At 35.1% G+C, this 72,089-nt stretch overlaps 2 protein-coding genes, 1 non-coding gene and 1 pseudogene across 3 annotated transcripts; 2 read left to right on the forward strand and 2 right to left on the reverse strand.

Annotated features, from left to right (window-relative positions):
- Positions 1-5,620: 5,620 nt before the first annotated feature.
- Positions 5,621-6,340, forward strand: LOC145073304 (copper transport protein ATX1-like). Its single transcript, XM_079019851.1, has 3 exons — positions 5,621-5,710; positions 5,794-5,869; positions 5,985-6,340. The coding sequence occupies exons 1-3, from the start codon at positions 5,702-5,704 to the stop codon at positions 6,128-6,130; spliced, it is 231 nt and encodes a 76-aa protein (XP_078875977.1). The 5' UTR covers positions 5,621-5,701; the 3' UTR covers positions 6,131-6,340.
- A 112-nt stretch (positions 6,341-6,452) lies between these two features.
- Positions 6,453-9,350, reverse strand: LOC145073303 (biotin/lipoyl attachment domain-containing protein). The gene is made up of 9 exons (XM_079019850.1): positions 9,097-9,350; positions 8,321-8,521; positions 8,072-8,121; positions 7,941-7,994; positions 7,598-7,852; positions 7,422-7,484; positions 7,143-7,211; positions 7,002-7,047; positions 6,453-6,700 (listed from the first exon to the last, which is right to left on the reverse strand). The coding sequence occupies exons 1-9, from the start codon at positions 9,128-9,130 to the stop codon at positions 6,639-6,641; spliced, it is 834 nt and encodes a 277-aa protein (XP_078875976.1). The 5' UTR covers positions 9,131-9,350; the 3' UTR covers positions 6,453-6,638.
- Positions 9,351-28,234: 18,884 nt separating this feature from the next.
- LOC145077244 (PRA1 family protein B2 pseudogene) lies at positions 28,235-29,200 on the forward strand (annotated as a pseudogene).
- Positions 29,201-36,325: 7,125 nt separating this feature from the next.
- LOC145077569 (small nucleolar RNA R71) lies at positions 36,326-36,432 on the reverse strand. Its single transcript, XR_013693311.1, has one exon. It is a non-coding gene; the product is annotated as a small nucleolar RNA R71 (small nucleolar RNA).
- Positions 36,433-72,089: the final 35,657 nt, after the last annotated feature.

A 72,089-nucleotide genomic window follows, 5' to 3' on the forward strand; every position in this document is an offset into this window, starting at 1 on the left:
TATCTTAAAATTGGCTTTCTTTTCTATTTTATTTATTACAACACTAATTTTTCTTTTTTAGGGCTTTTGCAAGGTACGGGAAAGATGCATCAAATCCAATTAGTTGGACGCTCACTGACGTTATTCATGTCACTATATCCAAAAAAAAATAGATTTTGTATTTCACTTGTTTGATTAGTGTACATTTGTGATTACAATTTAGTGCAACCAACAATCGAGTGATTGGGAGTGCGGGTATTATGTAATGAAATGGATGACAGATTTTGTGATGGTTGAAAAACACGGATTCTTGAGTAGAGTAAGTAATTAAATATTTTTTTTTGTCATTTGTCTATCACAATATACTCTATCTTTCTTATATAGCAATTTTAATTTATATTTTTATAGACTGCTACCCCTTGGAATGACACAACTCCATTTTCTGAAACCACCTTGTTTTCAACTGTTGTTAAGTGGGCAACACAATTCCTGAACAAATATATGAAAGATGTGGTTGGCTAGAAAGGCATATCTGGTTAGTTTTTAATATTTACAACATCAAACTTTTAGTTTAACTTTAACCAATGTGTGTCAAACTAAGAACACCTACCCTGCATATGATGTTCTAACATGGTTCTTCTTTCATGTTTAGTTATGGAAAATCAAGAGACACAATGATGAAGGCTGGACTCACTATGATTAGAACCGTCATTGCTAGTTTTAGTTTTTGTATTTAGAGTTCTAACAATTGTTTAACTTAGTTAACAATATTTTCATTATTGTTTGAACTTTATTGTTGGTATTAGCAACTGGTCATTTTAAATTGAAATATTTTGTTTAATGTTGAATCTACCTAATTAAGTAGTTGAAGGTTTCTTTGCTTACTCTTTCATATTTTTATGTTGGCAATTTTTTATCTTCTGTTAACAACATTTGGATGCTCATGGGATTGTGGAATTGATGATATGTGTAAAGTCTTAACTGGTCTCATCAGACGTGATTTCATAAAGGAAAAGTGGTTATATTATTGAATTCATTAGACCCGGTTGCATAAGTAAAACCGGGCTCTATTTTCCTAATAAGACCCGGTTGCAAAACCGGGTTCTTTTTATACTTTCACATAAAACTCGCCTTCATATAACCCTGTTGCAAAACCGGGTTCTATTAGCCATATTAATCGGGTTTTATAGTCATTTTTTGTAGTAGTGTGTGTTCATATTCGTTCATTTATTACGAACATAAAAGAATTGTCCGTCGAACAGTTCGCTAAACGTTCAGTTTGTTTACAGCCCTACGTGTTGCCACCCCATAGTCTTTTAAATAAAAAAGCATTAGTTTTGATATTTCTATTATCAACTTAAAAACACGACATAATTATGAGAAAAAAAAGGTTATATGCCAACTATTATCCGAAACTTTTACTTCAATCTTTTCATTTCTATTTATATGACTAAGCGATACTTTGTTTATTGACCTATTCATGTAATTCTGTTAAATTCTAACACTGAAATAATTTTGTTAAATTCCAACACTGAAATAAATTTCAGCAAATTGATGATGCAAAAATATGGTTTTTCAAACCGGTTTGAATGTTACAAACTTGTTATATAGATTAGACATTTTATAATAGAAACTAGTTTCAAAGCAAACTGGTTTCCGGCAAAAAACGATTCCTTCTTTTGAGAAAAAACAAATCTGTTTCTAAACCAGCTGGTATGGACCGAATGGAAAAATCTTATTTCACCCTAACGTCATGTTCCCGAGTTCTACTTAAGGAGGGAAATGAGAGGATATGGATAAAAAGTGAGGGGTGTCGAAGTAAAATCGTGTTTTCGAGTTTCATTAATGGTAGAAAAGTGAGGGAGGGAAAAGATCTGGAGCCATATTTTCCTTTCAAATTTGGCAGATTTAGGAAGAAAGTGGGGGAAGAAAAATTTTAGGTTTTTTTTCCTCCTAATTTGGGAACACAAAAACTTAAAATTATCCTTTCATTTCTTTCGAACTCGGAAACACGGAATAATGAATATTTTTCTTCCCCTCAGTTTCTTTCTTTCAAAATTTTCATTCCCTTTCTTTTATTGAATTTACAAAAAAACTCAGAAACAAGGCATAAAAGCATTCATAATATGAGTTTTTTTTCATGAATTTATTCGGTCACATAAAGTCAAAAACCATGAAAAAAAAGAAACTATTAGTTCAACTTTTTCCCAGTGTATTGTTGAAAAATCATTCGGCGCGAAAAAGTTACTTAATTGATAATTTGACCGATCACTCCTACTATTTATAATAGTAGTGTTGATTGATTATCAGACCCCTTATTATTGATTTGTTTGTAATTTGGGATAATGACTTGAAAGAGTAACAAACTTTCGATTTTGTTCACATTTAGTCACTAAACTTTTTTTCATTCTCTATTTGCCACTGAACTATTGAAATTGTTCACATTTTACCCTTATGATCGGTAACAGGGTAAAATGTGAACAGTTCAAATAGTTCAGTGGCAAATAGATAATGAAAAAAAGTTTAATGACTAAATGTGAACAAAGTCGAAAGTTCGTTTCCTTCTAAAAAATCAATGACTAAATGTGAAGGAACTTCCTCTTGTATTATGTTTTAGCAAATTATTTATTTTTGTTAAATTCTAGCAACATTTTTTATGAAGAAATCTATTAAATAAAAAATAAAACCCCAAAAAATATATTAAAAAAACGAAAAACCGAAACCGAAATAAAAAACCAATGGTTTGGTATTTTCAAAATAAAAAATCAAAATTTCCAATATGGTTTTGGTTTAACAGAAAAATGAACCATTCTCACCCATAGCTATTAAGAAATTGTGTTTCATGGTCAGAAATTACGATATATTATGAAGAAAAAAAAATTTTAAACCTTATTTTTTTTAAAATAGTTATTTAAATATGAATTGTTTTTTCTAAAACATTTTAAAATTATGAGTGGCTTTTTTGAAAGAAAAAAAAAATAGCGTCGTTTTAATTGTTTAATATATAGTTATTTTTTTCTAAAAAATATATTTTTGTAAATGTAATATGGATGGGGTGGTTTGGTTTGGACACAACACTTCATAAAACATGTTAACATTTTTATTTAACTCTATGTGTCTAGTTAAATAATCATAAATTTCAATAATTATTCAAACTTTTTAAGAAAATACAATCTCAAATATAAATCAATTGTCCGGGTAAATTAAAAATGTTTAAATTCTAAACCACTTGACTTTCATTTTCGATATCCTTGTTAATAGTAAATATACTAATATGATGTATGTCAATATATAGAGTATAACAATATATATATATATATATATATATATATATATATATATATATATATATATATATATATATATATATATATATATATATATATATAATGTATCAATGTACGGTATGTATTTTTCTATAAACAATATATATGGTTTAATGTATGTCAATTTATATGTTGCATAATTTTATAACACAAAATTCATACATATAATATTATAATAATTTTTATACATATAATATTGCATAGTTTTATAACATAAAACTTATACATATAATGTTGGTTTCGTTTTTCGTTTTTTATACCTTTTTCAGGTTTTTTTTCATACATTTCTTCATCAACAAATGTTGTTAAAATTTAACAAAAATACATAATTTGCTAAACCATAATACAAGAGAAAAGTTTGTTCACATTTAGTTATTGAACTTTTTTTAGAGGTAAATGAACTTTCAACTTTATTTATATTTAGTCACTAAACTGTTTTTCATTATTTATTTGTCACTGAACTATTGAAACTGTTCACATTTTATCCTTATGACCGGTAAAATGTGAACACTTTCAATAGTTCAATGACAAATAAAGAATGAAAAAAAAAATTAGTGATTAAATATGAACAAAATTAAAAGTTTGTTACTTTTTCAAGTCATTATCCCTTGTAATTTTTTTAGGGATGAGCAAAAGGACCGAACCGGCCGGAACCGGCCCGAACCGAACTGGAACCGAGAACCGGCTTCGGCCAAAATCAAAAACCGAACCGGCCTGGCGGTTCTACCAGTTCCGGTTCCTACCGGTTATTGTCGTGTCTTCAAATGTTGGAACAGGTCCTTGAAAAATAGCATCATACGGTTCCGGTTTTTGCCGGTTCTACCGGTTTTTGCCAGTTCTACCGGTTCCGGTTATATCGGTTCCGGTCCCTACCGATTCCCGGTTCTAAAAATCCACAAAAATAACGTCCCGGTCCCGGCCCGATCGGTTCTATTGGGTTCCGATTCTGGTGCCAGTTCCAGTTCCGGTATCGGTTTCGGCCCGTTCCCCGGTCCATATGCTGATCCCTAAATTTTTTGTTAGCTTTTTGCTAACTTTTTTTAATAATTGAAATCTTAGCTTTTAAATAAAAAAACTTTTTCACGTTTGTAAATTTACAAAGGCTTGTTGAGATGAGTTTTTTTCTTTACATTTTAATATTATTTTATTTATTTACCTTATATATATTAGCACTATATATATGACCAATAAATAAGCATTGTGAAAAGCCACCATGCTGTAAATGTGTGTTAAGCCTTTTGGTTTGTTAATATGGCATGACGTTGACACCAAAAATCTTATTATTAACTCACATAATGAATGATTATATGAGAACAGTTACATGGGAGACCCACTTTATTAAAAAAAAACTAAATACAAAATTCTAAACATTTGAAAAGTATGAATTTATAAGAAAAATGAAAAAAATATTGAATTATAAAAACTAAAGTGTTTTTTTCTTTTTTAAATTTAAACAAATAATTTAGATAAGTAAATAAAGAAAATGAATGAATCTTTAATTTGGTAATTTTGAAATTAGAAAGAAAGTTGATTAATTAAATTTATATGCATTTATTATTGAATATAAATACTATCTACAATTTAATAAAAATAAAAAAAAACCATAAAATGACATGTGGAATTAAAATTTATTTAAAATAACCACAAAATTACATGTGAGAAAATAAATGAGAATGCGACATGTGGTAAAAATATCTTTATTTATTAGGGAGGATAATGTGAATTCAAATATCATAATATAAAATGGCAACATTATTTTTAATGTTTTAAATTGTTTCACAATTACTATACAGTTATATACATCATCGCAACACGAGTATAGTGGTTGAGGTGTGAAATTCCATACTGATAATTAGAGTTAAAATCATCATGCGTCCGATTATTGTTAGTATTCCACGATTAACCTCTGAGTTAAATTGAGCCAAGAATTAGGGATAAGTTTCAACATTAAGTTATAAATTAATTTGGTGTTTTTAGTTGCTTAGATTCGTGAGTTGATTGGTATGATTCAGAGATTAAAACAAGCAAAAAAAAATAAATGAATAAATAAAGCTTAGAGACCACCGACAAGATGTTAGAAGATCGGGTTATAAATAAAAAGATAAAAACTTGTATAAATTCCAAGTGATTTTAGTATATAAATTTATTAGAACAAATCAATTAATTTCAAATAAATTCTTAAATACAAAGATCAAATATAATAATCTCAAAATACACCCCATTTGAACGGTTGGTAATGTCTAACAAGTCTCATTCCATTCCCATGATCTCAGCACAAAAAGGTGAAGTTAAATTGGTATCCAGATGTGAAGAATCGAATTCCCCACTTTTACACCCTTTAAAAATCCTCTCTTTGCTTTCACAAATTCCTCTCATTCTCACCACATCCCTCTACAATGGCTAACGTAAGATATTTCTTATTTCTTACTTTAAACCAAGTGATTAGTGTTAAAATCATTTCGTTAATCACTTCTCTTGATCAAAACAGGTGGTGGAATTGAAGGTCGGTTTACATTGTGAAGAATGCATCAAGAAGATCTTAAAAACCATCAAGAAATTCGAAGGTACAATTTCCTCCTACTCCTTTCACTTCATTAGCTTTTGATTCATCAACATGATATAATTCATGGTTTTAATTAAGTTTGTAATAACGAATAATCTATAACTTTTTTTTGGCAGATATTGAAGCGTATGATGTTGATACGAAATTGAACAAGGTCACTGTTACAGGGAATGTAACGAATGAAGAAGTGATCAAAGCTTTACATAAGATTGGTAAACAAGCAACCAATTGGGAACAATTTCAAACATCAACTACTAATTAATTAATCGAGCTTAATTTAATGCTTTACTATAGCCTAATATTTAAGTTAGTTGAGAGAGAGAGAGAGAGAGAGAGAGAGAGAGAGATTTGGTCTGGTTTTGTAACTATTGATTATTTATGACTCATTTGTCAAAGTTTTTGATTCGAGTACAACCCACAATGTAATATATTCGTTTTAGAATATTGTTATAAGAATTGCTTTTTAAACCAATCACCCTTTCTCTAAAGGTGTCTTGTCTTAACTCTTAGCTTATAAAGATATAAATTGGTGTTATTATTTATTTATTTATTTTTGGGTAATTAACATGGAGCATACAAAAATATGGCAAATACATCTTCTTATCAATTTTCTAGTCTTGGATAAATTTTTGTTGCAACTTTGAAGTCATTTTCAACCCAAAAAATTGGCAAAAAGATAAAATGCTTAACATTACAAGAATACATACTCGAAATCAAAAGTAAAGGGATTGATGGATCTCTGAAAACTAGTTTAATAGATGACAAATGGTTTACTTGATATCATGAAATGAAGGCAAGACTGCAATGAGAGGATCTCCGTACCCAACCGCCTCTACAAAAATCACAAATTTTCATCGTCAGTCAATAAATATGTCAGTCAAAAGAGTTATTCTTTCAGCAACCCCTCAGATGGCCCACACTGTGTCCTGTGACTATGAGCATCATGTGAGATGTAATAATTCAATTACAGAGTAGTGGGCCATTGGGTTCATCAATGTCAATGTCAAATTGTCAATGTCAGTAGTTTCTGCAAAAGGGTTATTCTTCCAACAACGTCTGAGCTGGCTGACTACACTGTTAATAGGATTTAAATAAAAAATTAAAATGTTATATTTTGGATTAAAAGAGGATACCTCCATCGTTAAAGAGGATCTTTATGACTTCTCCGGATGCATCCGACTGCATAATTATAAACCGATGATCAAATTCAAATATTATTTTTTGGATTAAAAGTAAAAAAAAAAATGTTTATGATGAGATTATCATTATCTCACCTTCACAGGAAGTTCAGTGCCAAATTGGTCCAAATAGCATATGGTTTGTCCTTCCTTAATCATATCACCCTAAATAAATTTAAAAAGGGTAGAAATGTCATTTTACATGCATAAAGAACCAACCAGGCAAGAAATTGAAACCATAGGAACGAACCACTTTTTATATTATGTTGATTAATGTTAAATCTAATCAAAGAGACAAAAACACTAAAATAACAACTATGAACTCAAAATTATTTAAAAAAAAAAAAAAAGGAGAAAATTAGTTGCAAGAATTACCTCTTTACAAAGAATAGGCTGCTTCTTCCCTTTGAGTGTCCTGCTCTTCCGGAATGTTCCAACCTAATAATATATTTTTTTTAAAAAAAGTGAGACTTTCCACATTAAGTCGTAACTTTTTACGAATTTGCCCTTGTCATTTTCTCATATATATTTTTTTCAAACATTATTTATACCGTGGGACATGAGACTAGAACATATCCAGTAGCTCCAGAAGCTTCTAGAGCTGCTAATTTCTTCATTTTCTCAACAGGAACATTTGTAAATGGATTTGATTTTTTAGCAGGCTTAGGTGGCAATGGTGGGGCCACAGGGGTAGATCCAGTCATTGGTTCACTAGGAATTGGTGGGGCCACTGTAGGTGAAGCAACAACAATCCCTCCTCCTGTTGATTTAATGTTCCTCTTTAAATGCATTTCAAACCCCCCAATCTAAAAAATTAAACAATCTCTTACTTAATTATATCAAATGATATATATCATATATGTATAAAAAAAGCTCAGGATTTTGTAAGCTTACCTTCATTTTCAGCTCAGCAATCTGTGTTTCATCACATACGCCTATGACAAGTTCCTGTTAAGAAAAAGAAAATAGAAAATGAATATCAAAGTAAAGAAAGATTTATTGTTATAAGTTAGTTAATAAACAACCTCAAAGCCACTAGGAAAAGAACCGGTTGAAGTAGTCTTCTCCACTGATCCTTTATATTGAAAAGCCACATATAACAAACATTAGCATCATATTAAACATTGGGAAATGGAAAAAGAAAAGTTAAATGGAGGGAAAGTCGTAAAGAGTTGAGGACTTAATGGGGAAAGGGAAAGGGAAAGGCTCATTTTTTTTTCTTGAATTTCTGTATTGAGTTGTTCTTTATGTGTTAAGTGAAAGAAAAAACTCACCATTGGACTTGTCTGCAACAGCAACATCAGATGACTTAATACATGACACAATTGCCCCTGTTCGCCTTTTCTGAGAAGAAACAAGATCCAAACCGAATGATGAAGTTTGGATAGGAGATTTTGTTGATATGATCCATGATGCATTATGCATAGAAACCACACCAGGTCTCTCAAATGATGAACGCAAAGGTGAAACAGTGCCTGTAGAATTTGCAATTATAAGATGCTCTATCAATTACACAAAAACAAATCGAAATAGATATCGTTTTAGATAACTCCTAGGTAATAAGTTAATTGTACAATGATTTGCAAAATAAACTATCGAAAGAGATGAGTGAAATCGAGCACAAATTCTCTCAAACTCTGATATGCATCGGTTTTGGTTTGTGCTTTACTTTGAAATCGAGGCTTAAAGAGACCTAAACAGAGTTCATCGATTGAAATTACTGATTTAGAAAAACTGGAATCGAGTAAGAATTGTTTTAACTAAGTTGCAGATTAAACAACAACCGAAGCGTCTACTACATGCAGCTAAACCATTCGCGCACTCAGAACCTAAAACAGTCAAATCTAAAGACGTTGATTTCACATTAATTAGTAGCAAACATAGCTAAATCGGTTAAAAACATACGAAAAAAATAGCTCACTCGATCCGTAATAAATCCAGTAAAGCATACCATGTTCAATCATGCATTCATACAGGGATCAGGGATCACATAAAGAAGCCATTCATAGATACATTATATAGAGAAGAGAACAAGAGTTAGAAGAGTTACAGTGAAAGGAGCGTAAGACAGCTGCAGACTCCATGAGATGGGGGGAAATGGATGATCGATCTGGGTATTTGAGAAATTAGAAGTAGAAATGAAGGTAGGTTGAAGATAGATTAGGATTTATAGTTGAATAGAAGAAACTATTATTTTGGTAAAGCTCAGTCTTTGAAATGTCCGCCCTGTCTCATCAGTTTCTTCACCCCTCTTCTTGCTCTTATGAAGTTCTTGCTAACGTGCGCCTTCCCCTTGTTTGTGACGTGTCCCTTTTATTTGTGGCTTAATTTTGTTCTTTTTGGATCTTCGACTAGAAATTACATGAAAACTTGGAAAAAGAAATAAGTTTTAAGTACCCATACTCGCAATAAGAAAATAATTTTAAGGAATAAATTCTTATAAAAAAAATGAATATGTAACTTTTTTGCATCAGTTATAAAATTAGCCTTATATTATATACAACATAATAGTATGGATTGACTTTTTCTATTAATGGGTTGATTTAATGATTTTCAAGAAAAATGTATTTGGGAAATTATTTCCACTTAGCCCAACATTGTCAATAATTCTCATCTACTTTTACCCCAACTTGGCCCAACCTATGAAAACTCTAATTTTTTTCGATAACTTTTAGGTGTCTAGGAACTTCCCATCTATACTCCCAAAAGTCCAATATATGCAACTAGGGAAATTAATGTCATTGGTCTACACTATTATGTAAATATACTTATATGCTATAAAGAAATACTGAAATGCGACAACTTACATGTTGAAGTTTGTAGAATTCGAAACTGGGTCACCTTTATTTTAAAATGTTTTACACTATATGATTAGGGCTGTCAAATCGGGTCGTCATGTCGTGTTTTTGTCTGACACGACACGACACGACAATGTTTTGTATAACACGAACACGATACGTCACGATGTTGTGTTTTTTTTCATTAACACGAAAACGAACCAATTAAAACACGACAACACGACACGACACGACAAATATAATATTACATAACTATTAGTGTATTTCGTTCGTACTTAAAGATATATAACATAATAAAAACGACAAACACGAAAAACACGACAACCACATGCTTAATCGTGTCAATTTATGAACACGAACACGACAAGACATAACATTGTGTTTTTTAATCTTGACACGAAAACGACACGAACACGAATTCGAATTTTGATTTCGTCCTGATTTCGTTTCGTTTCGTTTAGTGTATTTTTGTCGTGTCGTGTCATAAATTGACACCCCTATATATGATCACCCATAGGCTTCATTTGATGGTGATAACAATATAAATATACTTATATTGCCATGTGAAATTCTATGGCTATGGAGAAATACTTGCTAGGCTTTTGCTCTATTTAGCAAGCATGTTGCACGCTAATTCCATCCCTTAAACACTTCGAAAAACCTCTAATTTACTAAGGATTCTTTATCAAAATGATTTCTTATTGAATCTAACACTAAATATACCAACATAGAAGATCAATGTATAGCCATAAAATCAAATATTTATCAACTATATGGGTTAAATTCTCAAAATTACACTTGCTTTATACAAATTGATACCAAAATGGGTGATTTTACATAATCATAGAAGCAATCTACATATACAATAGTGGGCAAAAGAAAAAAAAAAGAAACTATAACTAAGGAGTATACATGGAAAGGAAATATACGATTGAGAGGTAATATATATATATATATATATATATATATATATATATATATATATATATATATATATATATATATATATATATATAGAGAGAGAGAGAGAGAGAGAGAGATGGCTTCCAATACTCCCCCTTTCAGTTGGCGCATGTAAGTTTTGAATGCCCAACTTGACAAGTAGTGTTTGTAGTAGATGCGAGAATAGAGGTTTGGTAAGCAAGTCGGCAATTTGTTGCTTCGAGTTGAGGTGAACTGGCAGAATCTCCTTTCGTTCGACTCGTTCTCGGACAAAAAAACAATTCATCTCAACATGGTTTGTTCTTTCATGGAAAACCGGATTGTTAGATATATGTTTTGCGGCTTCATTATCGCAAAATAACGGTGCGGAATCTATCATTGGTGCATCAAGTTCTTCAAGTAGCCAACGTACCCATATAATCTCGCTAACTGCAGTTACCATTGCCCGGTATTCTACCTCAACCGATGAGTGAGAGACTATTGATTGTTTCTTTGATTTCCAGCATATTGGGGCTCCCACTAACATGAGCACGTATCCTAACCTTGATCGTCTACTGAGGGGACACCGGAGCCAATTGACATCACAGTAAGCCACAAGGTTGATGTCCTTCGTGTTTGGTAAGACAATTCCTTAACCATGGTGGTTTTAAGGTAGCGTAAAACTCTATTAGCAGCCTCCATATGGACACGCCATGGGTCTCCAACAAATTGGCTTAGAATGGTCACAAAATAGGCTATATTTGGGCATGTGACTTGTAGATAAAGTAGGCGACCTACTAGTCTTCGGTATTGACTTGCATCAATCCTTTCTTCTTTTTTCTCCTTTGTCAAGTTTCAGATTTGGTTCCATGGGGCACGAACTAGGGCGGCATCCTGTTAACCCGCTATTTTCAAGAATGTCTAGCATGTACTTTCGTTGGCTGAGAATCATTCATTCGGAATTTCTTGCTACTGCGATGCCCAAGAAGTACTTCAAAGGGCCGAGATCCTTTATGCTAAACTCCTTTCTAAGATAAGACTTTGTCCTTTCAATATATTCCATGTTGTTTCCCGCAAGTATTACATCATCCACATATATGAGGGTTGTCACGTATGTATCACCATTTTTGTAGATGAATAATGAGTGATCAGCCTTATATTGTTTGTAACCTAGGCTGATAAGGGATTTTGTGAACTTGTGGTACTAATTTCGGGACGCTTGCTTCAAGCCATAGATCGACTTTTTGAGTTTGCATACTCTTGTTTCGTTCTTCTCCAAGAGTCCTTGAGGAATCTTCATGTAAATAATAAAGTATTGTACTGTTGTATTATAGTGACTATTGTTGTACTAACTACCTTATACCGGTTGTTAATTAAGCTATAACGTGACATAATTGTAACCATACTTGATCGACTTAGTAAAACACGACGCTCGAAGACGTCGAAATGGTGTGACATTCGTCACCCGTAAACCTGCAGGTCCCACTGTAGCTAGCATCAAGGTGTAGGATGGTCAGTCTCGTATAGGAGACTCTGGTTTCAAAACGAGCCATAACAGTGATGTCATGCCCTAAAGTAGTGACTCACATTTATGTTATAGTATTCTTGTATATGTATTGTATGTACTAGTGTAGTGTATGTTCTCTCTGTTTAGTATATAGTATGTTCTCTTTGTTTCTCATCATAGTATATTCGTTATGTTTCTCATAATAATATATTCTCTTAGTTTCTCATGATAATATATTCGTTATGTTTCTCATAATAGTATATTCTCTTAGTTTCTCATCATAGTATATTCGTTATATTTCTCATAATAGTATATTCTCTTAGTTTCTCATCATAGTATATTTGTATTGACTCATGAATGAACTGACTCTTGTATGTCTCGTTGTACTAGAAATTGTGAGTAGTGACTTCCTAAACTATACCTATTATAGTTTACTAGTAGAGTGGTTTATATAAATGAACATGTTTGTACACCTTTGTTACCCAAAGGTATTGAACTGAGATAAAAGCTTTTATGTCTATACATATATACATAATATATAACTAAGGATCAAACGACACTCGGACAAACAACAGGGTACTCTAAGTCCACAACTAAACATTTTGAAGTAGTTTGCTGGATAAAACAGTTAAAAGTATAGTAAATCCATTTGTTTGATAGTTATTAATCATATGTGATTGATATAATAACTATAATGTTTTAGCTTGTATCCCCCCCCATAAATGCATTTAAAATCATTTAAAAGGTAGATTAAGGGGTATGAACTCACCTGTAGTGAGTGGTTTGGATGAACGAGTGGTATAGGATGCTAAGTGTCAAGTGAAGACTTGAGCACACACACAGATCCTATTTATCATATGATGATACATATATGTATACAATTAGTGTTTAAACAACTAATTATGCAAGGAAAGACACCCTAGGACATGGAAAACACTTAGATCCAAGTGCTAGAAGTACAAAGGGTTTCATCTAAAGGGTGTATGGCTACACATTAGTGTTTACGGCCAAGTGGTATACTTTATGTGAGTTTATGGCCATAGGGTTTTCGGCCCTATGAGTTTATGGCCGTAAACTCATAAATTTTAGTGCCAAAGAGTGGATTAAAGGTCTTACAATCATTAGGAAGTGTTCTAGTCATTTATCCAAGCCTTGGGAAGAAGTTATGGTCCATATGCACCACTAATTAGGGTTTACGGCCAAGGGAGATGCTTTTGGCCGTAAACACCTCATGTTCTTGGGAAAAGCTTGTTTCCAAGGACTTAATCCAACATCCTAACTAAATAACAAGTATAGGAGGTAGATACTTACGATTTGAAGGCAAAGGAGGGTGTTTTCGGCCCAAAACACGTAAGTGTTCTTGATGTTCTTGAGAATCTTTGAAGATATTTTTGAAGAAAAGTGAAGAATCCTTGATGATAGTTGAGAGCAAAACCGAGTTCTAGACTTGGAAGTGGTAAAAGTGAAAGAAAAATGGCCAAGTTTCACACTTATAGGTTGGAGTTTATGGCCACCATGAGTTTACGACCGTAAACTCATGGGTCCTGACCGTAAACTCCTTATTTGAGGGTTTATGGCTTGTTTGATGGTTTGGTACTTTAGTCGACACATCCAAACACTTAATCCTTTGGTGTAATAGGCTCAGGATGCTCAAACAGACTCTAAACAGTGCTAAAAGTTAGCAGAAACAAGTCTAACTTAAGTCTAACTTTGATTGAATTGAATGGTTGTATAAGATAGAAATTTCAGGTTGTCACAAATTCCACCACGAAAAAAAAAATGAAAAATTAGGTTTTTTAAATAAAAAAAATTCCTAGATTCTTTTTGAGATTCATTGAACTTTTCAATGGCATGTTTAATCTCGATTATGCCCTTCAAGTTTGTGACTGGGATACCGAGGATCACAAACAAGGTGTGAATAACTATGCAAATTAGTTTGTCACTCTCGAGTCATTTACCACCTAATCAATGTGCCGGTTAACCACACACGCTCTATTGATCTATGATAATTCTCGAGCTACCCTTCGCCACCCTTGTTAGTCCAAGTTAGTATGGCGGTTAACCACACACACTTCACTAACGACTTTGACAAGGTGCAAAGTGCAATTTCATGGAATAGCATCATTTTCACATTTTTTCAAAAGTAACTAAGATTGGGAATTTATGAAAACATTTAGTTACTTTATAACTTTCATTGTACTTATTAATGAGGAATTAATGTCCTATCCTACCCGTTTGGCTAACGACCCTCCACTAGTCAAGAGTACGGTGGGAAAGAGTGGATAACCAATGGCGGTCATTTTACAGGCCGCTTCCTTAAACACCCCTTATAGACCAGCTTCGTGAATAAGGCCTACTAATGGTAAGACTGACTAATCTTATACATACATATAAGTATTAAGCTTTTAATATTATAATAGTATAAGGGTTGTATTTTAAACTTTTAAAACACTATGGTTTTAGAATTTAATATTTCAAAATTAAAACTTTTAATCAAATTTTAAATCCCAAAACTTGAGGGAAAGTTTTGAAACTTTTCAAAACTTCTTGATCACATTTTAAAACAATCAAATTAATCATATAATTTTATCCTTACCGTGAAATTTGACCTAATCCATTTTACTTGGTAAGAAAATTCGAATCAAAATTTACAAATAAGTAATTTATCACATAATCTTGTAATTATCTTAAAATTTGAAATTATCTTTCAGTTAGATGAGGATAATCATTATCATAATAGAAAATTCGAATTTTAACAGTCAAAACAGTTTATTGTAATTATCTAAATCTAATTTTGGCCAAAAATCCGAAAAACTTGCCATCTGACGAACCAACTCGTCGAGTCAGGGCATGGACTCGTTGATTTGGTCCTACTCGTCGAGTTCCTTCACAGGACTCGTCGAGTCCACCAGTCAGAGACCAAAATCGAAAAAATTTCGAGCTCTAAAAACAATACAATTGCATCATATAACAGAAAAACAGCCTAAGCTCTGATACCACTGATGGGTTTTGAGCACTACAACATTCGTATGGTGACATGCAACCATAATGCTTTGGATCTAGGTTATTTTCAAATTATACATGCAAATTATTATCCAAAGAATGAACCCTAATCTAGCATACTATTTTTAAAATTGATGAATTAAACATAGTTAGAAGAATACATTTTCATGTGGCTTGTTGATCTTAACCTTCAAGAGCTTAGTGCCTCAATTATTGCACCTCTAAATGGGATTACAAACACCATTAGCAATTGGATGAACATAAGAGAGATGATGGATTCTTAGTATTTTCGGCTACGGTTTCTTCTAGGGATCAAGTGGCCGAAAACCCTATGCCAAGGGGTCTTTATATTGTTGTGTTGCTAGGGTTTTAGAGTGAAACCCTAATTCTCTGCTTAGGCCTTAAGCAATCCATAAAACCCTTATGGAAGGCCCTTTGCACGAATTCTTCTATGGGCTTCCCATGGAATTCGTCCACCCCTTCCATTAAGAGTCCACAACCCAACTTGCAACTAATAGTTAATTGCAATATCAGTCCCCATACATTTAACCAGTCTCTTTTGATCGCTAAATTAATTCCAAATTAATTTCTGATCAATACCAATTAAATAATATAATTTCTCAATTAATATATTATTTTTATAATATATTAATAAATCATTTATCAACCTCTTTCTTATAATTCATCCTTTCAAGTTGCTATGGTGAAGGCAACCCAAAAGGATCATGCTACTATCGGGTCAAGTACATACCAATTATAGTTATGGGCTTAGAGACCTAATCTAACAACAACTTCAATAGGATCATATTGGACCTACAAGGTGTGAATGTAAGGATTGAAGATGAAGATCAAGAACTTATCCTCTTATGTTCACTGTCGAATTCTTATGAGAATTTCATTGATACCGTGTTGTATGGTAGGACAACGATCACTGTGAATGATGTGAAGGATTCTTTGATGTCAAAGGAACTAAAAAGAAAAGTTTTATTTGGAGAAGAAGTTTCCAGTTTCAGTTCGTTCGCAGGCAGAGGCAGAACATCGGATAGAGGTGGAGGTAACAAAGGAAAGTCAAGTTCCGAATTTAAAGCCAACATCAAATGTTATAACTGCAAGGAAAAGGGGCAATTCACAAGAGATTGTCTATTGCTGAAGAAAAAGAATAATGATGTTGGACCAAGCAACAACAATGTTGTTGTGGTTCATGAAAATTCTGATGAAGGGGATGATGGTGAAGTTTTGATAATATGTACATCTAGTTTTGCTGATGCTTGGGTCTTGGACTTTGGAGCATCTTATTATATGATATGTAATCGTGACTAGTTCAACTCCTTAAAGGTTGGAATGGTATAGTCAAGATGGGTGATCAGTATCAAGGGAAGTGGCATGGTGCAGATCAAGATGCACAATGGTATGGTCAAGAAATTGGATTATTGGATCATCCTAGAGCTTCGGAAGAATTTGATTTCTCTCGCCACTTTGGTGAAGGATGGAATGAAATATTCTGGAGAGGGTGAATGGTTAAGAGTCTCCAAGGGTGCTCTTGTAGTTATGAAGGTAAGGATGAATCCTCATGGGATTTATATTTTGGATGGTTGTAATATTAGGGGAACAGTGATTGTATCCCAATCCTTGGATCAATATGATGATGAAAGAAAGTTGTGGCATCATAAATTGGGACATTTGAGCAAGAAGGGGTTGTTTGGTGGAGATGCAACTGCAAATGGTAAACCTGATGAAGCTTGTGTTTAAGAGACACAAAGCAAGGTGAAGTTCAGTTTGGTTCAACAATCAAGCAAGGAGATTCTCGAGTGTGTTCACTCAGATCTATGAGGTCCCTCTCATTTGAAGTCTCATGGTAGATGCCAATACTTTGTGAATTTTATTGGTGATTACTCAAGGAAGACACGGGTGTATTTTATGAAGACAAAGGATGAAGATGAAGTGTTTGGGCGGTTCAATGAGTGGAAGACAATGGTTGAGAAACAGATCGGGAACTATGTCAGGTCACTCAGAATAGAAAATGGGTTGGATTTCTTCAAGGATTCGTTTGACAACTTCTAGAAAACAGAAGGTACGGTGAGGCATCGTACTGTACGACTAACACCACAACAAAGCAGAGCGGTAGAACAGATGAACCAAACACTCGTGGAGCATGCTCAGTGCATGCGATTATTTGTTGATTTATTGGAGCAATTCTAGGCGGCTTCCACTTCTTCAGAAGCTCCATGTCAATCTCCCGTTCCTGGGATCTGGCAATCATATCCTCCAAGGTCTTAAAGTTGGACATGCTCACAAACTTACATATATCATCCAATATCATATCATGATACCTTTCCTTATTCATCTCCTCATGTGTTGTATATCTGCTCCAATAAAGATCTCTCCCTGAATTTGGTGGTGATCTCCGCCACGATTGTCGTCGTGTGATGAAGGTCTTGAAACTACCTCGCCAACTATTGCACCTCAATGGCTAGTGCAAACTCTCCCCTGAATCTTATCATAAAATTTGTCCAAGACATGGCCTCCACGCCCTCTGCTCCCAAGTAGTGACCAACCTCCTCCTACCAGTCATATTCTATCCCATAGAAGGCAAGATGTAAATCCCACCTTCTCTCCCTTGGGGTAGAAACTAGTCCGCTAAGCATTCTCCATGTCACCAATCCACCCTCTACTAGCGATATGGTCCTTCTTCCTGAAGAACTCTGGGGATCCACAAGCCTTGAAATCCCAAAAAGAGAGATTATGTGCCCCGATCTGACCAATCACAATCTCTGCAATTCCCAAGTCGCTCATCCAACAACTCCATGATGCCCTCCTTGATCGTACCGAATATCACAAGAGTCTGCTCCAAAATACTGCGAGCGATCTTTGACAAGATGAACTCCTGCATTCGCTCCTCTATTGGTTTGGTGCTAGAGCTGGAACCAGAACCTCCTCCATGACTTCTCATCACCTTGCTAAAAAGAAACCATATAATAATCAGAACATACTCGATACTAACTTCTACATCAAACATCAACATGCATCCTTCCTAATAGGCATATCTTCTAACAGGCATTCTAGAATGTAACCTTGAACATATCCCTATGCCAACTTTTAGCATGAAAAACATATAACATAACAACATGTATGGGTATTCTAGGAATCACTTACTTGAGCTCGACTGATTGCACTCATTGCATCCCTTTCTTTATAAAAATATTTTTAGAAAACTTATTTCCTATTAAAAAAATTACCAATTCCTCAGTTTGAGTTCAGACACCCTCAAGAGTGTACCCAAATCCCTCAAACCAAGGCTCTTATACCAACTTGTAACGTCCCAAAAAATATCAATAAAATTTTCATTTAAAACCATCAATTCATACAACCATTTATTCCAAAACTAAACATGATAAAACATATTTATCGAACATCAAAGTAAATCAAAAGTATTCAGTGCGGAAAAAGTCATCAAGTGTTATGCAGTCAAGTCGGGCCCTTCAATATGGAACTAGAAGTATCTAGAAATGTTTAAACAACAAACTGTAAGCACAAAGTTTAGTAAGTTCCCCAAAATACCACATACTATATATAGGATAGGGAATGTTATGTGCCAACCATAGTCTTACAATCACTATCATCCATGAGCCACATCATTATCTTTCCTTGCCATGTCGGGGGCCAAAACTGGGTCTTACATAAAAGTTCCAAGAGCCACATCCTAGTCTTTCATGCAAGCATCACAAAGACAACTAACATCCTACATATAACTGCCAGGGTCCAAACCATGGTCTTGCATACAATTGTCGGGAGCCACATGCGGGTCTTTCATAAAGTTGCCAGGGGCCACCTTTGGTCTGCCTACATGGTATAATGAGAAGACTCACCTCAATCCTGAAGATAAGATAAACCATCCACTCGAGCCGACGATATCAAGCCTCATCTTGCTATACATATCCATAATTAAACCCTAATTAACAATTAAGGAAAATACTAACCCACGAGAGGTCTAGACTCACAATTAAACCTCCTTTGGGAAAAAGACCATGTTTTCCTTCCAATACTAAGTCCAAATGTCAAACCGGTCAAAAAGTCAACAGTCAAACCTAAGTTGACTTATGCCCTATGTAACTAATCTATGCCTAGCATAGAGCTACACCCCGCGTAACTAATCTACGCCCAACATATAGCTACGCCCTGCGTAGAGCATCTGATCTCAAAACCTTTTATTAAGCTCTTAATACTATTGGATTAATGTCTAAGTCCATAACTATATTTGGTATGTACTTGACCCGACCCGGCATGGTCCATTTGGGTTGCACTTCACCGACACAATTTATATGGATAGTCTTTTGAGAATAGTATATTTATGATTTATATTAATATATTATAAGTTCTAATATGTTAATATGGAATCATATTATTTAATTAGTATTGATCAAGAATTAATTTATAATTAATTAAGTGATCAAAATGAACTAATTAAATATGGACTCTTATATATATATATATATATATATATATATATATATATATATATATATATATATATGGAATGGGCCAAGTTCATTTAGGTTGGGCTAAGCTTTCATGGATAGTCCATGGAGTGCTTAACCCATGGATCATATGAAATGAAAGGTCATGGGTTTAACCCTAGTATCCATACTATATAAAGATGTCCTTGGTTGGTGAAATTGGCTTAGATCATGAGGTTTTAATCATTTAGTCAAGGATATATATATGAATTTCATGTTGGAATGGCTCAACATAAGGAAATTATGTATATGGGTCCATTATTTGCGTTCTAAAATTCGATTATGATTACGGCATCCCTTTTCATAATCTGAATTATGAGAACTTGGAAAACTGAAATGGAAATAGTATAGCAAAAGACTGGTTTAGTCTTTATGTGAGACATCATGAATCGTGTCCCATATGCTTCGAATATAGGATCGATTACATGTGCTATATTCATCCGTTCTAAAATTTTCCAAATGTCTGGGGCATTAAGAAGGGAAAAGGTCTAGAATTGGATATGACTAAAAGGATTAAACAATTGTCGAGGACAATCTAAGGTTTCCCAAAGATTGGTTGCTCAAGGATAGTTGGAAGTATAGTGATAATTCTGGAAGGACCATATTGACATAATCTGTAAGGAGACAACTCTTGTTCAGAAGTGATAGTCAAAATGGAATCTGGAAATGTTTCAAAGTTAGAAATTTCAATATGTTTAAGATTAGGAAACTTAATGCAAGAAGGATGTTTCCAAGGAGCTGATCTCCTTTGGAATACTTTCTAATGTTTGTTGCCAAGTCTTTGTGAATTTGTGCATAATCATTACAAGAGGATCAATGCATATAAGTTTAGAATCTAACAGATTTATGTAAATGGCATGAATTTGGAATTCTTGCATTTGCAGTAAGGAATTGGGACTGTGAAATGAGAATCATTGGAGTTATGTCCAATCGATCGAGTTCACAAAGTAAAGATCATAGACAAACATAGTATGCATACTTTGTGTATGGCATGACTAGTGTTTAGAAAACATAGTGTACATGCTTGGAGCATGGGACAACTATTGTTTTTAAATTCAAGTATAAAGTTGATAAAACTGAAACAATAAATAATGAGTAATCAGTATGGTGATAAATAAAAGTGTTTATTTATATTCATAGGGTTTGATACCATATTTGATTCATTTATTCTTGTGTTTCACTTTGCATGTTTTGACTTCCAGAATAAGCTAGGTTATTCTTCCGGAATGACTAAGTTATTCAAACCATCCATAGTCGGTCATATGTTGGAAGTAGATATGAATCAAGACTGTCATGAGTTGGCTTGTAGAGGTCCAAGTTGGTGGACAAAGTTGTGCTACAACACTCATGAGTGCTCATAAGTTCTGAGTATTGGATTCAACCCGCGCTCATTGGAATCACTTCATGGATTTTATCACGAGTGATCATGAGACGATAATATCTTATATTCTTCAAACCTAGAGATATGAGTTGTTACTACGAGTTGGTTGTACATTGATTGCACGAAAACACATTCGGTAACTCGGTGTTATAAAACGTGCCTTTGTGTATGATTTAACAAGTAGCATAACAAGCCATATGAGTCGAAGTTTATCCATTCCTTTTACCTTCGGGATAAAAGCGATATCTGTGGGCCCCTCGATGATTTAATGATGACACATGTGAGTGCTTGGCCAAGCCAGGACTGATTTGATTTGTTCAATCAGTCATTCGTCATGAATCGGAAATCGGGAAACAACAAATGGATAGAGAGAATGATTATAATCCATGTCTCAGTCCATATGATATCTAGAATGGAGGAATATATGATCCCTTATCTAATGGACAAGTTCGTTGACAAGATCAGAGTTCGACAGCGGATTTAAGAGCTACGATTTCCAGTTAGCTTTTGAAGTCATACTTAATAATAGTTTTAGACTTATCCAAGTGGGAGACTGTTGGATTAATGTCTAAGTCCATAACTATATTTAGTATGTACTTGACCCGACCCGGCATGGTCCATTTGGGTTGCATTTCACCGACACAATTTATATGGATAGTCTTTTGAGAATGGTATATTTATGATTTATATTAATATATTATAAGTTCTAATATGTTAATATGGAATCATATTATTTAATTAGTATTGATCAAGAATTAATTTATAATTAATTAAGTGATCAAAATGAACTAATTAAATATGGACTCTTATATATATGGAATGGGCCGAGTTCATTTAGGTTGGGCTAAGCTTTCATGGATAGTCCATGGAGTGCTTAACCCATGGATCATATGAAATGAAAGGTCACCCTAGTATCCATACTATATAAAGATGTCCTTGGTTGGTGAAATTGGCACTAGTGTGGGTACACTATGAAGGGCTAGCCGATTTCACTAGAGAGAACCAAGTATCAATATTCTCTAAAGTCTTCCAAGGTGTTTTGGTGATTTGTGATTCTATTTGAGGCTTCCACACTATTGGGGCTAAGCTCTTAAAGCTTGAAGACATCAAGCTACATCAAAAGGTATGGCATCTAGCTAGAACTTTGTAGTATAAGAACTTCATAATATGCTAGTTAGGATTAAAGCCTTGGAAAGCTCTTATTTGCATGTATAATAGAGAAAACATAGATCCAAGGTTTATAGGGTTGCATGTACACCATAGGAGTGTTAGAATGCTCAAAACCCAACAAATACAACAAGCCAAACTCTCAAACTCCCAAATCTAATCTAAATGAATGTCTTAATGGATAAAGTCTCTGACTTTATCCCTTTTCATGGCCAAGATGAACACACAACCAAACTCTAAGTCCAAGATGACACCTTTTACTCAAGAACTCATGAATGGATAAATGGGAGTGCCCAAGATCCTATTTTTATGACTTTATAACCTTAAAAACATCAAAAGGAGGCATTCAAATGGTCTGGAGTAACCCATACTTACAAGGACCAAGATTAATGGACAAAAAGCATAAAAAAGCATGAGCTAATTAGATCTAACAAAAGACTCATCAAGATGCAAGCTTTATACCTTCTGGAGATAGGTCATAAAGTGCAAAGTCTGGATCTACAAAGCTTGGAGCTCACACTTGCTTCTCCAATGGACTCCTTCTTCAATAATGCACACAAAAAATCACACTAATGCCTCTAAATCTCACAATTGGTGTCTAGGGTTTCAAAGGAACGATATGAGGTGATGGAGGATGGTAATGGGAAGGGTTCCAAGAAGTTAGAGCCCCTAAATAAGGCTTAAAGCCTTAGGATTAGGGTTTTGGTCAGCAGCGGCTACGACCTGCATAGAAAAACCTACGCCATGCGTAGATCATTAAAAGCGTGTTCCCTATTCAACATCTACGCCCTGCGTATGGCAAAACCGCCAACCTCCAATTCAACTTCAAACAACCATAACTTCTTCTTTTCAACTCCGTTTTCAGCTTTCTTTATATGAGTGGAAAGGTATTGAAGATCCCCATAACTCTATCTAGTTGCTTTTAGCTTAACACATGTTGAACTAAAACCATAATCCATGCAAGAAGCCCAACATATAACTTTTCCCATTTTACCCTTTGGTTCCAACACACAAAACAAGGGCATAGATATCATAACCAATATTATCAACCTTCAATAAGGTCCAAACTTTACTTCCTCAAAGACCAAATCGTTTACATGATCGAATTATAGTCTACAAACCTTGAATTAAGGAATGTCCTAAAATAGGGTGTTACAGTAAGCTTTGCATGAGTTTTAGGTTATTTTCTTACCATTTGAACTAGTTTGAGTGAATGAAATGCATGGGGCATGCATGTCCATAAAGTCCAGATTTTTATGAGCCTTTGGAGTGCCTAGAAGCTTTTTGGAAAGTTGGAACGAAGGACTTAACGAATTAAGGTCTTAATCCGTTAAGCGGTTTAGAAGCAGTAACCACGACGTGGCATGGTGTTTGCCACGACGTTGTGAGCATAGTTTGTGCGACTCATTTGGCATTTAGTTGACGTGACCATGGGTTGGCTACAACATGGTGGTCTTCTGAGTTAACTTTTGACCGTTGACTTTTTGACCGGGTTGATTTTTGGTCAAGTTACTGGTTTTAGAAGGTAGTATAAGGTTTGACCTTAGGTGTTTCAATAGGTGGGGCATAACACCAGTTTCTCGACTATTCGAGTTGTTTCTTTGACTTCGAGTGTGAGGTGAACTTTCTCACTATAATGTGTAGGATACTAGTTATCTTTGTGATGTTTGCATGAAAGATCAGGATTTGGCCACATATAATTTTATGAAAGACCAGGATATGACCTCTGACACTTGCTTGTAAGATTAGGATTTGGCCATTGGCATTACAAGGAAAGACCATGATGTGACTGATGGCAAGAAGTGATTGTTAGACTATGATTTGACCCAAAACATTCACTTAGGCTTGTAATAGACCCGTTGTATGTATGGTATGTGGTATTTTAGGGAACTCACTAAGATTTGTGCTTACAATTTTGTGTTTAAATGTTTCAGGTACTTATGGTTCGAAAGGGAATGGTCTAACTTAATCGCACTGCATCCCCCGAAGTTTATTCCGCATTATCGTTATGATTTATTTTGATTTTGGGAATACATTACACTATGATGGTCTTTTGAGAAATTGAATGAATGTTTTTGGTTGTTTAAAAATGAAAATTTTACTTTGTATTTTTGGGACTACAGACTTTTTTTAAGTGTACGTATATACACACATTTTGTATTTTTTTTTTATTTTTTTCAAAACCAACACAACCATGAGATTCTAAGGCCAACGTTTAAGAGAATTACAACTTGAAAACGATAAAAAAACACTAAAAACATTTCAGAATGTCCGACCAAAATTTCAGAATTCAGGACCAACATTTCGGATTTCAAACTGAAATTTTGGAGTTCGGAAAAAAAAACTCTGAAATTTCAAGAACAAATCCGAAATCCGATGAGCAATTCTGGAATTTGAATATATATATATATATATATATATATATATATATATATATATATATATATATATATATATTACTTAAATGTAACAAAAAAATTAAACAAATATAATAAATAAGAACTACTTAGGAAATGAAGGCATAAAACCAACCATTTGAAAAATAATTACATTAAACATTTTGAAATTGATATTTGAAACATAAGCAGAATTGAAAAAGAAAAAAAAAACCAAAATAATACTTTAAAATTTCAATATGAAATCCGAAAGCATTTAAAAGTAAATGATCATATCTTTACGAAAGAAAAAAAAATATAAAATTATAATAGTTAATATACCCAAATTTCTATTAAGGGGGTGTTGTCGTATTAACGGGGGAAAATGACTTAGGAGAGTAACTACCTCTTATCCGTGTTCACATATTGACAACTTCTTTTTTTTTTGTACATAATAAAGCAACTAACTTGTTTTAACTGTTTAAATTACATCAATATTACCGGCTAAAACAGGTAACTCAAAGGGAAAATGACTTAGAAGGGTAACTACCTCTTATCCGTGTTCACATATTGCCAACTTCATATTTTTGTACATAAGAAAGCAACTAACTTGTTTTAACTGTGTAACATCCCAAAAATCACAACCAAAAATTTCGTTTTTAATTTAATACTAAAACCATAATTGTCAAACCATTAATTTAATATTCCGGCATCGGGTCCCCCCGGCATCAGGGCCCGCTTGGCATCGAGCCCCGCTTGGCATCGAGCCCCGCTCGGTATACAGATATGTCTCTCTTAGGCCTCGTCTGTCTCCGGGCCCCGCCCGCTAAACACATACAATCATATAACATGCTAACACATAAAGAAAGATACTCTACTATATCCCTGTCGTAAGAAACATACTCTGCTAATAATGAGATACGGAACATCGTCCGTACTCATCTAGTGATGAGATACGGGACCTCGCCCACACTCACCTCTCTACCAGGAACATACAAGTATCACACAGACAACAAGTATAATCTAACATGCAAACATTCCTCGGGCACCCGCCCGACATCAGACCGTGGTCTAGAATAACATACTAGCATACAATGCGTAGGGCTAACCCCTGAGTCTTCCTACTCATAGACTACATGGGCTGGCATTGTGGCCTTAGACGCATTCACACAGTGAGGAGACTCACCTTGCACTGCCGAAGTCTTGGCCGGAACTAGCTGAGTACGGACGAAGTTCCATATCTCATTATTAACAGAGTATGTTTCTTAGGACAAAGATACAGTAGAATATGTTTCTTTATGTGTTAGCATGTTATATGATTGTATGTGTCTAGTGGGCGGGGCCCGGAGACAGGTGGGGCCTAAGAGAGACAGATTTGTATACCGAGCGGGGCTCGATGTCAAGCGGGGCCTGATGTCAGGCGAGGCCCAATGCCGGAGTATTAAATTAATGGTTTGACAATTATGGTTTTAGTATTAAATTAAAAACGAAATTTTTGGTCATGATTTTTGGGATGTTACACAGTTAAAGCAAGTTAGTTGCTTTCTTACGTACAAAAAATAAGAAGTTGCCAATATGTGAACACGGATAAGAGGTAGTTACCCTCCTAAGTCATTTTCCTTTTGAGTTACCGGTTAAAACATGTATTAGCCGGTAATATTGATGTAATTTAAACAGTTAAAACAAGTTAATTGTTTTATTAGGTATAAAAAAAAATTGTCAATATATGAACACGAATAAAAAATAGTTACTCTCCTAAGACATTTTGCTTATTAACGGGTGTACTAATAATTTTTGGGTGCATAAAAATACCCAGATTTATGTTCGTTAATCCAAAGTTGGCCCACAAAAAAACTTTACACACGGAAAATGAATGGGAGAAAATGGATGAGGTGGCATGTTGCGTGATGTTGCATTTGCAAGAATGTAAAGAGCACTGTTGTCGGTATGGTATGGGTGTTCTGTTCTGAAGCGTCCCCAATCAATTAAAAAATAGATTAAATTACATAAATAGTCCTTGTAATTTAGTCCAACATCCAATTTTGATCTTTAGTTGGTTTTTTTCTTCATCCAGAGTACAGACTATCCATGAAAGTTTTTTTTGTTCATTATTAGAGTTAAAAATATTATTTTATCTTTATATGATTTTTTTAAAAACTTTTTTTTTTTAATTTTTATTTTTTATAATACTCAAATGAACTCGTCATAACAAGAGGTGACAAAAACTTACACGACACAAAACCTGACACGAAATAAATGTGGTTGGGTAAGATATTCCAACCAGTTTAATTAAACGGGTTGACACGACACGAAACGAAAAATAAACGGTTAAGGTTAGGGTTGAAAATTTCAACCCGAATATGACCAAAAAATGACCTATTTATATATAAGTTTTCTGAATGTTTTAAATAAACTAGAAAGACTAAAAACCAAAATAATACGTAAACGAAAACTTTTGGGTTGACTCGTTTCGTAACGTGGAATATACTTAGCCGTCTTAGTCAACACTTTTATTTTCAGTTTTTTTGTTATCGTCCAAATTACACAGTCCTCTTAACCATTCTCTCCTCTTCATGATCCCTCATTTTCCTTCCAACTCATATTCATTCCATTTTACTCTCTAAATTTACTATTATAATTCCTTTCCGTATCCCAACTATTACATTTCCTTTCCACCTATCCAAGTCATACTCTTTCAACATGTTTAATGTTTCAACCTCACATGTCACAACATATTTTAAGGTATACATCTAACCCGAAACCTGACACAAACTCGACACGAAAATAAACCAGTTGACACGACACGACACATTAATTAAACATGTCGGGTTAGGGTCAAGCTCTCTCAACCCGTTTACTGTTTTGTCACGACACGAACCCGACCCAACACGACACGTTTGCTAGGTCTAATCATAACTATCCCACAACCTCCCTATCCCGTAATCATATTTCCCTTCTCAACGATGCTAAAGGTCCAACACCTCATTTGAAGACTCATTTAAACCTTTATGATGACGTCCCCACCTACTTGATAAACTTGGATACCTAACATGCATGTCCTTCGTCAGAAACCACTAAACCTTATTAGGTTTGCAACAAAAAAAAAACAAACTAACTCTAACTACATTCGCAACCAAATAAACTCTTTTAATAACTACATTAGAGGAACACCCACAAAATACATCTCACCATAACACTCACAACGATACATATGAGGAACAGAGGGAATTTAAAATTGTCAACAAACAATATAGGGGTGGGGGGGTTACTTAATATTTTTCTTGTTTATAATAAAAAACACGTGTTATGTTTATAAATGATTTGTTAATAAAAATATACATTAGTTCACGAGTAACATGATAATTTTTTTTTTACCAAAAAGAACCCTACAACTTTCTCATATTAATTAGGGAGCGATAATATAGATATAAAACAAAGCAACCATTAACGCACACAAAACAAAAGTTCAGGGGTAAATAATAGAAATCCGTAACTGAAATAACAACAACGCGTTTTGTATCAACGACATTTCTCTTCATTGTCACATTCCACATCCGAACCTGCAAATCAATTCACCTCCTCCGCTCCACACCGCCACCGCACGATGGCGACGTCGAAGGCCAAGGTCATGGCAAAGGCGACGGCGCCATCACGCATCCATCAATACACCCCCATCACAGCCACCACCCCCATTATCCCCCAACAAATCCCGGTCAACAATAATCCCGACCTTCGCCCCTTCTTCTCCCGCATGACCGCCACCCTCCGCGAATCTTTTGCACAACGCCGCCCATGGTTCGAAATCATCGACCGTTCCAACTTCTCTCGGCCGGAAACCTTCTCGGAAGCGGTATCTCGTGTTCGGAAAAACTTATCTTACTTTCGTGTTAACTACTCCGCCATCCTCGCCGTCTTCGTTGCATTATCTCTCCTTTCACATCCCATTTCTCTCTTCTTCTTTGTCGGCGTTGTATGGGCGTGGCTTTACCTCTACCTTTTCCGATCACCAGATCAGCCTGTAGTCCTCTTTGAACACAATTTCTCCGATCGTCAAGCCCTTGGGATCTTGATCCTTTCCACGATTCTTATCGTATTCTTGACTGGATTGGGATCGCTCATAATGTATTCCTCATTGATTGGATTAGGGATGCTTTGTATTCATGGAGCATTTAGGATTCCGCAAGAAGTGTTTGTAGAAGATCAGCAACCGGATATTGCCGCCGGATTTCTTTCATTTCTTACTGTGACCGCCGCAGCAGCCGTCGCTGCTGCCCCGCCGATGCCAAGCGCTCAGCCCATGCCACGCGTTTGATAATCGGGATGAAGTTTGATGCACATTTCTCAATGTAAATTTCCATGTATTGATTTTGCAGGTGATCAAGTATATATGTTTTATTTTTCTTTGAGAATTTGTTGGGGGTTTTTCTTAAAACAAGATTGATAATTTGATCAATAATCAAATGCTGCACATGTGTTTTGTTGTTAGAATTTTCTTGCATTTTCAATTTGTCAATTTCATTCTTTCGTCTGCAATTTTCCTCCCATAAAGTATTTGGAAATTGGAACCATACTTAGTTTACATTTTCCACATTAAATGTGAATGAACTCGTAATATGGAAGTGAATCATGATTACTTTTCAAAATATTTGACATTTGGATCATAACTATTCAATTGTTTAGAATGCATGATTATAAGTTGTGTTTTGCAATAGTTAGATTCTTTCTATGTTGGTTGGAATCATTAGTGAACTATAATCGTCCTATTTGATTAATTTTCATCTGAAATAGACTGACAACTAAGTTATATAATTATCCAGTTGTAATAAATTCTTTGGTTAAAAGTAACTCACTGTAGAATAACCAAATGAGCTCTCTATAATAGTATATGAATGACATTAATGTTCAAACAATGTGCCAACCACAAGTGATTTTTTTTTCATTTGATTGCAAAATATAACACCCATACTTTTGAGTGTAAACTCATTTCTACTATTACCTTGTTAGTAAAAGTTGTGTATGATGTAATTTTTTTTGAAGTCATGTAGTAGTGGATATACATGTTATATAACAAAGTTCCCAATGTAGAATGCTATATGTGGACTAAATGATGTAATACTTGGGCACAATTCTATGAGTCCAAACCTAGTGTAAAATTTCAATCTTCTAGGTAGTTAAACACATATCTAAGTTAAAACAGTAGTCAACACATAAATATCATGTTTTTTTGGGCACTGTAGGAGAAAATTATGCACAAAACAACAAAGTTCATGTTAGTGATGGATCCGAGAAATGCCCGAGTAAGAAGTATTTTAATAAAAGCGTTATAAATTTATTTGGGGTTATAGTTCGTGGTCCGAGTAGGTACAAGGAAAAATCGTGAGGTTCGAGTAAAGATGTATCGGCTAAAATCTAAAATCAAGGTTATAAAAGTCGTTAGGCGGTGGTTGGGCAATCGACTTGGGTTATGGTCTAATCGATCTAGGCGGGGATTAATCGACGCATTGTTATATATATATATATATATATATATATATATATATATATATATATATATATATATATAAAATATTTATTTTTTAATATATATATGAAATATTTACTTATTTTGTTAGGATATATGAAATATTTATGGTTATTTACTTATTTTGTTAGGATATATGAAATATTTATTTTTTAATATATATATATATATATATATATATATATATATATATATATTTTAATATATATATATATATATATATATATATATATATATTAAAAAATAAATATTTCATATATCCTAACAAAATAAGTAAATAACCATAAAATTTTGAGATATTGGATCTTCTAAATATTTGAATCATCATATATTATAATTTTTAGACTAATCAATGAATTTTTTCACAAATTTAGTCATCAATCATCTTATTTTAAACACCAATTATCATAAATTTGACTAATCATGTATTTTATTTTATTATTATTATTTTTTTTAAATTTTAACTGTTTGACTTTTTGATAGGCTTTGACAGCCAACAACGCCCTAGACCGCCTAGGACCGCCCGAGACCAACTTCGATTAACTTGACCGACTAGCATTAATCGTAGATAGTAAGAGGCTACCTAGTGCCTAATCACCGCCTAGACCAATTTTTACAACATTGGCTAAAATGCATGTCTTAAAAATGATACAACTTCTAAGTTATTTTCACTTAAATTCATTTTTGTATGACATAGAAGAGCTCTATAGTGATTTTCGATGAAGTTAGGTTGGATAAAGGGTTTTAAACATGGATTAATCACACTTTATTATTTAGCATCAATTATCTATGTTATGTATCATTCATTCTTTCTTTGGATTGAAGCTAAGTAAGCATTTGGTCAAGGTTGTTGAATGAGGTCATGATGGAGCAAAATCTATAATTTTATAATCATAATAGATGTTATAAGATGTAATTAACATATAAAGTAGATCATAAACCCACAGATAAGCCAAATATGTGTTGTTCAAGAAAAGGGTTTGTAACTTTAAGAATGGCGGTGTTAGAATTAACGATTTTGGTGTTATTGACTACTCTTATAGCCTAAAATAAAGCTTAAAGGGGTTTGATTAATGATTATTATTGAAGACAAAGTAAAAGTTAACTAGTAGGTGAGCACAGGCTTCACCTCACGATGGGTTTTTTTTTGAAGTGATGTGCAGATATATAATGTGCGTCATACCTTGCATCATGCTTCATTGAGTTGTTTGGTTGTCTGCATCACAAACTGCATAATGACCATGTGTTTGTACGTAATCACTACTAATAACAACTTACTTACTCTTAATGAAATAACAACAAAATCTATATAATGTAAAAGAACTTAGATGTATTTAAAAACTACACATGTATTTGATTATTGGTTACATTTTACGCTCAATAACGTTCTACTTTCTATGTATAATGGTTTAATAACCAAAAAATTGATAAAATGAAAAAATGATTAGAAATGAAATAAATTGTACTTTGAAAATTTTATCAGATTACAACAATGAAAATTGTTGTGTATTTGGTTGATATCACTATATATGAGTAGATTTATTAAAGTATAATGTTATAATAGGAATATAGATGTAACTTTAGGATAAATATTCAGGAGTAACACATGACTTTTACCACCAGTTCGTCCATCCCTTGTCAATCCGAAATCCAATAATTTTGCATTCAAGTTTTGTTGGGCACAATCAAGGTTATATCACAGGTTAGTTCATTAACCATGTGTTGCATACACTGCACCACATTAAACAACAAATTTGTAATCAAGTTGGGGATTAAAATCTATGCAAATGCATAAATATACATGAAATAAAGATGAGTCAATCAACATTTGCAATCTAAATACCAATATTTAGGAAGTTAAAGAAATTAGATAAAAAAAGAATTGTCACTAAAGAGAAACGAAAGAAGAAGGTAATAACTATAAAAGTGATTAAATGTATTTCGAATGGAAAAATGATCCCTTTCTTAGGGTCTGAGTAGCATCATTTTTGGTTGTCATGGATGATAGTTCAACAACACCTATATCATTATCGTCCTGGACTGCATAGGACTAAGTTTCCCCGAATATTGTAGGGTTTAAAAATGTTACAAAAGAAGCATTTTAAGTAATAAGCTTAAAAGGTAAAAGTCAAAAAGTCAAAGATGGACATACTGATGGGTAAGGATAGCTAGAGATAAAGCAAAACACAGGTTGAAGACAAGAATGAATCTCTCCAAGGTCAATTGCATTCCAGTACCAATAAGATTCATCATAGAACCCTCCAGATGTGATAATAATTTTTCCTAATGTGGTACCATTCAATGGGTATAGCACAAAAAAATTATATAAATAAGCCTCGTGATACATTCGTATTTATATATCAATATAACCAGACACACAAAGCATTACTTGACTTACTCGTTTCCATTTATTCCCAAGAGACTCATTCACAACAATTTCATTCATAGTGTACATCACAGGAGATGACCAGTATCTCCACAACCACCATTTCTTTACATCCTCTTTTGAAAACAAAAAAGAAACCTTACAATTTGGTAAGCTAACCTACAACCATGTATATGAAAGATGAATTAGTTTAAAACTAAAAAAAGATTCAAGAGATGGGATGCATTTAGTTTGTTACCTTCTTTTATAGTAAGAACTGTTGCTCTATATACGGAGAAACTCATATGTATATCATAAGCATTTTGCTGTTGTTCTGCAAGCCCTAATAAGAAAAAAAAAATCAGATCCCTACATTGAAAAGATATAGAGAGAAGGGAGAAACGAAAACACCTTTGATGTTCATGTAGAGGCATGTTGTGCCATCACGTCAGGTCCTTCCCTTTTGAACGAGAAGTACCTGAAATCATAAACAAAAACTATAAGCACAAAGCTTATTGAGTTCCCCAAAGTACCACATACCACATGCAAGATATTGAATGTTATGAGCCGAATCATAGTCTTACAGTCACTTTCTGCCTTGGTCCAAATCATGGTCTTTCCTTGCAATGCCGATGGCCAAATCCCGGTCTTACATACAAGTGCCATGGGCCTGATCCTGGTCTTTCATACAATTGCAAGGGGCCAAATCCTGGTCTTTCATGCAGTATCACAGAGACAATTAGCATTCTACATAACAAAGTAATGGGCCGACATTGGTTCCTTCGACCCATAAACATATTGAGGAAAACTCACGTCCAAAAGAAGATAACCAGGCCACACACTTGAGTTGTTGCTAACACAGCTCCTCACACTAGTTATATCCCAATAACACTAATCAATAATCCCGGTTTTTAATCTGTAATAAATGGTCCAATAATTCAATTATCCTAATCAGGGGCAAAAATGTCATTTTGCCCTTCCCATTCGGCCCAACCTGGAAAGCCCAACAATTAATGGTATAAGGCCCAAAAAATGGCCCAAAAGTTGGAACTCGGTCGTACACCCCTCATACCACTTTGTACGCCTCGCGTACAAAGGATTGATACGAGAGGGAATCGGGGTCGAGGTGTAGTACGCGCAACGTACATATCTTTATGCCCTACATACGCACCCACATTCAAAATTCTCATTAAGGTCTTATGGCCTTAAGACCTTTTGTCCAAAAAGAATCAATTTGAAGTTTATTTTAGTAGTCTGCAAATGTTAATAAAACAAACCATTTTTATTTCAAACTGCAGACGTTTGGTCCACCTCTTCTACTGTAGAGGTCTACAAATATGGTGATATGTGCATATTTAGTCATATATTTTGGTTAATATCTTAATAATTTTTTGACTATTTTGTCTCGATTATTGGACAAAAGGTACTTAATTATGTTTAAATTGTATTTTCAGCCTAAAAGACATGCTCAAGTTAAAAAGGAATCGGGATTAGCAATCGGAAGCTCGGGAATTGAAGAAAGAAGAAATTAAGCCAAAAAGCTGAAGGATTCGGCAAGTTGGTCCTCAACTCGTTGAGTCGATAGGAATATTTGCGAACCATCAAGTGCCCTACTGTTCACGGGATTTAAGTGATGGACTCGGCGAGTCGGTCTATGGACTCGACGAGTCGCCCTTGTTTTCAGAAAACTATATAAAGGGCACTAATTCCCGAGACAAAGACTTTTCTATGGATCTTTTGGCGACTTATCTGCGATTGGAAGGTTATTGAAGCTCTGGAATTCGAAGATCAACCCTAGAGATCAATTTGGAAGAGATCAAAGGCAACATATATTCTCTTTTTCTTAATCTATTGCACAAAACTATGTTTTTACTTGTGTATTTCGTTTTTGAGATATTACTTACTTTAGATATGAGCTAAAAACTCATTACTTCTGTTTAGGGTAGACTATCTTGTTAATATGGATTGAATTTATGGCATGGATTATTTGATTTGGTGAAAATTGTTTTGTTAAGCTTGTAAATGATCCTTATGTGTTGACAATAACTATTTTATGTTAAGTATCAAGTCTATTAAGTTGCATGAACATCTTGTTTATTGCTTGCTTTGTATGATTTATGTGAAAACAATGTTATATGCCTAGTATTAGTGAATATGAACCTAGGATTAATTAGAAAATAGGTAAGTTAATGTGTAAGCTTGTGTGATGAACAACCATACAAAATGTTAATTGAATTAGTAATTTAATTAGCTGCAACTACAAGTCTTACTTGACCCGAATCAAAATACTAGGAAATTCATTACTTTAACCAATTGGCCACTGTTTAAATTAATTTGTTTTCTAAGGATTAGTAATAGTGAAAATGAATCTAATCACATTAATCGGTAGCCAATGACAAAATAATCCATTGCACTTGCTATAAAACTAACCATAGAAACAAGTGATTCGAACCTGAACAAAAGTCTCTTTTATTATTGAATTTAATTATCTTCTGTTTGCTTTAGTTGTTAATTGTTTTGTTTAAGTGTTATTAGCTTGTTTAAGTTTCTAGTCTTGCAAAACTAGAGAAAACCCTCTTTTTATTGTTAGTTTTAATTAGATAATTTTAGTAGTTAGTTTAACTATTACCGTTTCCTGTGTTCGATACCCTGCTTGCTTGAACTATATTCCTAAATGATAGGTACACTGCCTTTCGTGTGTTTATTTGTGTTTGAAGTAGTAGGATTAAAAACTAGTGTATTTTACACACATCAAGTTTTTGGCGCCGTTGCCGGGGAATGGTTTTAAATAGTTATCTTAATTGCTATAATTATCGATCATTTGTGTAAGATTTATCTTGCACAAAGTTACCATTTTAGTAAATTAGTTATCTAGTTTAAGTTCTAGTTTGTCTTAAAAAAATTAGTTTTTATTTTTCTGTTTTAGCCGTGAACTCGTCGAGTCTAGTCGAACTGACTCGACGAGTCCATCATATTTTTCATTTTCGTTTCTATTTCGTTTTTGTTCTTTTTACACATGTTTTCTATTTTCTTTCAGGTATTATATGACTTGTGGATCAAATACACCTTTGGTCCCACCATTCGAAGACCCGAAATCAGCCTTGAGGAAGAACAAGGATAAAACCGTTGAAGAGACTAACCCGCCAAAGAAGTCACCTTTCAAGGACCTTAAATCTGTTTTTGTAAAGAATAAAGGAAAGAAAGTGGGTGAGTCTAGCATTCAAAAGAGCAAAGAAAGTAAGATGGAAAGTTTGAACACAATCCCAATCCAAAAGAATCTGAATACGAAACAGAAACAGAAACCGAAGAAGAAAGCGACCTAGAAGGCGAACCTAATAACATCATGGCTAACATCGTTGATATCACCATGGGCGAATACAAGAAGAGGATGTGTGATGATACCAGGTCGGGACTCATGCAACCCGCAATTCCAACAACTACTACCTTCGAGCTAAAAGGCCACATACTCGCTCAAATCAAGGAGATCCCATTCTACGGGAAAGATCACGAAGACACATACAAGCATATCGACGAGGTCAACGACATACCCGACTATTTCAACATTCCTAATGTGCCTCGCGAGACCGTTTTGCTTCGTATGCTACTGGTGACATTTAAGGGAGCCACGAAAGATTGGCTAAAATCACTCCCTCTAGGGTCCATCACCACATGAGCTAAAATGCGTGAAGAATTTATTGATAAATTTTGCCCTCCTTCAAAAATAGAAAAGTTGAAGAAAGCCATTTATAATTTTAAGCAACAACCGGGTGAGTCACTCTATGAGGCATGGGAGAGATACAAAGGCTTATTGAGGAACTGCACCCACAATGACTTAAACATTCAGCAAGAAGTCTCCATTTTCTATGATGGAGTAAACGTGACAACAAGATAGCTCCTTGACTCCCAAGAATCACTCACGAAGAAAAACCCCCGCAGTCATAAAGGAGCTAATTGAATAATTCTCTAAGCACTCTAGAGAATATCATAATTCAAGGAATGACTTGATTCGTGGGGCGGTGAACTCAGTTTCCGATAATATGGCGACAATGATGGCTAAATTAGATAGTTTGGACCGAAGAATGACAAAGATGGATCAATCCATCCGTGCCATCCAGGTGGGATGTGAGAATTGTAGTGGACCTCACCTTATTAAAGACTGTGATCTAGACGAGCATGGGAACCGAAAAGTGCAAGTATGTTACTCTAGTGGCGATACATATGATGAAGATTGGCAAAAACCGAAAAAAGAGTGGCTACCATATGATGAGTACAAGAAGGTAAAGGAGGAGAAATATAGGCTGAAGACAAGAGGGTTTTATCAAAAGGAGGAGTCGGTGCAAGAAAAGAAATTGGACTTTGAAGATATGGTCACAAGATTTGCAGCTGCATCCGAGAAAAGACACAACGAAACCAATGTTGCAATAAGAGAACAACAAGCCATGATGAAAGATAAACAAGCTTTGATGAGGAATCAACAAGCTTCTATTCTTAACATTGAAAAACAGTTGGGCCAACTTACACTATAAATCAATTAAAGAGCACCGGGTGAACTTCCAAGCAATACCGAGAAAAATATGAGAGGCGCCCAAATCAACATCATGACGCCTAGAAAATTGAAAGATAATCACCCCTCTGATACCCATCATAAATGAAGATCCAAAAGAGATGCAAGAGGAACAGAAAGAGGACCCAAAACCGCCAACAGTCGACTCGATTCGTCGAGTCAGGGATAAGGACTCGGCGAGTCCACAGTTTGAACAGAAAATAGACCCCCTTTGAAACCTTATCAACCTCCATTGCCATTTACAGGACGGGATAGACAAGAGAAGCAGAATGAAGATTATCAAAAGTTCCTGGAACACATCAAAGCCCTCCAAATCAACATGCCTTTCATAGAAGTGGTTGCACAAATGCCTAAGTATGCGGAATTCTTAAAAGATCTACTCATAAATCGAAATAAGCTGGAAGAGGTGTCCAAGTTAGTACTTAATGAAAATTGTTTAGCTATAATGTTGAACAAGTTGCCAAAGAAAACGGGTGAACCCGGGATGTTGACTTTGCTATGCCAATTTGGGAACCAAGCCACTAGTTATGCATTGGCGGATTCAGGGGCGAGTGTTAATCTCATGCCATACTCTTTCTTTAAAAAGTTGAACCTTCCGGAGCCGAAACCGATTTGTATGGAAATTCATTTAGCAAACAAGATGGTGACATTTCCAAGAGGAATATGCGAGGACTTATTGGTTAAAGTTGATAAATTTGTATTCCCCACGGACTTTATAGTGCTAGACATGGAAGAGGACCACCAAGTGTCGATCATCCTTAGAAGAACTTTCCTAAACACCACGAGTGCCATAGTAGACATGAGAGAATCCAAACTTACCCTTCGAGTGGGGGACGAGCTAGTCACTTTTGGATTTGATAAGGCCATGAAGCATTCAAACGAGCACACCATTACCCTTGAAGATGACTTTGATGCTGAAAGAGACCTGAAAAAGATTGAGAGAATGCTTGAAGAATCTAAATACGAAGAAATAATCAGAGGCTCTGAAAACTCGACTCACCAAGTTGGAGACACTAACTCGATGAGTCCATCTGGAAAATCGCAATTAGACGGGAAATTTGGCCTGGACTCGACGAGTGCCCTCTCTGGACTCGACGTGTTCAGTGTACAAAATACAAAGTTAGATCTGAAAACTCTGCATGAACATTTGGAATACGCATTTCTCGAAGAAGGTGATAAAAAACCTGTTATCATTGCTTCTGACCTCAACAAAGTTGAAAAAGAAGAGTTTGCTCAAGTTTTAAAGAAAAGGAAGAATGCCATCGCATGGAAAATTACCGATATAAAAGGAATAAGTCCTTCATATTGCTCCCATAGGATAATTCTTGAAGAAGGTGCGAAGCTGGTAGTACAACACCAAAGGCGTTTAAACCCGAACATGCAAGAGGTGGTCAAGAAAGAAGTTGTCAAGCTTTTAGATGCAGGTATAATATACTCCATTTTCGATAGCCCATGGGTTAGTCCTATTCAAGTAGTGCCAAAGAAAGGAGGGATAACGGTCGTCACAAACGAGAAGAATGAGCTTATACCTACACGAATGGTAACCGATTGGCGTGTGTGCATTGATTATCGAAAGCTAAACGATGCCACTTGCAAAGAACACTTTCCTCTCCCTTTTATTGATCAAATGCTTGAGCGTTTATTAGGCCATAACTATTATTGTTTTTTAGATGAGTTTTCAGGTTATTTCCAAATCCCTATAGACCCAATTGATCAAGAGAGGACCACTTTTACTTGTCCAAGTGGAACATTTGCTTATCGACACATGCCCTTTGGGTTATGCAATGCGCTGACGACTTTCCAAAGATGCATGACGGCAAAATTCCATGACATGGTGGAAAAATTCATGGAAGTATTCATGGATGATTTTTCTATTTTTGGCTCTTGTTTTCATGATTGTCTTACTAACCTCGACGTGATGCTTGCTAGGTATGAAAAGACCAATCTAGTATTGAACTAGGAGAAATGTCACTTTATGGTGAAGGAAGGCATTGTGTTAGGCCATTAAGTATCCAAGGCGGGGATTGAGGTGGATCGGTCGAAAATTGACACTATTGCTAAATTATCCCCACCAATTAATGTAAAGGGCGTTAGGAGTTTTTTAGGTCACGCGGGTTTTTACTGCCGCTTTATTAAAGATTTTTCAAAAATTACTAGACCTTTAATTCAACTACTTTTGAAAGATGCACCTTTTAATTTTTCTAAAGAATGTTTAGCCTCTTTATAAATCTTGAAAGAAAAATTGACTAACGCCCCGATCATTATCGCCCCAAATTGGAACTTACCGTTTGAAATAATGTGTGATGCAAGCAACTTTGCCTTAGGAGTTGTACTTGGCCAAAGGGTTGACAAGCACTTTCAACCCATTTACTATGCCAGCATGACCCTAAATCCTACCCAAGAAAACTACACCACAACCGAAAAAGAGTTATTAGCCATGGTGTATACCTTTGACAAATTTCGTCCCTATTTATTTTTTTTTCTAAAACTATTGTGTTTACTGACCATTCTGCTATTAAGTACTTGTTTGCCAAGCTGTCACACCCCAAAACCAAGAACGGCGGAAACGTTATGGGGCGGAGGACGTCATGTACAGTATCACAAGAATGAAAAGTAGTGAACAAGCAACAACATCATCCATTGCATTAATAAAATAATTATTATACAAGTGTGTTCTCTCAAATTTTGATAAACACTAAAGCATAATTCAAAATAAAAGATGAGTCTTGAACACGCTCCATCTTCCCTAATCCTTGCATCGGTACCTGTCTATGATGACCTGAGGATAGAAGTAATTTTGAAAGCGAGTATCAGCTTTAAAGCTGGTGAGATCATAAGTATTTTAGTGGCTTAATTTGTATGTAAGAATTTGTAAGTTTATGAACTGTAAGTATGGAAAATGTAAATGAACTGTAAGTATGGAAAATGTAAATGAACTGTAAGTATAAAAATGTTTGTAAAACAACTGTAAACGTTTGAAAAACTCTAGAAATCCCTATGATTCCTACTATTATATAAGGGTGTCTTCTACCAAGACCTAACTGTTCTCAATGTAGTCTTCTACCAAGACTTAACTGTTCTCAATGTTCGTTTCTTGTAAAAGTGTGTAATTTTCCCAAGTGTAACTATCATTAATAAAATATAGTTTTTACATTTATAGTTTAAGTGAATAGATCACTAAATATATGTACATGGAAAATTAATGTAGTACTAAAATGTAGCGCTATAAGAACTACTGCTGTACTAACTACCTTAAACCAGATTTATATTAAGGCATCATGTGATTAATTGTACCATACTATTGACTGGTAACAACGACATAAGAATGGTCGTAAAAAGAAATGACGTTTGGCACCCGCATACCTGCAGGTCCGGCTGTAGCTAGCAGAAAGGTGTAGGATAGTCAATCCAGTATAGATCTATACGCAAACTCACGCTCTCCCTTCAAGAGACTCTGGCTACAACTCGGGCCATGACATTTAAGTCATGCTCTGATTCATATAACAATAATATCACGTTCTAGTAATGGTTCTAGTATCTTTCTAAACTACCCATATGGTAGTTTACTAGTAATCTAACTGGGACGTATGAACATGGATGTATACCCTTGCTACCCAAGGGCATTGGATGAACTGGAAGGACCTTTTATGACTATATATGTACACATGATATATAACTAATATTTAAACGACCTTCGGACGAGTATCCGATATCCTATCAGACCACATCCAAATCGAGGAAAAGGAAACAAGGTGGATAGCCTTCCTAAGTCTTTTAAACATTACTTATATAACTATACATATAGAGGCATGCAATTTATAATATAAAAGCATAAAATAAGTTTTGTAAAACCTTTGAACATAATTACTATCTAAGAAAAGATCGACTTGATGTCGATCTATAAAACGGTTTGAAGGCATGGGTTTGATAAAACAATTTAGTATAAAGAAACATTTGTTTGAAACACAATTGTAAATAAGTTTGAAATAAAACATACAGAGTAAAATGTACATTGTAATAAGGAGTTTTAAAACATATAAAATGTTTATGAAGATCATTTGAAGGAAACTGTTTGGTAAAACGGCTAATGAGTAGTAAATCATTTAAATGCTGCTTATTAATCACATGTGATTGATATAATAAGTAGCATGATTCTACTTGTATCCCCCCCCCCCCCCCCGTAAAACATTTAAAAATAGTTAAAACATTGATTAAGGGGTATGAACTCACCTGTTGTGGGTGATACGGATGAACTGAAGAGGTAGGACCGCTAGGTGTCAAGTGAAGTCTTGAACACACTCTATGATCCTAGTTAACATATAATTTCACATATATGTAACAAATTAGTCTATAAACAACTAATAAACAAGTCAAGACACCCTAGGACATGCTAAACACCTTTATCAAGTGTTATTAGCCTCTAGGATTGCATCTAAGTGTTTGTAGGGGAAGCTATTGTGTGTAGGGCTCAAGGAAAACTCCATAAGGGAGTTCACGACCCTAATGACACTACCAAACGAGTTTACGGTTGTAAAATCATGATTTTACGGCCTTCAACTCATACCTATGTGTCCATTTGATGTTTGATGCTCTATAAGGCCCTAATAAGCATTTCTACTTAATGGCTTGGTCTATGGAAGAGTTTAGGGCATAATATAACTCCTTTTAGGAGTTTACAGCCCTGGGACCATATTCCCTTGGAGATTACGGCCGTAATCTCCCTTGGGAGGATGTTTATGGTGTTTTGAAGTCTCTAAATTAACTAGGAACTAAACTAGGCTTTTGTACTTGGCTGTAGAAGAGTTTATGGCACCATTTGGCACCATTTTATGGAGTTCACGGCCCTAGAACATTTTGGGCCATGAACACCTTACTCTTGGTGTTCTAAGTGTGTTAGCTAGTCCTAAACTCATTTAGTTACATGCCCAAATTAGTCTCTTAGCTTAAGGAGGGTTTTTAGGGCACTTTGGCACATAAAAATGGAGTTCACGGCCCAAGAACTTCCTTGGCCGTGAACTCACTTTCACCCTTTGTTTCTAATTGATTTTGTGTCCTAAACATGTAATGAAGGCTTCTAGTTTGAGTTCTAAGGCTTTGAGGGTCATTGGGACACTTTTGGCCCTTAAAATGAAGTTTACTCCCCAAGTGTTCTTGGGCGGTAAACTCCCAAATCTTGGGGTTTTGGTCCGATTTTGGTGTTATAAAACATAATCTAAGCTATATAATACAACTAGATAGAAGTACTCACGATTTGGGATAAAAACCCGAAGATCTGTGAGAGAGAATTTGGCTTTTCTCTAATTGGAAATGTAACTAACGAATTATTTGGTTCAGATTTCTATATATAGTCCCGAGATTTTTGGCAGAAAATATTTTTATTCCCGGAATGAACTCTAATATCCTAGAGTATTGGAATAACAGTGTTGCACAAAACCCTAGTGCATCCACTCTCCTAATATCTCCTTAAGTGCTAATCCTGAAATACTCAAACTTATACCCAAAGTTTGGAATTTTACTGAAACTGTTTTAACTTCTATTGGCTTGATATGGTTTGTTCAGAATGGAAATTTCGGGTTGCCACACAAGTAGGATGCAAAACCAAGGTTGATCCAATGGGTTCTGCTACTTCAAGAATTTGACATCGAGATCAAGGACAAGAAGGGGATGGAATATGTAGCTGTTGACCATCTTTCCAGATTAGAAAATCCGGCAAGGGATGAGATAGATGAAAAGGGTATTAAAGATAGCTTCCCGGAAGAGTATTTGATGGTTATAATGGGGGAAGAACCATGGTATGCCGATATTGAAAAACTTCTTGGCATGAGATTTTCTTCCAAAAGTGCTCACTCATCAATAGAAAAAGAAGCTCTTTTCAGAAATTAAATATTATTTCTGGGATGAGCCTTATCTTTTTAGGAGTTGTGCGGATGAGATTATTAGAAGATGTGTATTTGGCAAGGAAATATGTGACATTCTAGAACATTGCCACAATGGGCTGGCAGGAGGACATCATGGTGTACAATTCACTACTAAGAAAGTTTTTGATGTAGGGTTCTATTGGCCTACTATCTTCAAGGATGCTGCTACTTACGTGAGGGAATGTGATGATTGCCAAAGAACGGGTAATATTTCGGCAAGGAATGAAATGCCTCAAAGGAATATTCAAGTTTGTGAAATCTTTGATGTTTGGGGTGTGGATTTCATGGGACCATTTCCTTCATCCAAAGACAACAAATACATGCTTGTGGCAGTGGATTATGTGTCAAAATGGGCAGAAGCGCAAGCATTACCAACCAATGATGTTAGGGTGGTGGTAAAATTCCTAAAAAATTTATTTTCTAGATTTGGAGGGCCAAAAGCTTTGATTAGTGATAGATAAACCCAATTTTCTAATGTTAAACTAGCGAAAGTGTTGCAAAATTAGTGTACGCCATAGGTTTTCGACACCATATCACCCACAAACAAATGATCAAACCGAAATTACAAATCGAGCACTTAAAAGAATTTTGGAGAGATTGGTGGGTAGAAATAGAAAAGATTGGGCAAATAAATTGGATGATGCACTTTGGGCCTTCCGAACCGCATTCAAGACACCCATTAGAACCACACCCTATAGTCTAGTATATGGTAAAAATTGTCATTTATCCATGAAGCTTGAACATAAAGCCTATTGGGCTTTAAAAACATGCAATTTTGAGCCGAACGAGTTGCATGCCAATCGATTATTGCAAATGAATGCTTTGGAGGAATTGAGGAATGAGTCTTACACTAACTTATTGATTTATAAAGACAAGACCAAAAGATGGCATGATGCAAGGTTGAAGGGTAAATAGGAGGTTGAAGAAGAGCAAAATTTTCTTTTGTATAATTCAAGACTAAATCTCTTTCCGAGAAAATTGCACACTCGTTGGTCCGGGCCTTTTACAATCAAGCATGTACATCCATACGAGGTGATTGAGTTATGGAGAAAGGATGGGTCGAGCTTTAAAGTCAATGGGCATAGGATTAAGAAATACGAGGAGGGAATGCCAAAGGATGAAGGACTAGAAAAAAAGTTGGACTTGGAGAAAGCCGCTGCAATGTAGAGCGGGCAGGAGTCCAACTAAAGACTCCTAAAAAAGAAGCGCTTACGGGAGGCTACCCGATGCTTGAGTTTGCTTTCTTTTTCCCTTTTATTTTTCGTTTTTTTAGTCTTTTATTTTCTTTTGTGTGTTTTCTATGGATTTTTAGTCTAAATCTTCTTATTAGCTTGGACAAACAAAGTTTGAGTGTGGGGTGTGGTGCAATTTATTTAAAGACAGTAAAAAAATTTCAAAAACTTTTCATACAGAGTAAACACTCGCCGAGTCAGGTCCCTACTCAACGAGTCCATTAAACCGTGATTCTACTCGCCGAGTCAGGGCACCTACTCGACGAGTTGAATTTTTAACCGGAAAAAATTAATTTAAACTCTGTAAATTAGGGTTTTTACCCTAAAAGGTAAACTTTTTCATTCTAGCAGCCACCACACACACACTCGATGAGCAAATATTCTCTCAAGCAACCATCTTCCAAATTTCGTGATTTCTTCCAATTTCTTGCTAAAAGATTAGTAATTTCACCCATAATTATGTTAAAGTTTTGATCTTTAGTAGTGTAATGGCCATAATTTGTTAGAATCCCAATTTTTGAACTTGACATAAACTTTAGGGTTTTGATTTTGGCCAATTTAGAGTGTTTTAGTTGGAACTTTTTGTGAATTAACACTTGTTACATGATCCGAGACAAACCCATGGAACCAATTTTGACATTTCACGGTTTATTCAGTCCAAATTAGAGGAGCGACTCGGACAGTTCATCGGACTCGCCGAGTCTGTTCATGGACTCGTCGAGTCCGTGCTGAAATTTCCCAGGATTTTAATTTTTAATGTTTATGTGGTTTGTTTGTTTTGTTTTGTGTTTAATTCTGCAGAAAATGTTCAGAATAGGACAGAGCTAAAGAGGTAGACAAAGGGATTTCCCTTGGTTAAACTTTCCACAAATGGCTTCAAAATCAACTATGGTAAGGGGGAAGAAGAAACTTGACTTACTCAAGGCCAAGGATATCTATGTACCAAATGAGATAGATTGGGAGTGGCTAGGGAAAGTTGGCTTAGAGGACTCATTAAACCCATACATAAATAAAGTGTTTGTACAAGATGGGATCTCGGTTACGTGTGATGGATGGCGTAATTTATTTCGGATTCAAGAACCGGTATACCAGGAGCTATTTTTGGAGTTTTTCTCTACGGTATCCTTCCGAGGGGGGAATGATTTTTACAACCCAAATGTCCTAACCTTTTGTCTTGGTGGGGAGCACTGTGAGTGTAGTATGGCAGAGTTAAGCTGGAGGTTGGGAATTTATGATGAGTCAGTAGTTACGACTGGAGCTTTTGGGAGGTTCTTGGAGAATTGTCACAAGGATTTTCCAGAGGGAAAAAATTTAGCAACTTGGTGGAATACAATTGCAAATAAAGTCTATATTCCTTCCGCGACTCAAGAAGGGATCATACGGTCCCCCATTCACCACTTGATCCATCGCCTAATTTCTAGCACCATTAACATGCGGAAAGATGATGACAAGGTCCCAAGCCTTGATGTGTTTTACTTATGGTGCATTATAATGCCCAACACCTTTTGCAATATTCCATATTGCTTGGCGGGGTATTTGGGAGAAGGAGCAATGAAGAATAAGACGACTTCATAAATAAATGGGGGTATGTTTGTTACTCTATTGGCAAGATCATATGGTATCACGGAAAGGGGAGCCAGAAGCATGTTTACTATGTTACCAACACCTCCATTTAGTATCATGCTTTATAGGAGGGCAAGAATCATGGAAGACTATGGTAATGGTAACTTTGCAATCCCGAATGATGATGCGGTTGTGGCGCCCGAGGAACCGGGTAGACAGGTTAGACCGAGGCAAGAGAACATTCAAGAAGACCCATCGGTAATCTCGGATGATGATTATATGCCGATGGATTGGTATAATGTGGAAGTGAGGAGACATCAAGATGATTTGGGGAGGAGTATGAATTATAACCATCAAACACTCGCTCATTTGTTTAATCACTTGAACATACCACCTATGGATGGGCCCGAGTATCCTTATGTGAGTAGTTGGGAAGAGAGGGTAAATGCGAGAAGGAGTGGAGCCCAGGGGAGCGGAATTGGAGATGAAGATGAGGAAGGAGATGAAGACTAGTTATCCTTTTAATTTTAGTTGTGTGGTTTGTTTTAAGACAATTTTTATTTTGTTTGGTTTGTTTTTTATTTGTTTGATGTTTGAACTCCTAGTTATTAGGATTTTTAGTTTTTTTCCTTGTTTATTACATGTGTTTGTTTTTGATCTTTTTCAGTTTAGGGGTGAGGAAATAAGTGCAAGAGTAGAGAGTAAAGAAAAATCCGAGAGAAGTCGAGTTTAGTCAAGAGAAATAGGAGTTTTGAGTCCAAGTATGAGTCCGATAATGGAAAGGGTTAAAGAGTGCTTATTTACTGAAGAAAAATGAGGGGGAGTGTCATCTTGATATTACCTAAACACCCCAGAAACGGACCTGAAGCAGAAGAGATTTTTTTTGTCAATACAACGCCTACTCGTTGAGTCCACATCTAGAACTTGATGAGTCCATGTGAAAAAACACGACTTTGTTTGCTTTTACAACTATAACTCGCCGAGTCTCCACATGGACTCGACGAGTTTCTCAACTCCTTATTTTTCTCTTGATGATTCAACGCCCTTTGACGCTGGTTTCGATTATATTATTTGAAGATCATTTTCCGAGCATTTCCAAGAGCTTGTTCTTTTATATTTGGAGTTGTACACACGAGATTTGACGCCCGAGGTATGGATGAGCTATTCCCATGGCTAAAGTCAACTGAATATCGAGCTTTTAATGAAGAACATCAACCTCGCCACTACTATCCCAAGGGAGTTTGTTCCAATTCCCTCTTTACTTTTATGTTTTTATCATGCATAATATGCAATGGGTACATTGCATAAATTAAGTGTGGGGTAAGGGTTGGTTATATTAGTCAATTTAAAAAAATTGCATAAAAAATTGCTAGGGTTATTATAGGAAATCTTGGTAAAGCAATTAGGATTTATGTTAGTATTGTGTTTGATGATTTTATGAGGACCCAAATGTTTAGTTGAGCCTACACACGTTATAATGCATTTGTGGCTCCCTTTATTTTAGTGAAATCATGGGACAAAAACATAACTTCACTTAGTTTGAGGAATGCAACATGTTTAGCATCGTGTACCAGAAATGTATCCAGGAAAACGTAAGTAGTCATTGCACATAAGACTAATACCTTCACCAATAAAGGATGAAGCTAAGCTCCTTCTTAAGCATGTAGGGTTTGAGTGAAAAGAAAAAGAGAGAAAAATTATCAAAAAGTTAAAGAATTTTGGCGCAGTCAAAGTATAAAGTACGAAGATCAAAATTCAAAAGTTGAAGATACCAAAAAAAATCAAACAAAGAAGGTGATGAATTCAAAGAGCTCAAAGATCAAATAAGTGAAGAATTCAAAGAGCTCCATTGTGGTATAAAAGTTGTAATTTTTCTAGAATTTATGTATGCTTGGTAGTTTAACCAAAAATGCCTTAAGGTTAAGAAAGATTTCCGTGGATGGGTTCGGAGGGATGCATAAAATGAGCATTGTTCAAAAGAAGTGGGCGGGTGTTTATGAGGATTGTGAGTATTTAGGATTAGGGGGTCTTTAGGAAAAATTTTAGACACAAATGCATGTGTTGCGGTCTTGGCATAATGGTTGGGTTTGATTATAATTGTCTTATGTGATATTAGTGTGTTAAAATTCAGTTTTGCTTGGGGGTAAGCAAAAGGCAAGTGTGGGGTATTTTGATATGTGCATATTAAGTCATATATTTTGGTTAATATCTTAATACTTTTTGGCTATTTTGTCTCGATTATTGGACAAAACGTACTTAATTATGTTTAAATTGTATTTTCAGCCTAAAAGACATGCTCAAGTTAAAAAGGAAGCGGGATTAGCAATCGAAAGCTTGGGAATTGAAAAAAGAAGAAATGAAGCCAAAAAGCTAAAGGACTCGACGAGTTGGTCCTCAACTCGTCGATTTGATAGGAATATCCGCGATCCATCAGGTGCCTTACCGTACACGGGATTTAAGTGATGGACCCAATGAGTCGGTATATGGACTCGACGAGTCGCCTTGTTTTCAGAAAACTATATAAAGGGAACTAATTCCCAAGACAAGGACTTTCCATAAAATCAACCATATAAACAAGTGAGTCGAACCTGAACATAAGTCTCTTTTATTATTGAATTTAATTCCCTTCTATTTGCTTTAGTTGTTAATTGTTTCGTTTAAGTGTTATTAGCTTGTTTAAGTTTCTAGTGTTGCAAAACTAGAGAAAACCCTTCTTTTTATTTTTAGTTTTAATTAGATAATTTTAGTAGTTAGTTTAATTATTACCGTTTCCTGTGTTCAATACCCTGCTTGCTTGAACTATATTGCTAAACAATAGGTACACTGCCTTTTATGTGTTTATTTGTGTTTAAAGTAGTAGGATTAAAAACTAGTACATTTTACACATATCATATGGTCCACAAACTACAAACATTTTACCTCATAAAAAATAAACATCACCTTAATTTCCATAAATCTAGACTCCTTGGTAGTTTTATATTATATTTTGAATTGAAAAGGCAAGCTCGAATGTTGGATTTAATGGTTAGATCCTTCCCGGTAGCAGTGAATAGGATGTTGATAAAGCATTAGAAGGCAGTAATTAAGAGCTTCCAATCTAGGCTCTCAGTTTGGAAGGCAAAATATCTGTCATTTGGGGGGCGTCTCACGCTAATTAAGTCGGTTCTTGGTAGTCTTTCAACTTATTACTTCTCTCTTTATAAAGCTTCTAATGGATTCATTGACTTACTTGAGAGATTAGGCGTAATTTCTATTAAGTGAAGGGATGGATAAGGCCAAAATCCATTGGGCTGCTTGGTCTTACGTCTTAGCATCAGAAAGTGACGGCAGACTCATGGTAGGTTCTTTGAAAGCACAAAATATTACATTGCTTACCAAATGGTGGTGGAGATTAAAGTCTGAAAGTAACTCACTATGAGGGAAGGTTATTCACAACATTCATAATCTAGGAAAAAACCTGCCAACTATATTGTAAAAAAAAATATCAGCTAATGTATGGTGTAATGCATCCCAAGTTGTGCACAACCTATCTGATTTCACATTGACCCAAACACCCTTTTTTTCTCTTATTCCAGGCTCTGAAATTTATATTCTCTTTTGGAAAGATATTTGGCTCGGGTCCTCAAGGCTTCAAGATAGATTCCCTTTACTCTATTCCTTGGAAACTCTAAAACATTGTTTTATTTCTAATTGGTTCTCAAATGGTGGCTTCCCATGGAAATGGAAATTTCGCTCAACAATCCGGTTGCCATTTCAGAGCTCAATTTCACACAATCTCTTATTAGCGATGTAATAAGAAGGTTTATAGACTAAAAATACATCTTGTTTAAAGGCTCGGTGATTTGTTATTCCTTTGAAGGTCCAATTTTTTGTTTGGAGAGATGCGATGGTTAGTATTCATGTGGGTGACACTTGTCCCGTAGAGGTATTAACTATATCCCCTACTGGGATTGCAGACAAAGTGATTTCACTTTCTTATGTTTGGTGTAATCATAGGAGTCTTTGGAAGTTGGGTTGACCAGAGTTGTTCACCGTTCAACCATCTTAATGTGTAACATGTACCTTGGTTATTTAGCCTGCATTTTAGGTACTTGCAAATCATGGGTCTTTATATTTAATATATTTCGCCATTTCCAAAAAGAAAAAAAACAAGACCTTCATTCTCTCTCTTTTATGTAGGACCTCCGTGCACAACTTAAGGAATTGATTACAGAGGTGTATTTCTAACATTGATTATTCACTTGCAAGAAATAAATGAAATCGTTCAATTGGGGATAAAAAAAGTTAATCGCTCATTTATTGAGCTGGTAAAAATAACATATATTGTATTAATTATTAACACTTCCAACTTGCAGGCAACGATCTTAATACATAAACAACAAGAACAAGAATAACAAGATTAACAGGTTAATGATAAATGGCAAATGGACTTTAGATGCATCTATGGTCAAACTTGAAGCCCTTCATTTTTTGAAAAACAATTTCACAGAAACCAGGACATTGAGACCAAAGCTAATCAACCCCTACATCAAATCCATATCCATGATGCAGGCGATCAAACTCGAAGCTCCATTTACTTTGAAGGAGGGTAAGATTGCGGTTTGGGCATATGGAAGCGAAAAGGCTCTGGGACCCGACATACTTACCTTCAAGTTCATAAAAATCTATTGGGAGACAATCAAAGACGACATGATGCAATTCGTCCTACTCTATGACAAATTTGGGACTTTTGCAAGAGGTTGCAATTCTTCGTTCATATCCCTCATCCCCAAGCTCAAAGATCCGACCACTATCACAGACTACCGTCCCATCAGCCTAATTGTATGTATGTATAAAATTATATCAAATATCCTAGCCATTCGATTCAAATTTGTCATAGGTGACCTTATCGGGGATGTCTAATCAGCATACGTGGAAGGCAGAAGCATACTAGATGTCCCACTTATGATAAATGAACTCTTTTCATGGTCAAAAGCAATCAAGAAAAAGGTGTTGATGTTCAATTAGACTTTGACAAAGCATTCGACTCCATTAATTGGGAGTATCTTGACTCTATACTCTCACAGATGGGTTTTGGAAGTAAATAGAGACAGTGGGTGCATGGATGCCTCAAATCATCCCGGGCATCGGTAATCATCAATGGCTCCCCATCAGAAGAATTTGAAATCACGAAAGGCGTTCGAAAAGGAGATCCCCTATCCTCCTTCCTCTTCATCATAGCCATGGAAGGCCTCAACGTAGCTATGGAGGCTGCACGAGACAAAAATGAATCTTCAACGGCATTCAAATCCCGAACCATAATGCCACTCTATCTCACTTATTCTACACAAATGACACTTTATTTGTGGGAGAATGGTCGAGATCTAACCTCAAAAACCTAGCCGGCATCTTAAAATGCTTCCATGCATCGTCGGGTCTCAAAGTAAATTTCCATAAATCAAAGGTTTTTGGAATTGGGGCCTTAGGTAGGGAGACCGAGAACCGGGCCAATATCCTTGGATGCTAGGCGGGTTCACTACCTTTCAACTATCTTAGAGTCCCTGTCGGCGCAAACATGAACCTCATAAAAAGTTGGAAACCAATCATCGACAAATTCAACTCTAAACTATCCTCATGGAAATAAAAAACGCTCTCATTCGGTGGAAGGTTGAAATTAATCACTTCGGTACTAGGGAACCTCCCTACATATTTCCTCTCCTTTTTTAAAGCACCGGTGGCTATCACAGAGAAACTTGAACAAATTCGGCGAAGATTCCTATGGGGCGGGGATGAGAGCAATAAGAAAATCCATTGGGTTGCATGGGACAAAGTCGTTGCTCCTAAAACTGATGGTGGACTAGGAGTGGGATATATCTGTACGTTGAACACAAGCCTACTAGTCAAATGGTGGTGACATTTAAAATCTGAAAAAGATTCGCTTTGGGTGAAAGCCATAAAAGGAATTCATAACCTAAGCAATAAACCTCAAGATTACCTGTCAAGCAAGAAAATTAGGGGTGTATGGAACAACATTGCAGAATGAAGGAAAGAACTCATGGAACTTGGACTTGGAATTGATGATGTGTTCAAATTACAGGTAAATTCAGGTGAGAATACTCTATTCTGGCACGATAAATGGCTAGGAACAAATACACTTGGAGAAAAATATCCATTTATCCTTGATCTTGAATCCAGAAAGAAATGCATTGTGGCTGATAGAATTGTAAACGGACACTTTAAGGGGCATTAGAAATCTCAAGTGGAAGACGAAGGAGACGTCAACAACGTAAATAACCTAAAAAGAGATCTATCGGAGGTGCGGTTGTTACAACGTGAAGATCAATGGAAATATGTTGTCGATATTACCAGCCCCTTCAGGGTACGCACACTAAGAAAGAAACTCGATCAACTCTTCTACCCAAATCGTGTACTTCCATGTTTTAGATGGAATAAAGGGTCACCAATCAAAGTAAACCGTTTTATTTGGAGATCAATACAGAAGAAGATCCCATCCGCGATGGCTTTGAGAAACAGGGGCATCGATATTAAACATGATAATTGTGGTGCTTGTATTAACGACACTGAATGTTCAGATCAGATTCTCATATCATGCCCTTTTGCCTGCGAGGTCAGTAAACAAGTATTCAATTGGTGTAACATACAACAAGAGAACTTTGCATCTGTAACTGATTTACTTAGTTTCATAGCAAATTGGGGCAGATGTCGTAAGAAACGGAAGAGATTCATCTCCATTTGTTATGGTCTAATTTGGAACTTATGGAAAAATCGGAACGACCGGGCGTTCAATAGGGTATTCTTAAATCCAACATTGAGTTTAGGGACAATCAAGTCTTTGGTGTTCTGTTGGTTGAAATGCAGGGGCAAGGGTGGAATTTGCGACTGGAATGACTGAGTTTCTTCTCCTTTTAAGTTTAATTCCTCTGTAGCTCAAATCATGTAGTTGTTTTACTTTCTTGTTATTCATGTTTTGTACTTTTGGGCCCTCGCTAGTTACTTGCTAGTTCGGGGGTTCTTTTTAATACAAATTGCCGTTTCCAAAAAATATGGCTTTTTTGCTCTAGTTTCTTTCACTTCTAGGGTTCTAGTTAGTTCTTTGAATCTTGAACTTTTACCTTGCTATTTTACAATCATTTATAACAAACATATACTAATATTATTCAGTCATTTGACAGTTTTACCGATCAGTTTTATTCTTATTAAGATGAGTATTGCTAGGATGAGCATTCTCTTTAGACTTAAGTTCATTTGTTTCTATTACTAAGTTTCACGTCCAATTTTTCTTATTAAAACATTACACTTTCAAAAATCTACCCAAATTAGAATTGAGCCTACAATTGTTTTTCATAGCAAACTGTACTCTCAAAAAATATATTGATTATAACAATAAACTATATTGTTACACAAATAAATGATAGTTGCATGCTATAATAAATAAGTCGATGGAAGTACGTAGCTATTTGTAGCATTTAACTGTAAGTGTGAAAAGTTTGATTAATAGATGCTTGTACCTAATTTTTAATCACATACTTGTAGACATGAAAGTATGGAAATGTGTGTTATGGGTTTTTTTTTCATTTTCTTTTCCATACTTGGGATTCAGTAGGAGTTATGTTAAATGATGAGTAAGGATTAAAATATATGTTGAAAAGTGTCAAGAAATAAAACATATGTGCATATGATGCAACCTCCTTTTTTTCATATTTTTTATGGTGTCCCATTTTGCAATCCCTATTTTCGCGGTTTTTGTTGGGCTCTTTTGGAGTTGTTTGTTTCTTTTAATTGTCGAGTTACACTCTTCAATGATTACTAAATTTGGTGATATTCAAGGGAATAGTTGGATGGAAAAAGTAGATGGTGAAGATTGAACAAAAAGAACATAACAAAGAAATTGATCATGTTGATGATGAAGAGGATTTATATAAATAATACGCTGACAATGAGCATATGAAATATTGGAACAACTGTTCTGGTATTCACTTGAAATTAAAATTTTGTCCTAAAACACTCGAACCCAAATTTTGCCCTATAATTTTAGTCCTTATTTTGGAGTAAAAGAAATGGAAACGGAATATAATTTTAGCAAAAGAAATGAAAGTATAAGATGGATTATCTACAATCAAGTTTTAAGATCCTAATATATTAATTAAATAGTACGTTTTTTAGCGGTATACAAAATTTAATTGCAAAAAAGGTAATGTTTCCAATCAATCGCAACTTTCCACGTGCCAAATTATATATATATATATATATATATATATATATATATATATATATATATATATATATAGAGAGAGAGAGAGAGAGAGAGAGAGGTGGGTTCAATTGAGAAAATAAAAAAAATTGAGAATGGGAGAATCATTCTCAGCCACTCATTTTATCTCAAATACGTATCTGTAGTTCAAACTCATTCATCGTTCATCATCCAAATTTCTTCTCCAACTTTCAACAATCATTCAGATTTCTTCAATTAAACCATCATCAACATCATCCAGTGCTAATCAATCATCGATCTTCGTCAATAATCAACACGATTCAACAGTTAACAACAAAAATTCGTTTTTGGTTCTTTTAATTCAACCTTCAATTGTGCTTGAATACGATCAGATCTTCAACATCTATAATTAATTATACTTCCAGCATTATTAGATCAACATCATCGATAATCAACAAAAATCCACTTCATATCATTCATTCAACATCAATTATCAAATAAAACTTGAAAACTGAGGTTAGAAAAATATCAAATCGTTTTTTTTTTTTTTTGAAAAATTTCATATAATTCTCTATCAATCTACTCTTTTGTAAGATTTAAATGGTCAAAATATCATGTTTTTAACATTTTTAAAAAAATTTAAATTGTATGCACTCCAACTGTTTGATGAAATGCATGAACTAAATTACCACGTTATATTCATATATGAATATGTTTTCTCAGTATATGATTATTAAAACAAAAAAACAAATATCCAAGTCTGTATGTTATTCATATGTGAATAACATATAAAAATTATATATATTTGTGAAAATACCTTGTAATATTCTATGTGAATATACTGTGTAATATTCATATGTGAATATACTGTGTAATATTCATAAGTGAATATATCATTTAATATTCACAAATGAATATACTATGTAATATTCACATGTGATATACCATGTAATACTATGTAATATTCAGATATCAAAATATTATCTAATATTCATGAGTGAATATACCATCTAATATTCACAAGTGAATATACTGTGTAATATTCATAAGTGAATGCATCGTCTAATATTTAAATATGAATATACTATGCTTATTATATGCTATATTCATATATGAATGATACTTAAATTGTAAAAAAAAAAAATTAATCATAGTTTTTATTCATAACTGAATAACGAATGTACTGTAGTAAAAATCTGATTCATTTTTATTCACTTATGAATAACGATAGCTGAAAATATAAAAAAAAATTTTATTTTATCTTAAAACTATATCAATATGGATGTCTATTTGTAGAGAATAAAAAATCATGAACTTTGGTATATTTAAAATCATTTTTTTGACAAAAATAGCTTATAAAAATTAAAAAAACGAAAAAAACTATGTTTTTGTATATATTAAGGTAATGATTAGCATAGTTTAAGGAAATATGTTATGTTGGAAAACACATGTGCGTTCGTTTTCAATTTCCGCCGGTACGTTGGAGGATTTTACGGCAAAAATAAATGATTGGCTGAGAATGATTCCCCCATTCTCAACCTTTTTTTTCTCAATTGAACTCTCCCCTATATATATATATATATATATATATATATATATATATATATATATATATATATATATATATATATATATATATATATATATATGGGAGGGTTCAATTGAGAAAAAAAAAAGGTTGAGAATGGGGGAATCATTCTCGGCCAATCATTTATTTTTGCCGCAAAAGCCTCCAACGTACCGGCGGAAATGGGAAACGAATGCACATGTGTTTTCCAACATAACATATTTCCTTAAACTATGCTAATCATTACCTTAATATATACAAAAACATAGGTTTTTTCGTTTTTTTTTTTAATTTTTATAAGCTATTTTTATCAAAAAATGATTTTAAATATACCAAAATTCATGATTTTTTATTCTCTACAAATAGACATCCATATTGATATAGTTTTAAGATAAAATAATTTTTTTTTTATATTTTCAGCTATCGTTATTCATAAATGAATAACAATGCATCAGGTTTTATTACAGTACATTCGTTATTCACTTATGAATAAAAAGTATGATTTTTTTTACAATCTAAGTATCATTCATATATGAAAATAGCATATAATAAACATAGTATATATTCATATTTTAATATTGGACGATGAATTCACTTGTGAATATTAACATAGTATATTCACTTGTGAATATTAGATGGTATATTCACTTATGAGTATTAAATGATATTTCATATGTGAATATTACATAGTATTACATTGTATATCACATGTGAATATTACAGAGTATATTCACTTGTGAATATTAGATGATATATTCACTTATGAATATTACGCAGTATATTCACATATGAATATTACAAGGTATATTCACTTATGAATATTGAAGGTATTTTGACAAATATATATAATTTTTATATGTTATTCACATATGAATAACATACAGACTTGCATATTTGTTTTGTGTTTTTAATAATCATATACTGATTCAGGTGAGAAAACATATTCATATGTGAATATAACGTGCTAATTTAGTTTATGCATTTCATCAAACAGTTGGAGTGCAAACAAGTAAACTATTTTAAAAATGTTAAAAACATCAAGTTATCAATTCCAAATCATCATATACTTCTGATTTCGACTTCAGATGCGACATCCTATCTCTGATCGATTTCTCAATTTGATTTTGATTTCCGAAAATCCGGGAACCTGTCATTACCGATTCTAAGTCCCTCAATGTCGACTGTGACTGCGAGTCCAAAACTCCGATTCCAATTTCATGAACAACGAAGAAATTCCGGTTTAGTTGAAGAAATCTGGATGATTATTGAAGGTTGGAGGAAAAATTTTGATGATGAACGAACAGTTATCGAATTCTCTATAGTTACGTATTTGAGATTGAAGGTTATTACGATATTTACAAGTTTGCCACCGTGTCTTTTATGCTTAGATTAAATGAGTGGCTGAGAATGATTCTCTCATTCTCAACCTTTTTTATTTTCTCAATTGAACCCACCTCTCTCTCTCTCTCTCTCTCTCTATATATATATATATATATATATATATATATATATATATATATATATATATATTACCTTAATGATGTTCATGTATGATTGTCTTTGTTTTTTAATCTATTAAGTTTTATATTTCATTATACAACATCATGATTTTATCATTAGTCTTGACTTAAAGGACGTTGTGGATGTTTAGAAACCATTTTCCATATTAATTATAAATACTAATGGACTTACAAGACAAAGTATCTAATGTTTTATAAAATACATGTTTGCAAATTTATGATAAATGATTATGATTTTTATAGTTTTTATGTTATTTTACTTTGCTAACTGTGTAATATATAGATTATAACGTAGTAATGATATAAATCACCTTTTTCTATAGCTTCTAATTATTTTTTGGAAACGATAGAATTTTATAAGAGGCCAGTGCCTAAAAAGGGCAAGGCAGACAAGGAAAAACAAACAAAAAAACTTACAAAATGTCAAAAGGAAAACGACACCAAGCCCCCCAAGTACAATTCCTGTAATTTCCCCTGTATTTCATCCAATTAAACACAAAGATAAAACATTATCCACCAATTTCATTGTGGGGCACCGTGTTTGATTGAAAATTTTGTTGTTCCTAATCGTCCAAGCACACCAAAGGAAGCCATAAATGAGTGCTGATAAAAATTTTACGCTTCTTTGGGCATCGTCCCCAAGTGGCTACAAAGGGAACAAGTCACTAACTGAAGATAAATGTTGCAAGGGATGTTGCACCACGAGAAAACCCACTCCACAACTTCTTTAACTAAAGGACAAGTCACAAGAATGTGGTTGGTTTCATCTAGGGGAAAAGTGAACATGTGACAAGAGCTAGACGTAATAGTAATACCTCTCCTAGCAAGGGAATCCACCGAGGGAATAAGGTTCATGCACACACACCAAACGAAAGAAGAGACTTTGAGGGGGACCATCTTTATCCAAACTGTGGGATTATTCACAGAAACTGCCAACTTAGAGTCAATAAGAGCTCTAAGATAATGCATGCAATAACATCTATCAGATGATAATTTCCATTTCCAAACATCCGCCACCTCCGATACAGTCCAGTGCTCCAACATCCCAGTGAGTTGTGCTAATTCGGTCAAATCAACAGTAGAATTTGTCATCTTCTTCCAAGCCCACTTTAACTGATTGATACCCCTAGTAATTCTTTCCGAAATCAAATAAGATTTTCACTTGTCTAAATCGAACAAGAAAGGGAATATGTTATTAAGGGCCCCGTCTCTAAGCCAATTCTCAGTCCATAAAAGAGTATTCTTACCCGAAACAAAATAAATGTTGAAGATAGAGGCGACATCGATACCCTCCAGCTATAAGTCGGAGAGCACCTTCACTATATTAAACCATACTCTCGGGAGAGTTTTTTCGCTAAGTCTGAAGTCGGTTTGCAAGCTAGATTATGAATTCCACTTATAATGTTGCTCCATATTGTGGGGGGGTTAACTTTTAGTCTCCAAATCCACTTAATTAGGAGTGCCCTGTTTAAAGAGACTAATGACCCAATCCCTAACCCTCCATCGTCTTTCTGCCCGATCACCACGTTTCAAGCAACCCAGTTAATTTTGTTTTTATCTTCAGTTCCACCCCATAGAAACCGTCTTCAAATTCTCTCTAATATGTTTATAACCGAGGAAGGAGCTCTAAATAAAGATAAATAATAGACCGGTAGGCTATCAATTAATGACGGATTTGGTTAAAACTAAACGCAAGGGTAGTCGCTTTCTATGAGGACAACCTCATTTTTTACCCTGTTGATTATAGGTTTCCAATGCTTCGTCCTAGACATATTTTCCCCTACAGGCACCCCCAAATAAGAAAATGGGAATTGGGATGAATCACATCCAAGGATGCGAGCACACCTTGCAATCTCACCATTACAAACACCAATTCTGTAGACTTTGGATTTTTGAAGATTTTCTTTAAGGCCATAAGCAACTTTAAAACACCTTAAAATCCATGCAAAATTGGAGAAGTTTGAGCTCATCCATTTTCCCATAAAGAGGGCATCATTTGCATAAAAAGATGAGAGAGTTCGGGACCACCATTAGGAATTTTAACACCATGGAACAGAGAATTTTGTCTGGCGGATTGCATTGCGGTGTTTAGGACTTCCATGGAAAGAATGAAAAGGAATGGGAAAATAGGATCCCCTTGGCAGACCCCTTTAGTGATGGAAAATTCTTTAGTGGAGGATTCGTTGATCAATATCAAGGCTCTAGCAGATGAGAGACACCCATTAACCCAATAGATCCATTTTACCCGAAACATGTTTGCATCATGATCGATTCAAGAAAGCTCCAATTTATGGAGTCGAAGGCCTTGTCGAATTCAACCTTGAAAAGGAACGCATTGTTGTTGGTTTTCTTTTCCCAAGTGTACACTTCATAATAACCATGGGTCCATCCAGGATGTTTCTGCGCTCAATGAAGGAAGTTTGGACTTCCCTGACCACCGATCCTATAACCCTCTTAATTTTGGAAGCGAGGGTCTTTGCAACGATCTTATATACGCATTCGATGCAACTAATAGGCCGAAAATCAATGAGACAAAAGGGATCTTTCAGTTTGAGCAGCAATGTAATAAATGATGAGTCAATTCCTCTAGAAAAAATCCAAATTCCTCGAAGTGCCTCACAAAATGCATAATGTCATCCTACATAAGAAACTGAAAATGTTTAATGAATTTAAAAGTAAAGCCATCCAGGTCGGGTGCGTTATCACTCCCACAACTCCGAATTACATCTTTAATTTCATTAAGTTCAAACAGTGCTTCAAGGTATCTTCTATCACAGTCTGATATCTTTTATAAATTATGGTTGATGAAAGATGGTCGGACATTACACCGTTCACAAAACTTTTCTCCAAAAAATTTCGATGTTTCCTTCTTGATGGCAGTTATGTTGGTGACCCACAAGCCGTCAATCATAAGCCTGTGCACGTTACATCTCTTATTTTTAATCTTTAGGTAGTTGTGAAAGAACGTTGTGTTCTCATCTTCATCACAGACCTATTTCATCCTAGCTTTTCGAATAATGTCTAACCCTTGCAATGGTCTACATTTCCTTTACTTTTCTCTTGCATTCTTTCCTGTCCGCCAATTCCCGGTCACTTAAGATTTTGCATTCTGCCTCAAGTTTGAGATCGTTTACCTTTCTTTTCATGTCTAGAATTGCTTTATTTTCTTTATCAAACTCAGTTCGCCTCCAATTTTTTATCGCCTCTGTAACCCATCGCAACTTATCCAAGAGGTAGCGGTCCAGAGCCCCGCTACCATTGAAGCTATCCCGCACATCTCTAACAATCTGAGAAAAAACATCTCTAGACAACCATGAATTGAAAAGGTTGAATGGGGATGGGCCAAAATCAATTTAATTTGTGAGAAGTAAGATCGAAAAGTGATCTGAATATTCACTAGGCAAAGCGAGAACAGAGACAGTAGGACATGGCATCATCAATTTGAGAAAACTAGACATCTGTCGAGCTTACTTAATTTACATCCCACTTCTGAGAAATATGTAAATCTTCAAGCTCCCATGTTTAAGTCAAAAAGCCCAACATTTGTGATGAAATTTTTGAAAGCTTCGGTTGTATAGGGGCATAAATTGGAACATAATCTCTATTCGGGCCTTCTAACGACATTAAAGTCACCAAAGAGTACCCAATTACCAGGTCTAGAGAGCATTAGATTGTGCAGACAAGTCCATATCAACTTCTTCTCGGAGTGAGATTTTGGTGCATAAATATTGACATAAATGGTTTCACCGATTATCCCATTCCAAACCCCGATAGTGGCCATATAACACCCTGTTCCGAATCATTTCCTAATGCGGGACCATGACCCAAAGACAGGTTATCATAAGGCTTAGAGCCTTTGATAAAGAGATATTTAGACCCATTTTCATGTGGATAAGGTAGGATAAGATGATCTGGGAATCCGGTTTGTGATTTGGAGCCCAAGGGTATAACCGTAAAGTGACAGTCGGGCCTTTTATGAATTTTGGATTTTTGTTCAGAAAGTTTTAAGACAATGATGAGCTGATAGAAGTGTAGATCTTCTCATTACAATTCCATGGATATAAAGAACGTAAAAATTGGAGTTAGAACGAAGAAGTTATGCTCGTTTGAAGTTTGGTCGGTTTTGAGTTATGCTGAGTACGCTGAGCGTACTAGGGGTATGGTGGGCGTATGTGATCAGTGCCCAAACCCTATTTTCGTGGTTTGAGCCCTATTTAAGCTCCTTGACTACCCCAAACCCACTCCATTATCAGCCTCCACCCCTCCAAAACCCCTTCCATGAAACCCTAACCCTAATTGAGCCTTGTGTGCTAAAAGAAGGTGTTATTGAGTGCTTTGGAGTATGCATGGTGCACCTTGGAGAAGAAGGAACTTTTTGGAGAAGTGTTGGTTGCATTGGAGCTTGTAGATCTAGACTTTGTTTACCTTGATCTATCTTCTAGAGGTATAAATTTAGAATCTTGATGATGTATTTATGTAACACTCGAGTTCGTATTGCTTCATTACTCGGGGCTGTGACCTAATCCTCAGTTATTTTAAGTCTTAGGGCCTTGGGGAAGATGGGATTTGGCCCTTTTTGTATCGGGTGTTATAGTTTAAGTGATCCAAGTGTGCGATGGTGTTTTGGAGAAGGGTATAATTATGAATTTTGGGTTCTTGTTCCGGAAGTTTTAAGCCGAGGGTGAGTTGATAGAAGTGTAGGGCTTCTCGTCACCTTTACGTGGATATAAAGTTTGTTGGAAACAGACTTAGGACAAAGGAGCTAGGACTGAGTGAAGTTTCTAAGCGTTGGAAGTCCATTTAGTACGCGAGGCGTAGCAGGTAAAGTGGTCGCGGGTGGTTCGTGAGTACGTCGAGCATTCTAAGGGGTACGCATGACGTACTCCCTTCAGACATAAAACCCAAATTTTGGTCCTTGACCCTATTTAAACCTCTTTTCCTTCATGATCATTGTCTTTTATCAGCCTTTAAGCCTCCTAAACCCTAATAGTCGACCCCTAGCCTTTATCTTGGAGCTTTTAAGCCATTGTGAAGAATCATGGAGTATTTTGTACACTTTGTAGAGTTTAAAGCTTGTTTGAGAATCAACATCTGGGGGGACTTGTAGATCCAGAAGTTTCTCATCTTTTGCAATCTATTGAAGGTAAAAATCTTTGATCTTGTCTACTCATTTCATTGATCTTCTCTTGGGGTTGTTTATAGTCATTTTAGCCTCTTTTAGTGGTCCTTGTGAGATAAGGTTGTTTCAAAGGTTTGATCTTGTGGATCCAGACGTTTTAGGTGTCCCAAAGGTATAAAAATGTGTTCTTTATGGTTTATTTCGACACATGCATGTGTTAAGACCCTTCATTAAGCTCTTTTGAGCTCTAGAGTACCATTAAGCCATGCATGCAAGTAAAGTTGCCAACTTTACGTGATAAGTCATCTATGGGAATTAGATCTGAGAGTTTGTAGTAAGGACTATAGTGATTAAGTGCTTTTTGGAGTGGTTGGGGTCCATAGGAGTATGTTGGGCGTACCCATCTGGTACTCTGCACGTACTGGCCCCAAAGGGTGTATGCTAGGCGTACAAGCTGAGTACGCGCGGCATACTGGACTAGGTTGAGTTCTCTTGAATTGTTGACCTTTTTGGACGTTTGACCATTGACCAGGAGTTGACTAGGGTTGACCATTCGATAATTTGGACCTTTTAGGATATTGGGTCTTCTTGGGATAGGTGCATGATGAATTTGGGTCCAATTTGTATATTTGGGCCTTATTGGGCCTTGTGCTATCATTTTGGGTTTGGGCTATCTTGTGGTTTTGGTTGCTTGGACCATTGTTGGGCCATCTGAGAATAAGTGTTCTGGATTAAGGAAAAGTTAGTGGGCTTTGGTGTAAGGCCCATGTAATGGTTTGGGCCCTATTTCGAAAATTAGGCCATAAGTGGACTTTGGATGATTTTGGATTGTTGGATTTGGTTTTGAACCTAATTGTTAATTGGTTGTTATTTGTTTGATAGCGCGAGGATTCTAGCAAGATCAGCAGTCACAGATTTGTTCATGGGTTCAGCTGTCAAGGTGAGTCTCCTCACTGTACTTTGGGTCGAAGGCACCAATGCCGACCCATTTGGTTTATGTATATTAGGAAGACCGGGAGATGGCCCTTGGCATTTGTATGAAAGACCAGGAGGTGGCTCCTGTCAATCTGTATGCAACCACAGTTCGGACTCTAGCGGTTAATTAGATACGTAGTGGTAGATTGTATGTTATTTGTCTTTGTGATGCTTGCATGGAAGACAGGAGGTGGCTCCTGGCACTTGTCTGTAAGACCTGGGGTTTTGGACCCAAGCCTCACAAGAAAGACCATGATACGACTCGTGGCATAATGGCAAGACTATGGTTGGCACATGACACTTCCTACTGCATGTTGATATATATGACTCGTATGTTGTGTATGGTATGTAGTATTTTGGGGAACTCACTAAGCTTTGTGCTTACAGTTGTGGTTTATGGTTTCATGTACTTCCGGTTCGAAAGGGAAGAGCTCGGCTTGATTGCAGAACACACACCCGTGTTTTCTGCAACTTGTGATTTTGGGAATGTACTCTGATAATGGTTTTTCTGTGAAATACTTTTAAATGCTTGAATAAAGGATAAATGAGTGTTTTTTATTATATTAAAAATGAAATTTTTATCCTGTGATTTTCAAGACGTTACAAGTTGGTATCAGAGCCTTGATTTGTGGGATTCAGGCATACTCTCGAGTATTCTTGGACTCAAACTAAGGGTTTGGTAAAAAAAATTCCATACAATAAATGTTTTATAAAAGGGTTTCTAATCAAAGAAAGGGGTGTGATGTGTGCAATCGGTCGAGCTCAAGTAATAGGTTCCCAGAATACCCATACATGTTTATTATGATATATGATATGATTATGAGCATTGCATGCTAGATTTGGGCTAAGGATCTGCTCAGGATTTTATGGTAGGTGAGATGCCTTTATATGCCTGATTGTATTAACTTTTAGAATTGCATGCTATTATGGTTTTCAGATAAGTGGATATAATGGCTTGATTATTGTATGTTGGTTAGATTTTCCGTTGCCTGAATGTTGCTTGCTTTGTGCTTTGTGGGACTCTTAGTGATGTGAATTGACTACTAAGTGAATACGCTAAGTTACATGTGGCACGGGTTAAATAATCTTAGAGTGATGGATCTGACCCTCTTGCGTAGCTCTTGTCCGAGTCCAACCGTTCTAGGGTTAAGTCCTGTACTCGAAGGATTATCTGATCTCTGTCGCATGTGACTATATTCATGAAGTAGTTAGTTGAAATTCGTAGGAGCCTTTCAATATCCGAAGGTGAGGTCAAGAACCTATGAGAGCCTAGGAAGTGCTTCTGTGGGTTCAGTTGCGTTGTTTAGTGAGTATTTGATGCATCAGTTTGAGAATGTGACTTAGAGGATTCAGGATGATTCTTGAGGCAAGTATGGATAGGTTTGGAAGGTAGTATTGGGTCCATACTACTGAAAGAACAGGATCCATACTCGAATCGAGGAGAGTCTTAGAGAATCTAAGAAGCTTGTGGGAGGAGAATTCTTGGGTATGTTCAGATCATTTGCATGTTGTATTTCAGTTTGGTGATGAGCACTCAGGAAGAAGGTTTTGGTTCTGGTTCTAGCTCATCTACAAGGTACTAATCTGATTAGCGAGAAGATGTGGGAGTTCATCTCATCAAACATTACCCACAATATTTTGGAGCAGACTCCTATGATCTTTGGTTCGGTCAAGGAGGGGATTTTGGAGATTTTGGATGAGCGCTTAGGCGCATTCCATGCTGAGGTTTTGGATATCGTTGGAGCTCGCACGTTCTCTGGGGAGAAGGACCCCATTGCCAGTAGCAGATGGTTAGTAGATATGGATAACACGTTTGCTGTGAGTTTCTTCCTCGAGGAGGCGAAGGTCAGATTTGCTTCCTGCCTTCTGAAGGACAGGGCATGAGATTGGTGGGCGGAGGTAGGATGTGAGGTCGGTGAAGATGTTATTAATGCTATGTCATGGGATGATTTTTCGACCAGGTTTCGAGTTGAGTTTGCACCGGTGATTGAGGTGCTATAGTTGGCGCTAGAGTTTCAGGATCTCCGCCCGACTACTGAGACTGTGACAGAGATCAATGCCAAGTTCTGGGAGAGAGCTTTATTGGTTCTGTAGTATGCAGTGATGGGTTTTGAGCACTACAATATTCCTATGGTGTACATGCAACCATAATGTTTTGGATCTAGGTTTTTCTCAAGTTATACATGTAGATAAGCATCCAAAGCATAAACCCCAAGTCTAGTATACACAATTTCGAAATTCATATGTATGAAAGGGTTTGGAACATTACCTCACTTTTTATATAGCAATAAAAAGAACTCCTTGGCCATTGAAAGCTTAGTACCCTAAGTTTTGCAACTCTAATGGAGTCATAAACACTCTTGCAAAGGATGTATTAGAGAGAGGTGGACTTTCGGCTAGGGTTCTTCCAAGAAGCATAGAGAGCCAAAATCCATAGTTTAAGGGAGTTTATATAGGGCTAGGTTGCTTAACCATTAAGCTGGACTTGAATAAGGAAACCCTAGTTCCTAAGTTAAGCCCAAAGCAACTCATGGACCTCCATAAGATGCCTTGGTCGATATCTTATGAGCTCAAGCTTATAAGTTTCGTCCAATCCCATCAAGGAGTCCTAAGCCTAATTTTGCAACTATCAATGATTTGCAAAACCAGTCCCTCAATTATTAATCAATTCCTTTAATCCCAAAATTAATACTATATTAATTTATGATTAATCACTAACTAATAATATGATTTCCAAATAATATATTAATCATATAATATATTAATAAAACCATCCTGACTACCAATTTATTATTCATATAACAAATCCTACTCTTTCTCTCCACTTGTCATCCTATCAAGTTGCATATCATAAGACAACCCAAAAGGACCATGCTCATAATCAAATCAAGTACATACCAAAAATAGTTATGAGCTTGGACATCTAATCCAACAGTCTCCCACTTGGATAAGTCTAATAACTATTATTGCAAGTACGACTTCAGAATCTAATTAGCAATTGTAACTTTCAAAAACCGCTGCCGAACTCTAATCTTATCAATAACATGTCCTTTAGATAAGGCATAAAATATTCCTCCATTCTACAAGATATCGTATGGACATGAGACATGGATTTATAATCATTCTCTCTGTCCAAGGTTTGTTTCCCAATTTCCGATTTTTGACGACTGACAACACACTACAATTGAACACATCAACTTAGTCCAGGCTTGGCCAAACACTTAGGGTGACATCACTAAATCATCGAGGGGCTCACATATATCGCTTTTATCCCACTTTGGGTAAAAGGAACGGATAAACTTTGACTTATATGCTTGTACTATTTACTCATCAAATCACACACAACAATACGTTTTATAACATCAAGTTACTGATGTCTTTACATAATATCAATGTGCAACCGATTCGTAAACAACAACTCATATATCTCCGTTTCAAGAATATAAGATATTATCGTCTCACAATCACTCATGATAAAATCCATGAAGTGATTCATGTGAGCGTGAGTTTAATCCAATACTCAAATCCTATTTCAAAAGTACTAATGAACACTCCAGAAAACTTGTGCTATGTCTAAACACTTAGACAATCTACACTCGGATTCATGACAACCTTACCTCATTACTTACTTCCAAAGTATGATTGACTGTGGATGTTTGAATAATCTTATTATTCGGGAAGTAAAAGATGCGAAGTGAAACACAAGAATAATATAATCCAATATGGTCTCAACACTTTTGAATATAAATAAAACACTTATTAAGTAATCACCATATTGATTACACATTATTCATTGTATAATGTTTCGACAAATCAACTTAATACTTGAATTAAAACAATAGTTATCCCATGCTCCAAGCATGCACACTATGTTTACTTATGGTCCTACCTTTGTGAAATAGATCAATTGAACACATTTCCAATGATGCTCATTTCACAATTCCAAATCCTTATCATAAGTGTAACAATACCAAATTCTTCCACTATTAGAATGTGTTAGATTCTAAGCTATCATGCAATGATCATTTTGTAATGTCTAGGCACCAAAGTCACAGAGACTTTGCCAATTACGAAACATTCCATTGGAGATTGTTACAAGACAATTCCATAGATATGAAGTGTCATATTCAAAGTACATTCTTTTGAACATCCTTCTTACATAAAAGTTTCTACACAAAGATTCTTAATATCCAACTCCAATTATGGAAACATTTCCATATTTTTCATATGACAATTCATTCTTAATAGAATCTCATATATTATTTCAATATGGTCCATCGATTACTATACTTCCAACTGCCCACAAGCGACCAATCCTTAGCGAACCTTAGATCGTCCTTGACAGTTGTTTAATTACTTTAGTCATAGTCGGTTATGGTCCTTTTTCCCTTTTAAGGCCCTAGGCATTTGGAAAATTAGAACAGGCGAATATAATAACATATGCAATCGATCCTATACCTGAAGCATATATGATACGATTCGTAATAAAGATATGATACTTTACCAATCTCTCGTTATAATATTTCCATATATGGAATTTCCAACGTTGAAACATTTCAACTTGCTATTCATATATGCTCATTACTAAGTTCAATTAGTACATCAATCTAAACTTTTAGATTCGAAATAAAGTATAAGTATCCACTCCCTTACTATAGCAAAACAACTTTTCAAACTCTGCAACTTTGCAAATCAAAACTTTGTTTCCTATAAATAGCATTGGTAACTCGCAACACCTACCATAATGATTATGCTCCCACTAAAACAATAATTTTGTCCTTACTAGCATAACACTTATGCTCCCACTAGCTTTGACATGTACCCAGAAATTAGCTGGACTTCTAGAAATCAATACCTATTGACTTTCTTACCAAAGTTCAGATTTATGATACAAGATGCTTCAATAAGACTTTATCTAGGTTTCTCAAACTCGTACACATTTCCTTATATAGCTCATATGTGTGTCTTAACTATTTCAGAACTTATAGCAGCAAGTCCCGAATGTCTAGACTATTTTCCATTTCTCACAATTCGAACTATGAAGAGGGATGTCGTAATCATAATCGAATTTGAGAATGCAATTAACACAACTGCTATCTCTTTAAATCTACTTGGTGAAAGCATTTCCTCACAATCCTTTTATGAAGTGGATAGAAACCTTTGCCACTTAGATTTTATGGTGTATGTATTCATATCCATATGAATTTGTCATAACCATAATCACAAGACAAGGTTTGTGACAAATCCAAACTCATATGGACTAAACTAGTTCAATCTTAATTTCTTGCCACTTAGTAGTACACGGCCTACCATTGCTTCCAGGTTATTGAGCAACTCACCTATACGGGTCAATGTACTTTCATTGATTAAGGTGTTTTGCCTTGTGCAATCAAATGAGAACTCATAGAACTCAAATGCATAGTCAATATGAATGGGCACAGAAACGAGAATGTGTCAAAATGATAGGTTACAAACCTCAAGTCGTGTGCCAATGATGAATAATTGGTTTATTCTTGATTAGTTCTTGAAACTTTTCAAGATCTTTAAGACTCCCACTGACATCTTGACATATAAGATTCTCTGTCAAGAAACGTTCCTCGACAAACAAATATTCACGTGTTAGTACGGATTCTTATCAAGAAAAACACTTCATATAATTGGTCTTAGTTGGTCTTTGTCTTATCCAAGACATCACAACTACCAATTTCAAATGTGCAAGAGTAAGAAACATTTCTACTCAACATTTCCTGAGGTCTTATAAACCTTCTTTAGATATGTCACTCAAGGCGCAATCTAGGAGTATGAATCTAAGGCTCGATTTTGAAACGAAGTATGACTCACCCTTTTTGATTCAACCATTTCAACAATTCCCGATTCCTCTTCTTAGCCATACAAATGTACTAAGGTGTCCTTAGAGGATCAATTGTGACATGGTTCCATAATCAATAGTATGATCATAAAACGTGATACTAAAGTACTCTCTTTTCCTTTCAAATTGGGGAAATTTTTTAACTTTCTGCCTAATTGATTCTTCTTATTCGTTCTACTATACATAGAAACTTTTTCAATGATTCAGAATCACACTTAATCTTGTAAGCATAACCATATTTACTAAACTTTTAGTAAATCATGATGAATAGTCTTATCGTTCTTAGTGGCGGACTTGACCAGTACACACCAATGTGTACCAAATCCTTCAGCACTTCACTTGACTCACATCTACATGTGAACAAGGAATTAGTCTTGATTTTCCAAAGATGAAAATTCTCATTCATCACACAATACAATTCGTATGATTCCAAGATTCCATCCAATTGAAACTTGGGTGATGAGAATCTTTCCTTATTTGATAAATTTTTGACACTACCGCAAACGATATTACTAAGAATCAAATACATCTTCAATATTGCTAAAAATATATAAACACCAATTTTCACAAATGCCATTGCAAGGAAATATAAATAAAACATAATCGAAATTTTTCTAAATTTATAAAAATGCGGAAAACTTGTCCTTACAACGCAAGTACAAATGAAAACTATGTCACTAAATATTCCTAAGCAATCTATCATAACTCCTAAGCAACAGCTCAAAAATCTGATCATCGAACCATGCGATCGAAATCCATCTCTTCGCGACCAGACTCACCTCACTCTTCCTTTAAGCTTCCTTTCTCTTTTCCAATCCTACAAAACATCAAAATGTAATATTATCACATCATGTATTAAGAATCTATAAATAGGAACTTGATAGAGTTAGATAGTGGATTTACCTGAAGCAGATTCATACATTTTGACTTTACCATCCTTGCGATCTTTTTGGTAGATACGGCAGCTTCGCATCCAATGTCCCTTCTCTTGGCAATAGAAACAAACAGACTCATTTGGAGTGGTATATGGAACTATCTCAGACTCATCCTTTATCTTTACCATTGGGTCAAATAGTTTGACCTTCGCCGATCCCTTTCCATTGGGAAGAGAAAGCTTTTATGGACTTCCAATGTAGCCATTGTCAATGTCCATGGAAGTTTGGGAGATTGATCTTCCAGATAGATTTTCTTGACCAGTGCTCCAAATCATTGCTGATTCAGCAGCAATAAGCAAATAGGTTAGATCAATAAGGGTCACGTCGTGGTCTCCCATATAGTAGTCCTTAATGAACCCGCTATATGACTTAGGAAGTGATTGAAGAACCAAATCAACAACCAACTTCCTTGAGATAACGACACCCAACATTCCCAACCTGTCAATATGTAACTTCATCTCCAAGACGTGAGCACATACATACTTTCCATCTTCGTGTTTGCTTGCCAATAGGGCTTGAGTGACCTTGAACTTTTCAAGTAGATGAACACGTGGGTTAGGGAGAACTATTGGAGGAGGTGGGGAAAGTGAAGTATGATCTCTAGTTCCTTGATCGAAACGTGAAATATCATCTTCATGAGGAAAGCTTTTTCCAAAAGATTTAGGAAGACCATAGTTGTCAGAACTAGACATCTACAAAAGGGGGATATTCAAGTTAGTTGATTCAATCCTTAATATAACACCCAAATGAAATATTAAGGCTAGGACCCAACACAATAATTTACAATTCGGAAGAGGGATGTCGTAATCAAATTGTAAACTATTTTTCGGTAGGTACATGACGATTTACCAATTCCACCACGAAAATGAAATTTTAAACGAAGTAGGTTCTAAATGAAACTCCTAGATCTTTTGAGATTCATTGAACTTTTCAATGGAATGTTTAATCTCAATTATGCCCTTCAAGTTTGTGACTAGGATACCGAGGATCACAAACAAGGTGTGAATAACCATGTAAATTAGCTTGGTACACTCGAAGTCATATATCACCTAATCAATGTGTTGGTTAACCACACACGCTCCATCGATCTATGATAATCTACGAGCTACCCATTTTCATCCTTCATTAGTCCCATATTAGTGTGCCGGTTAACCACACATGCTCCACTAACGACCAATAAGGTGTAGTGTGCAATTTCATGGGTTAACATCAAATTCACATCTTTCCTAAGTAACTAAGATTGGGAATTTATAAAAACGTTTAGTTACTTTGTATTCTATTTTGCTTATAAACGAGATTTTGTGTCCTATCCTACCCGTTCGACTAACGACCCTCCACCAGTCAAGGAAGCGATGGGTGAGAGTGGACACCCATTCAATCTTCATTCTATAGGCAATTTCCTTATACCCCCTTTATACACCAGCTTCGTGAATGAGGCCTATTAATGGTAAGACTGACTTTTACTTATACATATATAATATATTAAACTTTTAATTTTATATAGTATAAGGGTGTATTTTATACAGTTAAAATACTAGATGGTTTAATCTATTAAAAAATTAGACTCTTAAGTTAATTAAATTTAAACGATTTCATTATGGATTTATTACTTGTCTCTTTCAATTAAACACTTAATTAATTTAATAAAACCCTAAGGGTGAAATTTGAACTATTCAAAATATCAAGGTTCTAAATTTAAGATTTCAAAATTAAAGCTATTTAATCAAATTTAAATTACAAAACCATGAGGTGCACTTTTGAAAGTTTTCAAAATATCGGGTTTAAGAATTTAATATTTCAAAACTAAAACTTTTAATTAAATTTTAAATTCCAAAACTTGAGGGCAAAATTTGAAACTTTTCAAAACTTTTAGATCAAATTTAAAAAATAATCAAATTAATCATATAATTTTTTTTTATCTTTATCAAGATTTGACCTAATCCCTTTTATCATGGCAAGATAATTCAAATCAAATTTTCTAAATAACTAATATATGGTAATTATCCTAATCTAATTT

This window comes from Lactuca serriola, chromosome 9 (genome assembly GCF_051521515.1).
Source record: "Lactuca serriola cultivar US96UC23 chromosome 9, Lser_US96UC23_V15, whole genome shotgun sequence".
Lineage (NCBI taxonomy): Eukaryota > Viridiplantae > Streptophyta > Magnoliopsida > Asterales > Asteraceae > Lactuca > Lactuca serriola.

Coding starts and splice junctions, on each gene's coding strand:
- LOC145073304 (XM_079019851.1), top strand. Junction 5,870..5,984: donor AACCATCAAGAAATTCGAAG/GTACAATTTCCT, acceptor TTTTTTTGGCAG/ATATTGAAGCGTATGATGTT.
- LOC145073303 (XM_079019850.1), bottom strand. CDS start 9,130: ATGGAGTCTGCAGCTGTCTTACGCTCCTTTCACT. Junction 7,853..7,940: donor TTGCTGAGCTGAAAATGAAG/GTAAGCTTACAA, acceptor TTAATTTTTTAG/ATTGGGGGGTTTGAAATGCA. Junction 6,701..7,001: donor GATCCTCTTTAACGATGGAG/GTATCCTCTTTT, acceptor TGATTTTTGTAG/AGGCGGTTGGGTACGGAGAT.